This window comes from Ixodes scapularis, unplaced genomic scaffold, assembly GCF_016920785.2.
Source record: "Ixodes scapularis isolate PalLabHiFi unplaced genomic scaffold, ASM1692078v2 PGA_scaffold25__3_contigs__length_428684, whole genome shotgun sequence".
In the NCBI taxonomy this organism is placed as follows: domain Eukaryota; kingdom Metazoa; phylum Arthropoda; class Arachnida; order Ixodida; family Ixodidae; genus Ixodes; species Ixodes scapularis.
This window is the reverse complement of record NW_024609852.1, coordinates 224,038-296,126: the sequence shown is the minus strand read 5'-3', so window position 1 is coordinate 296,126 and position 72,089 is coordinate 224,038. Positions and strand designations below refer to the sequence as shown.

Sequence of the window (72,089 nt, the reverse complement as noted above, 5' to 3'; positions counted from 1 at the left end):
ATATCCATAGGTTTAAGTTATGAACTGCCTGGTTTGTGGCGGTCCGGTGAGGTTCCTTAGTACTCGCCGTTTCGTAATTACCACCTAAGCGTAATACGTACCCCCCCCCGCCCCCCCTCCCCCCCCCCCCCCCCCCCCCCCCCCCCCCAAAAAAAAAAAAGCGGGAGATGCGTTGATTACAGATGCATTGATATAACCGGTAAGATAATATGACTTTAATGTGGAGCGTATTCAAAGCTTACCATGGGCACCGATTCTACGAGGTTCATTCGCCGTGAATAAAATCTCCTGCAAACACGCGGCTGGAGCTTGCAGGCGAGAAGTTGTACGTTTTGAGTCAAATTCACAGGTTATTGCCGAAGAAGGCTTTGATCGAGTGGAAACCGGTGAAGCAGTAACATGCCGTAGCCTCAATGCTATGGCCTTCAACTGCAGCATGGGTTGAACACGCCATTGCCGCACACACTTTATTCTTTTTTTTTTCTTTTAACAACTAACGACCGTACATTTCCGTGGGATTGAATTATTTATTGTCGACGATATCACCAGCAAACTTGCGCGTCAAAATGAGCAAAACTGTTTGAAAAAATTGCGGTAGCTTAGCTCGGCGATGCCAGGATATGCGCAGCGTGAGTTTATGCGCACAAAATGAGAGGCGCTATCAAGCGGGCTCCAGTGCAGCGTCAGACTTGCCTACTGCGCAACGGAGGCGCACAGCTGGGTACGCCGTGACGCTAGTGCGTTTGCCGCGGCTGTGACGTCACTCCTCTGGAATGCACAGACCGGCGAGGCGGGCGCGGCGGCAGCGGAGCGCGCGGCGGCGTCGGCTCCGGCGTGCCAACTGTGCACCGTGTGGCGTCACTGCTCCTCGCACATGCGCACCACGGAGCACGGCTCATTAGGCGAGCCACGCGAAACTGCTCAACCTCGGCCAGTGTAGCTCACGCTACAAAATAGCCAGAATACGCTCCAGCGGGGGCTTCGGTACTGCCCAGGGAACCGTCATGCGCCCATCGAGTATACTCCCCTGTCCGAACTTGCTTCCAAATGAACAGATTCGAAAAAATTGGCCGTCGACGAGTTGGCCTTCGACGAATTGGCCTAGAACCTCAGTTCCTTTACAGTGGCTTATTTGAGACGTGCATTTTTCAACTTCAAATGCTATATTTAGGGTTCAGCGCTTTCGGGTTAGCCCGAATTTAACCGGTAAAAGTACGCCGAATTCATTTTTCCAAATTCGGTCTAAACTGAAAAAGTTCAGTATTTTCGAGGGCGTTTGGAGTGGTGTGTGTGTGTGTGTGGGGGGGGGGGGGGGGGGGGGGGGGGGGGAGGGGGGAGAATGTGACTCTAACTAGGGTTTCGTGTTTTTCGGATCAATTCGAAAAACACCCACCGGTAAAAGGTTCGTCTATTCGGATTTATCTGATAAAATGAATTTTAATGTGACAATCCCCTGCCCCCCCCCCCCCCAACCCACACACACACACACAAATATATTTTACAATTAATGGTTTAATCAGCGCGTAGAGTAAATGGTCCTGGGAAAATGCCACCACACCTATCTCTCAAATTTCGGCCCGGACAGCAGGTCATTCTACTATCGGGTCAAGACAAAAGTCACTGTTTATGTTTCCGGTTTAGGTCATAATATTTGTGCCTGAGAGGAAGGAGAGGTTGTGTTTTTGTAACCGTGAAAGCTATGGACCATAGAAATTACATAAAGTGAGGAAGAGGACAGTTGAAACTTCTCTATTTCATCCTTTTCCACTCTACCTCTTGCGGCCGCGCGGTAGGTTGATGGAATAGCATGGAATGAATACAGGCTTCCCAGCGACTACCTCCAGCAGGTTATTGATTTTAAGGTATCGACATTTATCGAAATAACACTTGTGTGCTACTCTTGTTCTAGGACAAATTAGTAATGGCACCAACGCCAAATCTAACTAAAGAAAATATTAATTGTTACAATCGCGTTTTTTTTTCTTTTTTGTTCAGTATACGTTTCCATTTTGATATTATTTGTTTATTTCTAATAAGAAACACTGTGAAATTAAGCTCCGAATTTCGGAGAATTCAGAATCAAACAAAAATAAAGTCCGATAAACTCCGAATTTAAGGCAAAAAATAAGCTCTGAAAGACACCCTCTGAACTTGACGAAAAAAACTCCGAAAACACGGAATCCTACTCATTACTGACCATATCACCACTTCCTTTCGCAGTTTTCAGCTTGTCTGCGAGATCGGGTCAACTTGCAACAAAAGCTCCGGGGGCGCAGGGGTCTTCAGAACGAAATCTGGATTTTTCACCTGATAAAAATTTGTGCCGAATTCTTTGTTAAAAGAAGAGAGTTTAATCGTGAAATCGAACAACGGAAATCAAGAGCGTCCGTAAATTCCGCGCATTGTTTAACACCCCTAGCTTCCGTCTACCAGAGGACGGCATAAATACGAGTGTTTTATTGTCATTTCTGCCGTCGGCGCGAATTTATCACCTCTCGCGATCGTGAAAATGGGGGAAAACGCACCGAGTACAATGCTTGCTAATTGCTCCATTTTGATAACTGCCTCTCCGACCGAAGTGGTACTGAAGCTCATGCTCGTCCTGTGTACAAATACGAGCACACGACGATAATGTCAGATCACGGTAAGGCCCCAGTGCGTCCTACAGAACAGGGTCGCGTCGGCTGCCAAAGATGGCAACAAATAAGAAGACCAGTACCCTCTGTCTGGTACTCAAGATAAATTTTACACAAACGCTTTTATTTATTGCATTTTCGTTAGTATACTGGTTTTCGTCAATAAACCTAATATAACTGAGAAGTTTATGAGTCTACAAATATTCACCGCAATAAACCGAAACTTTGGAATAAAAATCGAAAAAATGCGCGGAATTTCAAATAATACAAACCGAAAACGCCGAACCCTAGCTACGTTGTCAATGTCATGTTTTGACGCTGCGCTGTTTTGTTGCTGTGCCGTTTTGACGCTGTGCTATTTTGTCGCGTGCCATTTTGACGCGTGCCGTTTTGACGCCGTGCTGTTTTGGCACGTGCTCTTCTGTCGCCGTGCCGTTTTGACGCTGTGCTGTTTTGTCGCGTGCTATTTTGACGCGTGCTGTTTTGTCGCCGTGCTGTTTTGACGCTGTGCTGTTTTGACGCGTGCTCTTTTGACCGTGCTGTTTTGTCGCGTGCTGTTATGTCGTGTGCTGTTCTGTCATGGTGCCGTTGAGCTCACGTCGTCCCTTGTGTCATCGGTGTGCCCACCAAGGACACACTGCCGAGATAGTGACGACATAATTGAAACGAGACGTCACTCCTTCAAGCGTCATTGTGGGCAGTGCTTGAGTTGGCTTGAGGCGCTCTTTTTGGGTGCAATTCTTTAATCGGGCGAAAAAACACAAACGCTTATCAGTTAATTAATAGTTCAAAAGTCGGTAGTATTGAGTTCAATTGATATGCGAACAGCGAAGCGCGTAGCCTTCGGTACATTCAGCGCCTCCTGAAGGTCTCTTAAACTGATTAGATTGCGAGCTGGAGAGTAGGACACTGCGAGGGTGCGTGTCCTACTCCGATGTAGCTGACCCTCGCCCAGCACAGCCCAAGCTTCCACGCTGCGCCGGTGGTGCGTTAGAAAAGTTCCGCCACAGCCACTTTCGTTGGCTCGGCATGAGCCGCGCGAGGGAGCACGCTGCCATCACCGCCTAGCTAAGCAGAAGGCCTCCGCACCGACATCACAGTCAGATCGATCGAGGCCTGAGATTGGGCACGAGTGCTGCGTCAGTGTTCGGCCGGGGCTCGTGTTCGATCACCGCGTCGAGAGGTCGGACTCGGGCCCAATAGCCGAGTTAGCACGATGCGACTGTGATGACGTTTCATGAAGGGAGAGGAGGCGATGCGGACGCTTTAATTATTCTAGGTGACGTTGACGCCGATCACAACTGAAGTCCCTTGATACTTCTTTTGCAAGTAAAGACAACAAATACAAATGACAGAGCACATTCCGCTAGAACAAAACGGCGTCATTCAGTTCAGTCGTCTGCTGTGCGCCGCCATTTGCTTCCTCAACCCTGCACCGTCACGCAGTCGGCGCTTCAAAGAATGTTGCCACTTGTAAGAAGCTTTTATTTGGAGACTTTACTCGCAGCAGGAGCTGGCTGCTTGCGCGCGTGCGTCCATAGAACATTACCGTCGCGTCATGCTTCCTCCTAACTTGAGTAGCTTTTTTTTATTTTTTTTTTATTTTCTTGATATGCGCGTTCATTTTGTTGTTAACTGTATAGCAGAAACTGTGCGAAATTCAAAACAATAACAAGAGGGGACTCAGGAAGGCTGTTGACGCCTCAGTGAAGTCAATTTGCAAACTTTTAAGTTTTATGTAACAACTCTCAGCCCTCGTCTTGTGTCCCCTATAGTTCTTGTGTCTCGCGTGTGGATCCTGGATTGCCAAAATGCAGGTCCGCCAGCTCCTATATTCACCAAACATTATAATAAAAAACAGTAATTATGTCAGTGACATTTTGTAGGCAGTCAGGTTCTCGTACAGCACACTCATTAAATTATCACCCAGTGTTTCAGAAGTGTGTACAATAAGTTAAATTAGTTAGTTCGTGCACGGAAGACCTGTAGAGCTTGATTGACGTCGGTTATCAGATCCACGCAGACGTCCTTGTGAAGACTTTAGCGCGCATGGATCCTGAAAAATAGTGAAGCAGCGTGGACGAGAAACTGCATGTTTTATTTGTTTGTTTTTGCGGGGAATATTTGTGCAAACAGAAATATTAAACGACAAGGAAACAGGAATGCTACAACCGGCAAAGGCTGACGCCTCAGGCAGCACCGCAGCAGTTGCTGTCTGGGCCGGCTTGCTTTCATTGTTGTATTTCACTAGCTCGACTTAGCGGGGAGCCAATGAACACATTGTGAAGTCGCGTTCAGCGTCTACAACGGCAGCCATCCGACGAGGTAGACCTTCCATCAGGCGGGATACCAGGTCCAAAGCTCTCAGTCGCTCCCACTCAGCGTCGACCACCGACCACAAGACGTCCGCCGTTCCAGTCTGCAGAAGCCGGTGGCAGAGGGCCTTCTTCATTGCCCCCAGACGTTTTCTAGAACGTTCATGTCGGCCGCCTGGGGTGGCCGCTCCAACGTCATGCTCCCCCCGTCCAGCTTGTCAAATACAACAACGAAAGCAAGTTGGCCCAGACAGCTACTGCCTCGGCACTACCGGAGGAGTCAGCTTTTGCCGGTTGCAGCATTCGTGTTCCCTTGTTCATTATTTCTGTTTGCACAAACACTCCCTGGTAATAAACATGTAATTTCTCGTCTATGCTGTTTCACAATTTTGCAGAAGCCATGCACTCTAAAGCCTTCGCAAGGACGTTTGCGTGGTTCTGATGACTGGCGTTAATCAAGGTCCACACGTTCTTCGTGCACAAACGCACTGATTTAACTCATACTTCAGTCTTCTGACACACGGGGTGATAATTTAATGAGCGCGCTGAACGAGATTCTGGCTCCCTGCAAAATGTCAATGACAGAATTACTGCCTTCCGTTAAAATATTTGGTGAATGCGGGAGCTCGTGGAACTGCATTTTTGCAATTCCAGCGCCACACACAAGACCATAACTTGGGGGGACACAGGGCGGGCGTTGGGAGCTTATACATAAACGTTTGCTAGATAATTGACTTCACCTAGAGGGTCAGCAGCCGTCCTGGGTCCCCTCTTGCTATTCTGTCTCGTATTTCGCACGGTTTCTGGTATGCTGTTCACAAGAAAATGACAACGCGTATTAAGAAAATAGCAAGGAGCATGACCCTGCAGTAATGCTCCATGGACGCGCGCGCCAGGCACGCGTGCTAGCAGCCTGGTCATGCGGCGAGCCACAAGTGTGTCTGAAGGAATTCCCAGCGCACCACCGGCGCAGAGTCGGAGCTTGGTTTGTTCTGGACAAGGGTCAAACACATCGGTGTAGGACGCACAACTTCGCAGCGTCCTACTTTCCAATCCGCAATTTTATCAGGTTCAAGAGGTGCAGCATGTACTGACGGCCACGCGCTTCGCTGTTCGCATTTCATTTGAACCCGATAGTACATCTTCGCAAATTATTTAGAATAATTTGGCCCTAATAGTAATGGGTGTTAATAGTACACTTCAAATATGACCCCTAAAACCAAGAATTAAAAAGTTAAGATATTTTAATTAATTAGTAACCTTACCGTGACAATTACTACCTCATTCCATCGAGCCTGTCATATACATGGTGAAAACGGAGCTCGTTTAACTCTTACCCCATATATTAAAAAAGTATGTTTGGATTGAAAAATCCTGGGAAGATTCATTGGTGGATTTTTAGGGTATGACATGGCATGACTGTTGGAAACGCCATGCACGTCTCCATTTGAGAAACGCTAACGCTGACGCAATCACTTTTCTCTTTTGGGTTTCTTTATTGGCTTTTCTTTTGCTTCCCATATTTTTTGCTGCTGCTTTTTTTTTTGGCCTTGTTACTGAATCAGCGTAAGTGTTTCCCAAAGGGGCACGTGTGTGGCGATACCAAGGGTCATGATATCGCATTCCATAAGAATACACCAAAAAATATCTTCCTGCAATTTTTTCACTCCTTTTTCGTACTCTGCCTGTCAGAGTACGTCGACGCGCTTGGATACGATCATCCATATTATTTGTGGAAAGAACCACGTTCCTACCACTTGTGGAAGAAACTGTATCCATATCACCCGTGGAGGATACCGCATTCATCGTTTTAACCACACATACACCACAGCCGACGCTCCGCTACTACGGAAACCCAAAGCTAAGAACAACCGGCAGCAGAAAGGCTACTGAGCACGCCCGCATTCCACCGCGCCGCGGCGCATAGATAACAAAACCGTAGTGTTGAATGAGATGGCGTCATTAGAGAAGGCCAACGCTAGACTTTGTTTCAGCTTTGGTCCGAGTGCAGCCGATGTTATGAGCCGAAGTGCCAATCAAACAGCGAAAGAGCCACAACGTCATAGCGTGCTCGCTGCAGTTGATAGGACCAACCGGTATTCGCCGTCTCTCTCTGTGCGTGCTCCTCCGCCGGCTAGCCCTATCTAGCGCAAAGAGCACGCCATGACGTTGCGCTTTCTGCGCTGCTTGATTGGCCCTTCAGCTCATGACATCGGCCGCGCTCGGACCGAAGCTGAAACGACGTATAGGAAGTGTCGCGCGGCACCTCCTCCTTCCTGGCTCCGCGCCAACTGTGCGCGTGACTTTGACGAACACGAAAGGGATCGTTTTGACGAAAACCCGGCGGTGTCTGTCAGTTTTTCAGCACCGGGGAGAGTTGGAGAGATTGACGCATGCTGACGCCAGCGCTTCAAACCAATTGGAACGTCGCACGTGTCACCACCTACCCTGTTTTTTCACTTTCTCACCGGCGCTCACAAACGAAAGACACCACAGGCTTTCGTCAAAACGAGCGTTCTAATGCTAACACATTAAAAGGAAAGCACCCTGAATACTATATTATCATTCGTTTACAAATGTACGAGGTGTCATGGGAAATTGAACAATGGCTATGGTTAATGCAAGAAACGTTTTCTGTATGTTCTACATTTTTTGCGATGATATGTGATTGTGGACAAAGCTTCAAGCGCTCTGTTTGTGCTCAATTGTGAAGTCGGACAAAAAAAAACAACACGTAAGAACTGATCTAGGAAGCTGAAACCAAAGTTTTCAAGTGGTGGTGATGGAATACAGCGTTTTATTATCAAAGGATGTAGTGAACTTTTCATTCCTATTCTTAAACATAATTTTAATGTGTCCCCAAGTTAGGCATCTTTCCTTCAATTTGAAAAATAAATATGTGAGTGTGCCTATTTTAAAAAAGTCGCGATGCCTCTGTTGTTACAATATATCGTCCAATATTTTTACTTTCTGGATTTTCTAAGCTTTTTGAACTTGTTATAAGTGTGTGAATGCTTCTTTATTTTCGACAGAAACTTCCACCAGTGCAGCATGGCTTCGTAAGTGGCCGTCCTGTGCAGATTTATTAGTGTACTCTTTTTTTAATATGCAGCACCTATTGCTATAAATAGAGGTCAGGTAGATAAACATATATTGAAATATTGAAAGCTTTCGGCAGAATTAGTCATGAATTGTTACTACGTATAGTATTTTCATATGGAGCTTGCCGGAATTTATGTAGGTGGTTTGAAAGCAATTTGTTATCTCGTTCGAACACTGTCCGGGTTGGTGACAGTCTCTCCGAATTATTTTGTGCGACATCGGGTGTTCCTCATAGGCATCCATACTTTTTTAGACTGTAATATACTAAAACATGGTGTGTCTTTACTTCTTGAGTGGTGTATGCCAAATCAGCGCGCTCTTTTCCCCCGATAAACAAAGGTATTATCTTTTTGCCGACGGTATGCTGTTGTTGATTTTACTTATAATCTCGACGAAATACCTATAGAGGTTGGATCACTCATAAAAGATCTTTGCAAGTGCTTATCGTTCTTTAACTTTTATAAACAATATATCTTTTGTCGTGGACAATGCTTATAAAGTGTTTGGAATAATATCTGGATTGAGGGAAGAATTTTAAGAACCTCCAATCTTTTATATCTTTTTAACTGTTTGGTAAGGTCAGGACTTGAATTTGCCTCGGCAAAAATTGAATTCGATACCTAAAACGCAGGCCATGAGCATTGAAAATGTTGAATAGATTTTCACTTCCATTTTTTCACTTACACTTTTTCTCTACCAGAAGAACTCTTCCTGTCTTTTGCGTAAACTTATAAATGGGGTTATTGATTCTGTGCAGCTTCTTGGGAAAATAAATTTGTATGTTCCTTTACATGTAACCAGAAATTCTGTTAGTTTTTATGTTTACTCACCCTGTTACACTTAACCACTTTCTAGAATCCAGGTTTTGTGTAACACTACCGTTCCACCTCACCTTGACATTTAATCAACTACATTGTACCATAGGCAATTAAATGATCACTGATCTGCCTCTATATTTGTTCTATTTGTTGCTTGGAAAAACGTTTCTTGCTTGTTGAGGATGGTGTACAAAAGTGGAGACCTTCGTGGTTTTGGACACCTGAGTAAAAGAATATTATTATCATGAATATCGATAAGAACATTGATTTTCTAATATTATCTGAATTGGCCTAGCCTCTAAGAGTAATTACCATCAGTACTGTAATTTCACCATAACCTATAAAACCAATAACTAAAATCTTAATTGACATACCTTAGTTAAATGGCATAGCGGTTGTCTTCTAATCTAATGTGCCCCGCCAAGCCTGATAAACACATGATGAAAACTAAACCCCTGTAACCCCCACCCATTTAAATAATCTCCTATTCGAAGTAAAATCACACATCGTCTATAAAACTTCCATGTTTTGGGGGAACATTTACTTCGATTTTTTACAGATTATACGGTCAATTTATTTAGCTTGGGACAGAGGAACTTTGCGTAATAATTATTTAATATGTTCAGGAAAAACGTCATTGCAAACGTTTTAGTGTTGCTCACAAATTCAAGGCTTAGGGATCCATAATTTAGCGAAGAATGTGGTCTTCCTCTAAAGCTTCGTACACGGAAAACTATAAATTTTGTTTAGGGGAAGATTAATCTTTATACAACTTATCTCGGCGGAAGCTTTTAATGCATGAAAGCAGTGTTTTTGTTTTTTTTTATAAAGCTATTTTATGTCTAACCGAAATAAACGTGCTTGTGTCACTGGCATATGTACTCAATTTGAGCGTATTTCAAGAACGTTCTTCATGTGTAGTAAAAAGAGTAGAGGTCCTAGAATACTGTTTCGCTGCACACGTCATGGTTTGTTTAGAACAGTTATATACAGTTTAGAACAGGTATATGTATAAAAAAAGTATTTTTTCCACATTCGCATTAAAAGCAAGCAAAGAGGAAAACCTCCCTCCGTGACAGAAGAGGTCGGCTTCGCGCGGTCTATTGCATACGCCACGTGACGACCATTTCATAAAGCGTCGCCCTAAACACGGCGTTCGTTTCGAAGCCATGTATAGGTTCAAAAAACCTATACATGGCGGCAAGCCAGGTTTATGGTACGTGACACTAGGGGCTCCCTTATTTTCACCGCCGTGGAGAAAATAAACGACGGGGCCAGAGCGTTTGGAAAAGTTGTTAGCGATGATTTCCAAACTTGTTATGCGGTCTTTTTTTGAGTCATTAAATAAACCTGGCTTGACTACTACCTTTTTTCAATCTTTACATCTTATTTTCCGAAGCGCGGGAGTCGATCAGTCTTCTGCTCTGTTCAAGAAAAGCTCTGGGGGGTTAAACCTTTAACTCTGCACAGTTTGCTACATCCTTTAACTGTTTTAACCTCGCTCTCCGAAGCTCCCTTGACAGGAAGGTTTTCGATATAAGGGAACATTCAAGATCGCTGCTCTTTTCCGCTGTTCATCAAACAGTTCCTAATGTACAGCGGAAGCACCGTGTAGCATTCCGGATATCGATATTTGTGGTACGGATCTCACTGGCTTTAAATATAGATACATTAGTGTGTATTACAGAAGTCTTATTTCGCTGTCCAACAGAGCCACATTTAAACTGCCATTGACGGGTTCACCTTACGTTCAGTTGATTCTACACAGCAAGCGATAGCTCAATTATTTTGGGAAGAACGTAGACTGCTCTATGTCGCCCTACGATACGTTAAAAAGTATGCTAAGCTTCTTATGTTCAATGTTCCCGAGGTACGAAACACGGACGACAGAAGCTCAGTTGAAATGAATGAGCGAAATTGTCTGTATGTTCTGTAACTAGTGGTAGCTTCTTCCACCTAGCATGGCCTTTGAAAAAGCCTGTGTCTAGAGTGCCGTGGTACTCTTGCTAAGCGTTCAAGTGCCCACGTCCAATGACACTCTAAGCACGCATTGGAGTGCAATCCGAAGGCCCTAAATGGGCTGTACAGAAGACGTGGGTCAGCGCGTCCCGAGAAGCATAGCCTGCCGCATCCGTAAGCTAAAGAAATCCGATTTACAAAAAAAAATTTCACCATCGAAGTGCTTCGGAAGTGAGGGAAGTGTCGCAAGCGGAAATTTAGAGGACCCAGAGGAAATTAGAGAGTAAATAAATTTAGAGGAATTTAGAAGATAAATAAATTTGTCTTTTAGAGACAGCCAAATTTACTTATAAGCTTCGTCTTGGTACCAATCCAGCCAGCTGAAAGTCATGATGTGGAAATATTGTGAACTTTAATTTGGTCTCCTGTGTTTGTTAGTTACCGAATCGACAACAAACCAGCACCGACCAACCAGCTCTTTTACGACGCAAATAGTTTCACGAAAAAACTAAAAAAAAAAACAACTTCGAAATACAAATAAATAAACACAAAAAGATGGTGTGGAATGGGCATGCTGCGGACACTAAAGTTCGTTAATATTTTTTTCTTATCTTTTTTTTTTTTTTTTTTGTATGGAGCATTAGTGCAAGCTGGGTGCAAGGTGCGCAAGGAACGAGCGAGGCGCCCGTTGAGTCCGGATTCCCTGGATTACCGCCTTCGGACGCACACGATGTCCTCAGTTGCCACACAAAGCCTTTAGTCATGGATCGGGGACTTTATCCCCCGTAAGCTGACAGCGCGGTGGAAACTACGTGCTTGTTAGACCGTTTGACTGTCAGTCTCGCACCACGTGATCACCCCTTCTCCGCATACACACGCGAGGCGAGCGAAATCAAGCGATAGGAGTCAGGCCACTGAATGGTTGGCTAACGCTTAGCTTCACCGCATTGTCAACTTAGAGATGAACGAAATAAGAGCTCACCTCTACAATCAATTTCCGGCCTGTTATCGCCTGACATCACTTTCTGCGCGCGAAACCTCCAACCTTGAAAGCAACAAGATCGTTTTGCCCACGATCAAGCTTCCCGGAACTTTAGAACGGATGCCTTGCGAACGATGGGGCCTAGGAAGAGTAGCGCTGCCATAATTTTTTTTTTTTTTATTTTAATTCTGTTTTTGATTTCACGAACGGTTTCGGAATATATGACCGAATACCGTTTTGGCATCTCCACAGAACTAAGATTTAGTGACACTATGACTGTTAACCATTTTGTTCTTAGCCCGAGACTGAGGCAGGAAAAGAGGAAAGTTTCAAAGTAGAATAAAAATGAACAGTCGAGGACGTGTCCTCGACTGTTCATTTTTATTCTACTTTGAAACTTTCCTCTTTTCCTGCCTCAGTCTCGGGCTAAGAACAAAATGGTTAACATCCACCAGCTCGCCTGCGCAATCACTACATTATCATTTATTACTATGAATGTGTCATTGATAGTAGGTATTCCATGCGCAATTATGCATAAATATATAGGACAACGATAATTTGTTTGTTATGTTTGTGAACACGGAAAATACATAAATGAATTAATTAATATATTTATAAAAGTATCTGCTTCACATTTTTTCTCAAGAAGGTCTTTCTCGCGCGCTTCATGGGTAACAACACAATCATTTAAGTACTAACGTGTGCACTTATATGGCAGAATTTTTTTTTTATTTTTATACAAAAGAATTTTACGTTAATTTACCTTAATTACTTTTCTCGATTAAATTTTCTCTATAATAAGGGACGTGCTTAAATGCATATATGCTTCTGTGCAACCCTGCTGTCATTGCTGCCAAGAAAAGCAAACATATTTTTGATAGGACAGGTCAGGACTGCTTATATTATAAATTTGAAATAAACACCCGTGCCAAAATCACCGGTGCATTTCCAATGAGAGGGCCGCTATCCCGTGCTCGCCTGGCGTATAAATGATCAGTGACTCGTCATTCGTAATCTATAGAGAGTATTTCGGATGAAAACATTATTTCAAAGCAAATGAGAGCGAAATTACAGTCGATGTGCCAGAGTGAATCGTTAATTAAACAAGAGTCCCACTCAGGGCCGTACCCAGAAAAAAATTTCGGGGGGGGTTTTCGGGGACAACGGCGGCCATTTTGAAAGTGTCTATTGTCTTATTTTCGCCTATGAATCATGTGCATCGGTGGCATATAATGGAGAGTTACAGCAAACCGGAGATCCGGTCCCGGTTTCGTACCCGGTAGCCGACCGGCGCCACTGCGCGTGCGCAGAGATGGAGATTAAAATCGGCTGGCTGCCAGTGCACCGACCAGGGCCGTACACAGAAAAAAATTTCGGGGGGGGTCAGAACCCCCTATCCCCCCCCCTGGTTACGGCCCTGGTCCCACTTACACCAATTCTATGACGTCGCGCTTAGGCGGTGGTGCAGCCTGTTGAAAGGAGCATGGCCGAACGCTTCACACTTCGGAAAATGGGTACATGCAGCGCGTCGTGCGCGGAGCTCTTGTGTGCAAACGCGTGCTTGTTTACACGCAATGAGTTGGTGTACACTCGATTCAAAGGTCAAACTGTTCGTGAGAGATTATTCGGCGTGAAGTCGGTCTGCCTTTCAAGATTTGCGACACTAGTTCACGCTGTACATGAGACACGCGTAGCTAGTGCAGCACGACCGCTAACCTGAGGTCGTTAACGTGCATCACGCGCTATACTTAGTTTCACCTCCGAATGAACCGCAGATGCTGTTTCAGTGCTTGTGCATCCGCGAGCGCTCATGTGCCCGCCGAGGCGTCATCCAAAACAATTAGCTCGCGCTTTTAGCACGTGTGACCAACAATGGTCCATGCTGAGTTGAGACGAAGTATTCCTGGTGTTCATAGCACGTTCTGCAGAATGAGCTTGCGCTCCTCGTGCTCCTAGCTCCAACCAGTCAGCGACTCGCGCGGGCTAGCGCGAAATCCTCCCTTTGAAACAGAAATTTCTAGCGCAAGCGGTCATTCCGCGAAAACACCTCTGAAGGCTGCACTTTCGTGCCGGTAGCCTTCGCTGTTTAAGGACAAGCCTCGGGCACGTGCAGCATTCGCGCGGAAATATATTTTGGTGTTGTAGTAGTATTTTGAAGTGCAGGAGAAAAGCTGGAAGCCACCCGCATCTATTTCACGAGCAGAGTGCTCGCGAAAGTAGCGTAAGTACTTTTAACGTAAGCTACCACTTTTAGAAACAGATTGTAATTGTTTGAATAATCTTCTATTTGTTCTTTTTTCCCAAAAAATTGATTCGTGATTGGAGTGATCTCCGAGAATACCGGTCACCAGTGATACCTGTATAGTGCCATATTGGCGTGACATTTGAGTGCTGTGCTCTTGATGCATCGTGTTCCTTTTTATTATTCCTGTTTTTTTTTTTTTTTTTTTTTTTTGCAATTTGGCAACTGGACTTTTATGTAGTCGGACGCTGTGTTTCTCTATCTGTGACAATTTGATAGTTTATGTACGAAATTAATCCCTAAAATAATGCCCTCTGCTCACTGTAGGCATTTTATAAATAAATAGAACAAATAAATATCCGCGGGAAGGGTGCGCTAATAACTAAATGAATAATTTTCGATTAGTATTTCAAAGGTTGGTATTTTACGGCAGTTAATCATTCAAATATTAAGCTGAGATCTGTTTTTGTAGTGAAGGCAAGTGGAACCGTTCGCGGGTTTTAGAGATTCGAAGAGCTATCGCTGTAAAATGGTAAACACTCTCCAATGTACTTTTTTTTTTTTCGGTCATGTTGGTTTGAGTATATTTACTGTGGCGGATGCTTTCAACGCGTGAGCTCTTGTTTATTGGGGGCATTCGTTCAGTAGTGCACCCGCTCTCTCTTGCCTCGGTATTACGTATATCATATGATAATTAAAGGGGCGATGCAACGACTTTTGTCTTTTACGAAATACCGCTCAGAACGAATCCCTGACGTTAACTACCTATGAAACACCCGTTCGTTTTTCACCACACGCAATCGAAGTCGCAGAAAAAAATAAAGAAAAACGAGCAGCGTTCACCCCCTCAACTCGTAGCCAGAACAAGCGACCACTTGATCTGGAGCCGATTATATGCCGCGAATGTTGATCATAGCCACGCGATGGGGTTGGCAAGGCACAGGACACGCGCTGAGTTCCAGACATTGTTATGGTTCGGCTGTTGTCGTTATTGCAGCGATTGGACACAAGACACTACCCGAATGCTTCTCGAGCTATCGATTATCACGAGCCCAAACCGAGTGACCACGCCATTCTCGGGTCCAATCTATGAGCCGCATTCAAATATCGTCACTCGGCGGTACTGCTACCGCCCAGCTACGTCATCAGGTTTTGCGAAGGAGAGATTGAATGAAAACACTCGGTTTTGTCCTCGAAATTTCAGCGCAGCAAGGGAGTATCTTGGTCAGTGGCGTTGCGTGCGAGTATCCTTGAGTCCCACTAGTGCCGGTAAGCTCGTGTAAAGTGAAAAACATTCCAATTGCATATCGTTGCACCGCTCCTTTAAAGGAGCTGTGCAACAGTTTTTGTACTGTGCACAAATACCGCTTAAAACGGATCCCTAACGTTAATGACCTATGAAACACGCGTTCGTTTTTCACCCCACGCAACAGAAGTCACAGAAAAAAATTTAAGAAAAACGAGCAGCGTTCACCCCCTCAACTCGCAGCCAGAACAAGCGGCCACGTGATCTGGAGCCGATTATATGCCGCCAGTGTTGATCATAGCCACGCGCTGGGGTTGGCAAAGCGCAGGACACGCGCTGAGTTCCAGACATTGTTATGGCTCGGCTGTTGTCGTCGTTGCAGCGATTGGACACGGGTCACAACCCGAATGCTTCTCGAGCTAGCAATTGTCACGAGCCCTAGTCGAGTGCCCACGCAATGCTCGGGTCCAATCTATGAACCGCATTCAAATATCGTCACTTGGGTGTACTGCGATCCCCACGTTACGTCATCAAATTTTGCAAAGGAGAAATTGAATGAAAATGATCGCTTTTGTCCTTGAAATTACACCGCAACAAAGGAGTTTCTTGGCCAATGGCGTTGCGTGTGAGTATCCTTGAGTCCCACTAGTGCCAGTAAGCTCGTGTAAAGCGAAAAACATTCCAATTGAATATCGTTGCACAGCTCCTTTAACCCCTCCAACTAGCAATCCGGAAAATGGGTTTTATCGACGTGTTTGATCCGCTATGGCAATCAGTTTGTTGGAGGATGCTTCATCGACAAAATCGTCTCGTCGACACTGCGCTGTCCCATCGACGGTTTCATCAAAACGAGCGTTGTGTCGTTTCACAACATAGCTTGCTTTGCGATAGCATTTATGGGCGAGCCCTGCGCACTTTACGCGTCCGTAACGGTCCGCCGGTCGGTCGTCTGTAACCATACAACAGATTGGAGCCACCACGTAACCACAGTGGAAATAGCGCTCCATATAATAGTCACAAGGTCACGTGACTATAATCCGTGCGGGCGATGTAAACATCGTCACTGATGTATCCATGAATCCCGAACAAGAGCTCTGCCGGACAAAAGCTTTTCGATGACCCGTACGAAACCTCAGCACTTTTTTTCAGAGACTCGGATAAAAGTACATCCTTTTATGACTACACATGAGCAAAGGGTTAATGAAGAATTTCTTTTATTTTATTGCCGATCTTGATATGAAGACCGTATCTTTGTTTCTGGAAACCGAAAACTACGATAAGAAATGTCTCGATATGGGCTCATCGGGGCCGCCAAATGGGGCTGCCGATGTCTGCGTCAATGCCTCGTCATTCCGTCGCGACCAAATGCATGGGACCTTTCGCTCCAGATTATTATGTTGACTTTACGACCTCGAGAGAAAAGCTTCGTGCTCTAACTACGGGTTTATGAACTCCATTTCGTGTCCAGTGAAGAACCCCGTTGCGATTGACAGGACAAGAACATATTCTGAAGCGTGGTTATACAAGGACGGCTCTACGACTTTACGGCACTACTGCTGCCACAATAACACGCCGAATGCCTCCAACATGGCACCAAGGTACTGATAGCAGACGATAACGTCGTGTTTGGTTTAGAGTTTAGCCGGAAATAACGTCAGCTGCAAAACGCAAAACGCAAAAAAAAAAAAAGAAGCGAGCACAAAGAAGTTGCCAAATGCCCCACCACTGACACCCCACTCTTTAGCCCCGCCTTTAAAAGGCTAGCTTGATCAGAAGCCCATGACTCGAATCCCCAGATCATACGGCCGGGTCCTCACCGTGACGGTTGAGCCTTCTGCTTTTAATTAAGAGACAGTAAGTGTGCACGCGAGCGTGTGTAACGTAATCATGCCGTCATTTGTAGACCCTCAACATATTAGGTTAAAACATGGAACAATGCTGGTTGAAGCTCGCACAGGGATTCTGCACGTGAGGCTATAATGCTACACCCGTACGATCGCCCACATGTGGTTGGTATTTTAGACTACCGATCTGGCGCAATCCACATGGTTGCGTGCATGTTCTTTTTTTTTTTTTTGGTGGGCATGTTTTGTTGTTTTGTTTATTTTGAGGCATAACCTAGTTAGCTTCGCTGGTGCTCCGAGGCAACGCGAAAGTGGCTGACGATTTTCTTGAAAATCATATTGCCTCTTTTTTTTTTTTTTTTTTTTTTTTTTTTCGTTGGGAGACATTTGATTTATCATTCTCTTTTTAATTTTGACATTAGGCTTCAAGCTGAGTTCGGAGCGTCGTGTCTGCCAGACTCTTTTTGTCTTCTTGCTCTAAAGCTGTCATGTTTAAGCAATCTCTACCACATTGGTTTTTTGGATACCCGGCAAGCAAATACCAACAGAGACAAACGAAAGAATTCGAGCGCCCTTCTCCCGCACGGAAAGGGGGGGGGGGGGGGGAGGCGCACGCACCGACGGCCTCGAAACGGAATGCTTACAAGGTCGCTCGGCCTGGTGCAAGACCTCTATCTTTCCCTGGGAAAGGGCGAGAGAGGGTGATGAGAGAACAGTTCCCCTCCCGTTTTCCCCACACTGCCCTACACCACCACCAATCTCTTCTAATCTCTTCTTTGCAAGCGAAGAGGACTCGTCCTCGAAGGAGGACCTGACAGTGTCGAGCGAGCTAAGCGCCCACCGGACCAGTTATCACCTGCCTCGCTCTCTGCGCGTGGTTACAGGAGGGAGCGTGATCACGTGGTTAAAGACAGACGTGCGATTAGTTCACCGGGCACCCCTTAGCTTCCTCTACACTTTCAGCCTAGGAGTGACGGAGCCCAGCACGCAAAACACACACACTAAAAAAAAAAAAAAAAGAGAGACGAAAGCGTTGAGAGGGCGCGCGGGCGCGCGCGGCAAAACGCCGACGCCGTCGAGGCGAGATCTCTTTGCTTTAGGGCATTTCGCCATCGGAGCGGCGTAGGGAGGCCTACCCGAAAGCCGGCGCACTCAGCTCGCGGACGAAGACGTCTGTCACGTGATGTTTACTGGGCGCACCGTCGACACCGCTGCGTAGGCTCGCCGACGGCAGCTCTTCCGTGACTTCGTTGCCGCGACCTCTTGTCACCATTCAACCGAACTTAAAAGGTAAGTAGCTCATTTTTGCATGCGCCTTGAGAGATAATCGAAGTGCAGAAGGAATGAAAGACGCGTAACTTAACGCGATAGCGCGTGTTGTGTCAGAAAACGCGCTCAACCTTGTTGCTTCTGCTTTCCCCACTCAGTTGCACGAGGGCAACGCATCCTCGCATGAGACTCGACTCGATTGATGTGTCCAGGACAAGGGCTCATATCCATGGGAGTTCGGTTTGCTCTGGTTTCTTCCAAACACTTTTTGTTCGTACCTTTTCGCTTTCCGGCGCCGTAAGAAGAACGGAAGAAATCGAAAACACTGAACCGCACTCGTTGAATAATTACGATAAGCGCTCTCGCGTGCTGAAATTTAAAGAGAGGATGTCATGTTTTCTTTAGTCTACTTATCTATGTAAAAAAAAAAAAAAAGTTCTTGTCTTAGGCAGTGGTGTGTTCGTTTCACATCGTGCATCCCCGCTCCGCGAATGCGGCCACCAGACGGTCATGTTACATGTCGAAAAATTGCCTTTTTGGAGCGTTGCGGAGGCTGGCGGCAGCGTGCTGAAGTTACGTGTTTTACTCGTTCGTCGGTATTCGCTGAAAAAGTTATTTAAAACCCCGTGTAAGCCGAGAGGCTTGCCGTTGAGAACACGTCAAAAGTTTTACGCAAGCGCAGTGCCGTAGGAAAGAGTCGCAATTCGCCGAAATCAAGTTTACCGCGGCGTGATCAAAGCTTCCTTGGCACGCCGAAGCGCTGCGTCTCTCTGCCTTCGCGCGCTTGGATACCGATCAAGAATCGGCGCCGCGGCAAAGTTTTGAAGGTGTGTCGCGCGTAGATGTTTTTGGGCATCATATATCGGGCACGGAGTTCTGGGTCGTTCAGCTGTTCCGGCAAGTTGCTTTGAATAAAGGGGGAAAACAATATGGACGGTTGCTCTTATGCACTATTAACCATGTTCCATATCTGCTCTAATGGATCACATGGCAGCACAAATAGAGCAACGCTGTGGAGCAAGTTTGGTTTTCGAAGGCAAAACTACTAGACAGCGAGAATTAAAATTTTTGAAGCGCGACCCATACGGTCGTGTGCAGTCCCTTGGCCAATCACAATTAGGCGAGTCGCGCTCAAACGTCAAGTGCAATAAAGTAGGTTTATAATGGTTCAGCACTAATCAGTGATGAGGAGCTATCGTGCACAATATTCTGTAAATAGTCTAACAACGAAAAAAGACGTATTGAGTGCGACACAGTTTGTGCGAACAAATAATCGCTGGTTTTTCCAGTTTTTCTCTTTGAAACCAAGGGATGTCATCCAAGTTATTATTGCTACGGAAAGAGCTCATATAATGTAAGCAAAAACATTTCGTGCTCGCTAATACTAATTGGAAGTAAAATGTGCCGATGTCGTGTTCGCGCTAACAGTATCATGATGTGTACCTTCCCCTCCTCGTTCGTTGCCACTGGCCCCTGGATCAAGCTCTTTCTGGGCCGCAAGTGCCGGAAGTTACAAATACAGGGTGTCACAAAAGAAAATTTACACGGTCTTTTTTACTGCAAAAATAAACTAGGCATCGCCGAACGCTCATTCTCCGCCCAAAGGTAGAGCTAGAGGTCACAGCCAGATGCCAAAGTTTCAGCCTGATCCGATAACTTAATCAAAAGTTATAAGTGATTTTCTGAAAATTTCAATGGGAAAATGGAGCCCATTTTTGCCCGTTTTCGGTTTCTGGTGCCATAGAGCCCCATGTGTTTGAAAACTCTGTCGGCGGCCATTTGCCCATTGAAATTTTCAAAAAATCGCTTATAACTTTTGATTAAGTTATCGGATCGGGCTGAAACTTTGCCATCCGGTTGTGACCTCTAGCTCTATCTTTCGGCAGAAAATGAGCGTTCGATGATGCCTAGTTGATTTTTGCAGTAAAAAAGACCGTGTAAATTTTCTTTTGTGACACCCTGTACAGTCGTCGGGGTAAAGTAAAATGCTGCTCCAGAAGCACATATGGCTTTACACACATCGCACTCGTAAAACACATTTACACTTCGATTCTTTATTGTCATCCGAGCATGCGAAGGCGCAGAGACGCAGTGCTTTTGTGGGCCAGGGAAGCTTTGATCACGCTGCTAGACCGGTGAAACATGCTTTCGACAAGTTGTGCCTTTTTCCTGTGACACTCTGCTGCCGTAAAAATTTCCACGTTTTCTCAACGGCAAGTTTCACGGCTTACACAGGGTTTTAAAAAACTTGTTTGGCAAATGACGAGAAACAAGTAGAAAACATGTCTTCAGCTAGCTGCCGCCATCCTCCACCACGTTCCAAAAACAATTTTTCAATGTGCAAGATGGTTGTTCGGTGGCCGCACTCGCGCTGCAGCGAGCAAGTGGGGATGCGTGATCCGGCAATTGTCATAGAGATCGGTAGTTCGTTCGTTTCGCGGTAGGCCTAGCGGGCGAACGACGACCGTGCTTGCATAACATACCGCAGGATGGCGCCAACAACATCATTAGATGCTGGCTGGAAGCAGACGATGACGTGCCACCTGCTTTGGCCGCTATGATTTATTAAATACTTTCAGCGGATATGATGTGTTACCGCTCGATAATAAATAGGACTGAGGTACACAAACCACCTCTGTCCCACGGTGACCTGAGAGAGCACTGCCATAGACGGAAACAATTTTGTCCTTTTATGAAATTAAGGAACACCAAGTTACTCGCTTATATTTCCCTACGTAAAAGCAACTATTAAATTATGTGCTCGAGCGAAAAGTAGCCACTTTCCGAGACAAGTGTTCAACTTTTACTTCCCCTTTATAGTTGCTTCCCCTTGGCTGAGATGGTTATTGATGCTTTGCATGGGAGGAAGTGAGGTGTCAATCATTGTTTCAGTGGCCCCGATTACTTGAGGAACACTCGTATGACTCTTCCTCGCTATATTTGCATTTTAAAGGGATGCTGAACCGAAATCTGGATTCCACAAAACACGGCAGCAAAAGCGTGCAACGGGATGCTACAAACACCAAAAGATCACCCATATAGCGATATCTCAACCATATTTTTTTTAAAAAAGGAGGCGCATGTGACAGATATGTTGACGTCTTGTTTCTTTGAGAAGAGTCGAGAAGGAGAGGGAATCTTCTTGCGTCTTCCTCGCCTCGTCGCCTTGATGAGGCAAAGCGAAGAGAGGAGAGAACCAGATACGTTGACTCCACGTCCCTCTTTGGCCTCGTTCCATCTCCATCTCTTTTTCCAAATATACGGCCGTCCATTCGAAATATCGCCTTACGAGTAGTGTTGTAAGGATTGTAGCGTCCCATCTACAGCTCCTGCATTGTTTTCTGAAATCCAAATTTCGGTTCACCACCCCTTTAAGGAAAAGTGCATGTTACGACGTGTAGTTTATTCGCTCTGTTAAAATAGTTTTATTGCCCTGCAGTTGTCGAAGACTGAACTGATTTAGTAAATGGATCGAGATTTAAAGGCATTTTGCGTTTTTACTTTCTATCCCCTTCTATTACAACACTTCCAACAACAATCTTATGCTGTAAATATTTGTCTGTGTTATAATCACAGTTAAAACAGTTTTTATGGCACTTTGAGGAACTGCGGGGTTTTCTATAGTACTTGCATCGCTTTTTACAAGGTGATGAACGAGAATTACCTGCTCCAAAAGCTGAAATCGGAGGGGGGGACACGCTACCACAGCCATGATGGAGCACTTACACATATTTTTGTTGCAGTCTATACTTCTGAGCATCGCCAGCAATGACGGGCCCATGTGCTGGACGGACCATGGGACGCCACTGAACCGATCATTCTCGAGCCAACCACGGGAAAACAGCGGCTCCCAGAACCCGTCCTGGTGTATTTCAAGTTAGGAGCATTAGGAGCCTGCCAACATTGGTCGTCAGCTGCGATGCCTCTACAAAAGCCGCTATCCCATGCCGGTCATTCGGGGCACGCTAGCACAGCCATGATGGAGCACTCAAACATCTTTTTTCTGCAGGTTGGTTATTTGAAAACTTCAGCTTGCTGTCATTCTAGCAACTAATGTCTGCTAGTGGTATTGTGGCCCAGTGATGGCCAAATTTGACACAGCTCTCTCGAAATTTTCTGACAATTATGTTGTAAATTTTTTTGATTCTACAGTTAATGACAACTAGTTACTTTCCAAACAAAAGTTGCTAGAATTCTTGCCTTTGTTCTATGCGTTCGTATTTGGTTAGACAGCACTAAACCCTGGTACATGGAAGATTTTAAAAACTAGGGCAAAAGAAAGAAAAGACTATTTAAGATAGCCAAAAACTCGAATTTCGAGGCAGCCTGGACCAAATATAACTCTTGGGCCAAACTCTGTATCGAACGTATGCATTTCTTCGAAGACAAAGTTTATAACTGTGAACTGCCTTCAATATTATAGAATAACCAAAAAACGTTTTGGAAACTTATTTCCTCATATCAGTCATCCCATTCAATACTCTTGATGAACAATGATGGCACTGTTATTTCGGACAATGAATGTCCTACGGTTTTGAACAATTGCTTTTAGTCTACTTTTACTGATGGAGATAGTTCCTTTTTACCGTTTGTACCAGATGTAGATTTTAGGTATATGGACCCTATTTCTATAACACCGTCTGAAATTGCGATATTAATGATAACCTCAAAATTTTCAGCTTGGCTGGTGTCGACTCAAATAATACAAAAATTCTAAAAAATACCAAGGGTTGTCACAAAAAATAGGTGACGAGGCGAAGTAAAACTGAACAAAATGAATGTTTAATGGGGCGAACTTTGCCCAAATTAAAGGGAAATAACAGCACGTCGGAGGCGTCGAGTGTCTTCAATACAACAGGGTTGAGCACAAGCGATAACTGATTGCATAAGGCCACTCGGGGCTTCTTTTATAGCACTCTCCTTTCTAGAACATTCTGTACTCGAACATTCTGTACTCCAACATTCTGTTCTAGAATTAACCACGGCCTTCACAAATTTTCTAGAAGCATCGTTTTAGGAATAAATAAACACATCTGCCGGTCCCAGGATTCAAACCCGGGACCTCTGCATGACAGTCGGGCGCGGTGCCCCCTGGGCTACCCCTAAGCACGCAGTAATATGCAGTCTACTTTTCCAGCATTCATCCACTGGTTGCATCCCACCCGAGTGGAAGGTTGGGAAGGTCGTTCCAATCTACAAAAGTGGCGATCGTCACTCTGCGGGAAGCTACCGTCTCGTATCATTAACCAGCGTTGTATGCAAGTTGTTAGAACTCAAAATATTTTCTCATGTAGTATCGCATCTGGAATCTACTAACAACTTTTTCTACCAAAATCAGTACAGGTTTCGTAAAAGATATTCATGCTAGAGGCAGTTGCTGGAGTTCACCCGTGATATTCATGTTAATATGAACACTAACTCCCAAGTATGATGCCATATTTTTTTATTACTCTAAGGCTTTCGATCATGTATCTCACTGTCATTTAATATCAAAACTTTCCTCACTAAATCTTGATTCTCTCACTTTATCATGGATTCGAAACTTTCTTCGTGAAAAACAGCACGAAAGGGAAAAGGACAAAAAGGAAGGACTACATAGGATAAGTGCTTACTAACAACTGATTTTTCATTGGAGTGTGTAGATGGCACTATGTTCGCTTGGGTATAAGGCGCACCGTGAATTTTGCACTTCCTTCTTCTTCATTGCACACTCCACATGCTAACCAAGATTCAGAAAATGAATCTCACTGTTCGTTGGAGTCAGTGAAGGTTGGCTTACTCAAGATGGTCTGTTTTTTATTATGTAATAGGTTTCCTTCATTATGTAATAGGTTTCCTGCAGTTTGCACCGCAATCTCGACAGTGTTCAGGCATCGCCTGGTCACCCAGGTATCCTGGTCAGCAGATAAAAATCAGAAACATTAAAAGATATATTTTTGTAATTATTGGAACTTTCAATATTCTTAAGTGTTTTCTGTATGCCCAGTAACCTATGGGGCTATCATGTAATGAATACTCCAACTTCCCTAATTTCTGTGTCCTGGCCCCTTTCAAGTGATTTCATTTGGGTTTACAGCTTTCTTAAATCACACTGGCACCTGCAGTGCACTTACGTGCAACTCATAGTTTGCAGGTATCGGGTGGTTTGTCATTGCATTCTGTTCAGAACCTAACCACATTCCACATTTTTTTGTTTTTCTTTGTTTCGAGGTTCTATAGTTGTTCATATAGACTTGATTGCTGTGCAGGTTACGAACATTGCCTTCCACTTGAAAGCTGGACGTAACCCAGTAATTATTTTTCAAGAATAGATACGAACATGTTTTACTCAGTGCTGCATCTTGTGTGCACTTGCTTGCAATTTCTTACTAACACAGTGTTCGAACACCTATCTCTGGGAGGTGCACTTGGCAGTAACCTCTGAAATTAACTTGTGACAGCAGGCTTGAAGAAACTCATTGAATGTGGAAATTTCATTTTGAAAGGTATTTTTCGAACTTGCCTTGTTAAAATGGTTTCATAGCATAAGTCACACGTTGGTTTCACTGATTAGTGCCTGCCAGAATGAATCTGAGTTACCTGCACTGCGCTTATGTATAACTCATAGTTTGCAGAAATCGGGAGGTTTAGTTTGTCATTGCATTCTGTTCAGAACCTAATCACATTCCACTTATTTTTTTTCCAGGTTCTGTAGTTTTCCTTATGGACTTGATTGCTCTGAAAATCAGAGATTGCCTTGTACATGAAAGCTGGACATGGCCCACTAATTATTTCTCAAGAATAAAGGTATGAACAGGTTTTACTCCGTACTGCATCTTATGTGCGCTTGTTTGAAATTTCTTGCTACCACAGTGTGTAATTATCTCTTGAGAGACACAGTTGGCAGTAACTTCTGAAAGTAACTCGTGACAGCATGCTTGCAGAAACTCATTGATTGCAGCAATTTTGTCTTCGAAGGCATTTTCGGGCTTCCTTTGTTAATTCGTAGCATAGGTCTCAAGTTGGTTTTGCTGTCTAGTTCCTGCGAGAGTTAAGCTGAGGCTCTTGCAATGCGCTCACGTCTAACTCATAGTTTGCAGAAATTGGGAAATTTATTCTGTCATCGCACTCTGTTGATAATCTAATCACATTCCATATTTTCTGTTTTGCTTTTCCAGGATCTGTAGTTCTTCATATGGACTTTATTGCTCTGAAAATCAGAGATTGCTTTGTACATGAAAGATGGAAATGGCCCACTAATTATTTCTTGAGAAAAAAGGTATGAACATGTTTTACCTAATACTGTATCTTGTGTGCACTTGCTTCAAATTTCTAACAGTGTTTAAGCACCTGCTAACCGCTGGGAAGCGCAGCTGGCGTTAACTCCTGAAAGTAACTTGGGCCCACAACCTAATCAGATTTTATGGTCGCTAGATATTTACTTTGAATTGTTCCCGCATCAAAAATTAGTTGGTGTGTTGTCCGTAACTTGCGGCGGCAAAAAGCTGCAACTCTCAATCACTGAGCTGCACGTCATGCGTGACAACGGGAATCATTCAGACATTAAAAATTAGCTGCCGTGTTGTCCATACCTTGCAGTAACGGCTAGAGCCTGTTGAACTGCTAGCTGCAATGATCTAATAAAACGGACGTCTCTGTGAACAATAATTATATTAGTAAAATGCTATATTTATTGTTCACTGAGACGTCCATTTTGTTAAGTCACTGCAGCTAGCAGTTTAACAAGCTCTGGCCGTTGCTTCAAGGTGCGAACAACATGCCAGCTAATTTAAACGATTCCCGTCGTCGTGCGTCACGTGCAACTCTGTGATTGAAAGTTGCGGTTTTTTGCCGTCGCAAGTTACAGACAACATGGCAGCTAATTTTTGATTCCGGAACAATACCCGTATCCGTGCATCACATGCTGACTGAGAGTTGCAGTTTTCTGCCATGCTTCTACCCAGGTCAAGTTACGGGGAAAACCGTGGGGCCTCGTTACTGTCATGCACGTAATAGATAGTTAATGCTGTGACCGTGATGGAAGACAACACTAATTGTATCGGCATCAAAAATTAGCTAACAATTTTTATTTTGACGGAATTTGTTTTTACAGTGAATGTACTTTTTGTCAGGATCTGATGAGCTTGGATTGTGTCTAACTCTTGACCGGGAATCTCCGACGAGTCCAGCGTGTAATCCACGGCGAAAGGCCCTGTACAGCGCTATTTGTAAGTGCTTTTTATTCTAATAGTCCGTGAGAGACGTTATGATTGGTTATTTTTGTGTTCGAAGTCATGTTTATTTCATTTTCGCTGTTAAAATATGGCTGTCTTCTTGGCGGTAGATGTGTGCTGTAGTAAAGTCCTCCCAGTAGGTCCAAAGCCGAATGCCACAGAGTGTTGAGTTAGTCCTTATTTGCCAAGATTCGGCTTGTTGGGTGCGAGTGGAGTGTCAGTTACGTCACTGCGATATGTGAATGTATTTGCCAGGAATTATCTTTACTCAACGAGTTTTTTTGTTATGTGACTGATTTATTTTAAATTCTTGATTCATTCAAATGTCATGTTCTGTTCAACTGTTATGTTCTTTCGTATAACAGGGTATTTATTGGACTGTTAATTTAGTAGTACATTTGACACTGGTTAGCTGAAGAGGGAGGCTAGCGGTTTGATTTTTAACTTGTAAATAATATGGAGGTAATATGGGTACATTTATGACTACATATTTCTGTGCCGCAAATACCGTAAGTCTTAAAACATTCTTTTTTTGTTTTCAAATCAACGTAGAAATATAGGTTGAACTTAAATGGCAAGTTTGTAATTATCAATTCTTAAAAACACCTGAAGAAAAAATTTTTTAAAGTCTTGTTGGGGCACGCGTGTCAAAGAAAATTGAAGCAAAAAAAAACATTTTATTTTACAGAAATATTGATGGCGCGAGGTGCCTTGCAATTAAGTCAGTAGTCACCTCCTTTCAACTGCTTTTCTCTTGGCATTTGGGCGTGTGGAGGAAAGGTGGATCGGCTTCACCTTCACGTTGAGGTGGAAAGAACGAATGACCATCTCGTTGAGGTGGAAAGAGCAAATGACCATTCTGTCATGTCATGGACTTTGCCCGCATAATTTGAAATCAATCTTTTGCCGTCAATATTGCTCTGAACATTTTTTTTTCGCATAAAATTCTTTTGACACGCGCGTCCCAACCAAGCTGCTTAAAATAATTTTTTTTTTAGAGGCCCTTTAAAGCTAGATGAAGGGTTGAGGGTCACTATGATGTTGCAAGAGTAGGCCTAAGCAATTTATAAATTCACCTTCCTACTATTTGAAAAAAAGAAAAAAAGAGCTCTAAATTCGACCTTGCAATGCATGTGCCTGCACCTGCATTCAGAGTGGCACAACCAGTTCATTCACATGCACCAAGAAATTTAGAGCGCACATCTATTGTGCAGCTAGCTGCATGATGAAGTGGCACACATGAACAGCTTGCTGACTATCTAGTAGTGTCGGTTGTGGCGGAGCTTAAGCAGGCCATAATGCATTCTTTGTTTTGACATGTGGCACATTTATCAATTATTTTAACTCTTGCGAATCACAACCTGTGTGTTCTTGGGTTGGGCTACTTTTATATATATATATATGTATATATATATTTTTTTTATAGAATTTGTGCATTTTAGTATGTATAATTTTTTATTTTTTTATTCAGGTTAAATGGTACTTTATAGCAAATTAGCTCCTTGTAGAGCTGAAATTACATTTAGTCAATGGTCTCCCCAAACTGAGATGTTATATGCATTTGCTAGCTTTTTTTTTTTTGTAAAGGTGTAAAATAAACTATAGTATACGGCAGCCAGCTCTGAAACACAATAGATTGTTCACACTAATTAATCTATAAAAACTTGGACGATTCCACTTGGACAAATCCAGTTGTTAAGAAATTGCATTCATCCTACCCTTCGGGAAAGTCTGTATAAATATAGAGCTATGTCTTTCGCCACTGTGGGCAGAGGCCAGCTAAATTGCTACCGTTTGGAAGGTGGAGGGGTGATGTGCAGGGAAGCTAAGCCCTATCCCTCTCTCCCATATTGTCTGCTATAATTGTTTCAAATGTCAAAAAAAAAGGGGGGGGGGCAACTGCCCCCTCCCCTTGCACCCTTGTCCCGATGCCACTGTCAGGGGGTAGTAACTTGGGGATGCCATAAATAAATGCAACCACTTACGGCTGCCATTGCATACAAAGGAGAAAATAGAGAGAGAGGGAGAGCGATGTGGATTATCTTTCTCTTAGGTATTCATGTCAGAAGGGGTACTAATGGTTTTGGATGGTTGTGGCTGAGCGAGATAGCCATGAGTGCTGCCTAAGTGTTTGGTTCGGAATCTTGTTCAATCGGCAAAAAAGCAAGCCCCAGTCAACTATTCAAGTATATCCTATGAATGGCTCCTGGGATTTTCGAAAATGGTCTATTGTCTTGCAAATGAGTGTGCTGGTATTAACTAAGGACACTTAGCAAGCTGTTTACTCATTTTTAATATTGCTGACTTTACATTAAAGCTGGTGAACTTTCAGCTTTCTGCAACGCATAGTTTTTTTTATTAGGTCCAGAAAAGTTGGGTATATCTTTCTTGATTGGATTCTGCATTATTGTGATCATTCAGCTGTGTTGAATAAAACATATGGGTTTCTTATCCCAGCCTTGATATTTATTTTTATGCAGTCGGGGGGTGGTGGTCATTGCCTTGATTTCATAGTGTTTTGGCATAGAATTTTAGGAATTATTGCCATATAAGAATACACTTACCATCAGAAAACTAAGCAACCTCATTCTTTGCAGCTCCTGCCATGGAGGTGGTAAAGAGCGTGGCAGCCCTGCTGAAGGATTCACCAGCTTCTCTGATTGAGAAGGTATGGTATACCATTCTGATATAATTTCTAACCTCTTAAACGAAGTGAAAACTGGCTCACATGTCAATTTCAGTATGCATGGTAACTCAGAACCCTGCTCGCAGGTACCTGTGAAGCAAAAGCAGCCAGGGAGGCTGTTCTAAGAGCAGCCTCTCTGGCATCTCGTAGAAAAAAAGAAACCTGCAGTTTAACAGAGATTCATCATCACCAACTCGAAGAACACGCAAAAAGCATTGAAAGAAATCAGAAGAGTAGCTTTAAAAAGATGAAGTTGTTTAAAAACTTGGTTTGCCAAAAAAATTTAAGAAATATTATAATGTGACTAAATATGGTGAAGGAGATGTTCAAACACTTGCTCTGCACCTGTTGCTGGGCTGACAGGCAGTATTGGTCTTATGCCTTCTGCCTCTATAAAAGATGCTCTAATAAAGCAACAAGCAACAGTGTTTTATATAGGCATGCACTACCTCAGCAGACTCCGAGCATACCGAGATACATACAATAAAATGCAAATAAGCCTGTCGTGCTTATTTGGTAATTCTGGCAATTTATAAAGACAATGTGGTGTGAAGTGGGGAAAGAAAGTTTAGGCTTCAATCTTTGAGCTAGCTGAAAGGCCAAAATTATAGCAAAAGGCAGGATATGGTGTTGTTGCTCTTATTGTGTGCTGGTGTAACATGAACAAATATTTTCATCTACAAATTGTCACTTTACTGAAGTGTCCCTTTAACGGTGTGCTACTTGATGTGCTATTTGCATTGTGTTGTATTTTTCTGGGCCCACGAGGGGGCCACATATATTGCCGCGCATGATGTGGTGGCCGAGTGGGCACCACTCCTGGGTGTCATGCAGAGATCCTGGGTTTGAATCTGGGGACCACTGCAGTTGCTTAATTACTCGAAAAACCCGTGGTTCTAGAAATTTGCTCACAGTGCTCAATGCTCAATGCCTTGTGTTGTAATGGTCTCATATATTGAACCGCCTCTACAGAGGTCAGGGAATTTCACCTGAAATTGTCAGGGAAAATCTGGAAAAGTTGGGGAATTTCAAAATAATAATTCGCTAGACACCCTGAAATTGCTGTAATTACCCCGAGGAGACTGAGTAGACTTTCTTTGGTAATTATCTTCCTTTCAAATACTACAAATTGCCCATGTTTCTTCTTCACAGGAGGAGGATCATGTCCAGCCAGCCTTCCCTGTGATGCAAGTCAGGGGAGGGGCCTCAAGTTCACCACTCACAGTGGTGCTGGAGGACTGCTCCTTCGAGGTAACAGACATTATGGCCGGTATTGCGCTCATTCTTGTGCTATACTGGGTCCATGACATTTCCTGCTGTCCAAAAAGCATCCTGGTCACTTGCTGTGATTGGCAACTTCATTGGCTTGACCTACAAGACCAAGTCATTCTTGGTACTAGATTTAATTTAAAAACTGGAAGATTGAGATCTTAAATGAGTGTATTTTTTTACATGTACATTAAAATCAGTTTTTTTAACGAGCACCGTATTACTGTTTTCACTCGACCTTGTATGAGGGCCTGTATGGGCACCCTCTGAAAAGGCTCAAGCAACACCTTTCGTCCTGTGAGCACATGCAGAATTCTCTTCGGACATTCGCATCCGTGCATTGCGGAGTGTTGTAGCTGTGAACAAGAAATGCCCATATTCGAGGGAAATAAACACCTTGCTTAAGGGATTCAATGTCTTGGAAGCTCTTTGTTTGCCCTTCTATAGAGTTCAGGCACACTACATGAAAGGGAAAAGATAACACCTAACAGAGTGTACTTTTAGCTCGGACGTAGAGCTTAATTAACACTTCTTATGGAGCTGAAGTTACCCTTTACGAGGGAGTTAAAATAAAACTTGGCATGAGAGTGTAGCCTTGACCACTCATTAGAGTTGTTCTATTTGCACCTAAGAGAGTAGCCACAACATTCGCTTCGAGGGTACATACAACACCACCTGTAGGAGTCTATGCTACTCTTCAAAAGTGTTGATTTTACACCTCATTTCAAGGAGTAACCCTTACCCTAGAAAAGAGTAACACTAACTCTCGTCAAGAGTAACTCCTGGTTACTCTCAAAAGTGTAAAGTCAACACCTCGTTTTGAAGAGTAATTGTAACTCTTGTCAAGAGTAACTCCTTGTTACTCCTAAAAGAGTAAAGTCAACACCTTCTTTCGAAGAGTAACCCTAACTCTCAAAAAAGGGTGGATTCTGCGACAAACCATTTACACTCCAAAAAGTGTTAAGATGACGCCTTTTTTTTTTAGAGTGCATGTTCAATTGGCCAACACTGGCGTACATTGTGTTTACCCGTTAATCATTTCGCTCAGAGCCCGGTGCCCTGAAGTCCACGCGCGCTCTCATTTCATTCTCTCCCTCAGTTTTCATCCCTCTACATAGCGTATGCCATCAAGAGATAACATTGAATACGCCGCGGTCTCGCGTCCTAAGTTCGTCCGTCCGCGTTTGTAGGTCTTCTATCGTCAACGAACGTTTAAGAAACCAAGACGTAGCCGATTATTTTCACATTTCTTGTTTCATGATACCTTCTCAGGCTCTGAGTTACTCTCTTTTCACGGCATGCGCTCTGACTTAAGGTGAGACCAATTATAATCAAAAATCGCCAGCACGGTTTTTTTTTTAAGTGTAAATTTGCGATTTTTCTCAATTTCATTTCACCTTAAGTTTAGACGCCTCCTACGTTACGAGCTGATGAGATAAATCAAGTAGCGTAAAAAACAAACAATCATGGTGTTCGACCTTTTTTTCTTTTTTTTTGCGAGTGTTTTATCCTCCCTGAAACAATCATAAGCTAAAAAGCGTAGTGACTCGCGCTTTGGACCCTGCATGATTGATTCATTACCTCGTAGCGTCGGTTGCCTCTGGACTGAAGCTGAAACGAACTACAGAAGGACTTCGATGTGTTATTTTATAGCTTCAAACCGTCGGAGCGGACGCAATGAAGCCAGAAGTTTAACACTCAGAAACCTTCGTGATCTTGGTCGAAAAAGGCGTGCTCTATTCTCTACATTCAGGCACACGTACGGCAAGATTACTCTAGCCCTATTTCCGAGGGTAAAAGCACTAATCTAGACGGTGGTTTTGAAAGTGCAAAAGACTGAGAAGAGAAGGAGGGGACAGGACAGAGCGCTTACTTACAACTGTCAAATTTAATAGAGCATCTAGAGAACGACAAGGTAAAAGTGAAAAAAAAGGAAGAAAAGAAAGATGAAATTAAAGTCGCTGCTGCTAAAAAGAACATATTTAGTTTTATAAATCGAAATAAAAATTATTTTAACTTCAGCCAAAGGCAAAGTACTTGTCACGTAAAAAAGCTCTATACTACAAAAAGCAAAAGAAAAAGAAAAACATGAAATAGAAGAGAAAAAAAAATTACGCTGAGCAAACGGCTAAAACGTCTTCAGAAAAAACACCGCTAGAACTGAAGTTCTCTCTGTGTTTCAGGTCTTCAGGGGAAACACCGAAGGAACTGAAGTTTTTTTTTTTTTTGTGTTAGGGTCACTGATGGCGCGCTTATAGTGCATAAGCGCCACTGGTGAGGATGACTTGAGCCTCGTACAGTTCTCTGGTGTTTTTCTCACGGAACCGCTTTAGAACTTTGGTGTGGTTGAATGGTGGTGAGCATTTGCAGTCTCTGACATGCACCGCAAGATGTCCCGATGGTGCTGATTTTAACGTTTGGGCATGTTCTCTTAATCTGGTATTGATACATCGCCCCGACTGACCTACATACACTCTGCCGCATGTAAACGGTATTTGATATACCACTCCACTTTGACATTCCACATACTTGAGTCGATGTTTTACACTGCACTCTGCCTGTTGATGCTGTTGGCAATTGATCTTAGGGCAGAGCCTTTTTAGCTTGTCCGGAGCTGAAAGCACAACTTGGACTTGAAACATCGCAGCTGTTCTCTTCAAGTTGTGGGACAAGCGGTGTATATATCGCAGAACAGTCGGTCGGTGTTTCTTTCGTTTTTCAGTGTCACGTTTTTTGTTTCAGGTCATCAAGGATTCGGCGACGTCATATATTATGGAATACGGATATCCCGACGCTTTCAGTCTTTGCACTTGAGCATCGAAGCTTTCCCCCGCTGAGTGCATGCAAGATTTTTTAAGAGCTGTATTCAGGCAATTTTTTGCGATTCCTCTTTTTATAAATTTGGAGTGAGCCGAATCATACTGTAAAAGACCTTTCTTCGATCGAGGGGAATACATCCAGCAAGCGTGGTTGTCGGAGAACACCAGTCTTAGATCTAAAAAGTGGAGTACGGAGTTCACTGGTGACTCTTGGGTGAACTTGAGACCTTGGCCATTTTCTAAAAAGTTAGATTGGATGATGTTGAATATTTTCGCCTCATTCTCACTTGAGCGATGTTGAAGGAGAACGAGGTAATCATCAACATATCGAAAAATATGAGATACATGGCTGTTAGAAAGTGTACTGTCTATTGCCCGATCACATTGGGACAAGTAAATATCACATAATATAAGTGCCACACAGGAACCTATACATATACCTTTCTTTTGTAGGAAATAATTACCTTCAAATGTGACGACTGTAGCAGAAAGGTAGAATTTTAAAAGTTCTAAGAAGGACTCAACCGGAATGCCGCACTTGTTTTGAAATGAAATAGTTCCATTGGCTTCAATACAGTCACTACTGCTGCAAATATTTTGATGTGAGGTACTGAGTAAAACAGATCCTCCACATCAAGTGAGAAGCCAAAGCGCACTGTCATTGCATTTAGTTGCAGATACTTAATAAGTTCCTCTGAATTTGTTATTAGGAATGGGTCATTCAGCTGGAGATTCGACAAATGGCTTAAGAGGAACCGTGACATTAAACCCTGCCAAGACCCTTTCTCAGTGACCAGAACTCGGAAAGGACATTCGTCCTTGTGTGTTTTTGCCGTGAAAAACATATCCAAATGGTCCTTTTTCGTAGCAGTAATTGTCTTCCTCAATTGCTCCAGCTCAAGCCTGTGGCACAGTTGGAGCGCCTTTGCCTTCACTCTCTTGGTTTTGAAATCATGCAACTGGTTAAAGTTTTTCTCTATTGCCTTCCCTGCTTTTTCGAGGTAGAGTGACCTAGGAATGACAACGAAACCTCCTTCTTTATCAGAAACTAGAAGGCTTAGGCTATTCGTTTTGAAATAATTGACAATAGAAGGAATTCTCATATTCTTGTCATTAACTTGACCAGTATGTAGCAGCACATCAACACAATCGTCCACACATCGAATTCTATCAGTTTCTTGGGCCTTAGCCGCTATGTCGTGTATCTTAGACACCAGCTGTACGCCCTGCATTTTTGGTGGTGTGCAAAACTTGGGACCTTTTTCGAGTATCTTGCCTATATCTGTAGGTATTGTAGCATCCCCCAACAAGGTTACGTATTCTCCCTTGCGTTGGTTATTTTGGGCACGGATACTTTTAATATGCGGAATATATGAAGACCACAGGAATTCCGTCTCCTTACTTGCTCTGTCAAGGAAGGCTCTGTACCTTCGTCCTTGGCCGCCACCGGGGTCTCCACAACCGGCAAGAGCCCAGAGGAAAGTCCTGAAGTAACGGACCTGCCTCCATATCTCGGAGCGAACGATCATGCATATTCTTTTTGTATGATGTTGAGAAGGTCTTCCAAAGCCAAACAACCCAACCAAGTCCGGTGGAAGCGCACCATGTCTGATGGCAGCAGAATAGAATCTTGCTTTGCATGTTGTGTTGGCGATCACGCTGATGTAAATAGAAATAGAGTCCAGAGGGGAAAAACAAGGAAAAGGGCCCATTGTAGAAGAAAGAAATTGCATCAGAATTAATTGAGGGGCTAGTTGGTTGAACATATAGACGGTGCTTTTGAAAGCGCAAAAGTATTTTGCGCTTTCAAAACCACCGTCTAGATGTTCAACCAACTAGCCCCCCAATTAATTCTGATAAAAGCACTAAAAACGACGGACAAGTAAAGGAAACGAACAACACAAAGCGCTACTTGCAACTGAAGTTCCATTCTCAGATACCTTACATATTTATACACCATGAAATGACGGCATGTACCACAGAAATGCGACATCATCCACTCAGTGTTTGTCTATCTGATATCTACTTTACGAAAGATGTGTAGAGGAGGGAACATAAACGTAAAGTAGATAGCAGACAGACAAGCACTGATAGGATGGTGTTGCAGTTCTCTCGTACATGTTGTGATTTCACGGTGTATATATATGTATGTTTTCCCAGAATAAACTTCAGTTGCAAGTAGCGCTTTGTGTTGTTCGTTTCCTTTTACTTGTCCGTTGATTTCAGCGCTTTTATCCTCGGAAATATGGATCAGCAGCTAGCCCAAGTGCCTACCCTTTTACTTGAGCCCCCTCTCAGTAATATTTTGGTTGATCAATATAGCTTGCCAAGTTTCGAATAGTCATGAAAAATCTTTAACGGAGTGACGTAAAACAAGTTAGAGGTGCTCATCAGTCATTCACATAACCCACATTTTACTCCATAGTCTATATATTAAAAAAGTATATCTCGAGATTTATAGGTGCGGCAGCAAACACTTCTATCAAGGCCGCTGCGAGATTTCGTATAATTGGAAATTCTAATTCGGGGAGGCTAGCGGAAAGCAAAACAAAGTCGCTCGTTGCAGATGCATCCTTAAGCTGATTGTATCTTTGGGAACCAGCTGAGCAGAGAACTTTATCTGGCTAATTTTTTGAGTCAATACGTCCGATTATACAGGGTACATATGTCTTGTCCCGGAGTCTGTGTTTGGTTTCGGAGGGGGGGAGTAACTACCACCAATCATGTTATAAAAAAGGGGAACCTTCGGCTCTTCAGAAATAGAATTTAGTGTATTTGTACCTTTTAATCTTATCTTGGTGGCGATCTACAACATGACCTTACGAAGCGCTACGTAACTTCAAAGTCGCCTGAAACATTTCATTTCATTCATTTCATTTATTGACCTCAAATCGCCCGAAGGCATTACATGAGGGGGGAGGAGACAAGCTGACTCTATTCTGATACAAAATATACGCGAATGAGAGAAAAGCGAAAGATCAGCACGTACTTAAAAAAAAAAAAAAGAAAAAAAAGCATACAGTATGGTTCAACTAACCAAGCAGACGACAGTCAGAGGTAACACAAGCGCATATACCAATAAAGGTAAAACATGCAGGTGGCGTACACGCACAGTACGCAAAAAAAAATATATTAGTCATTGAACAAAGTTTCACAGGCGTCTCTGAAAAGAGCGACGTCCGCTAGACCCGCAACCGATTCAGGTAGACTGTTCCAGTCCTTAATGGCTAATTGCAAAGGCGATTCCGAAAATTGTTTTGTGTGACTAGGTGATAATCTTATCTTGAAGGGATGATCAATCCTAGGAGAAATATGGTACGGAGGGAGCAAAAGTAGTTTCTTGAGTTCCTGGTTGAAGTAGTAGATTTTATGTAAAAATAAAAGCCTCGCCTGTTTACGTCTGCTACTCAGTGATTGCAAGCCTGCTCTCGATTTCAGGGCAGTTACACTGGATGAGTGTGAATAGTCTTTATAAATAAAACGCGCAGCTTTGTTTTGTACGGACTCTAACTTCTGTGTAAGATTTATTTGCCAAGGGTTCCAAATCACACTAGCGTATTCAACTTTAGAACGAACAAATGAGGTGTATGCAAGGATGCGGACTTCTGGAGGAGCTAAGTACAGGTGTCTTTTCAAGTAACCCAGCGATTGGTTTGCCCTACCAAGAATAAAGTCTATATGTTCCTTCCAATCCAGTTTTTCAGTTAAAATAACGCCAAGGTACTTATACTGTGTTACCCTTTCAAGATTTGTGTTGGCGAGTGTATAATCAAAAGTAATATTGCTTTTCTTGGTCGAGAACGTCATGACTTTGCTTTTTGATACGTTAACACACATTTGCCAATCCGTACACCAAGCTGTGATGGAATCAAGATCCCGCTGCAATTGCGAAGCATCGTCCGAGTTACGTATTTGCCTATAAATAACGCAATCGTCAGCAAACAGCCAAATTTTAGAGGTTATGTTTGTCGGGAGGTCATTGATATAAACAAGAAAAAGAAGCGGTCCAAGAACTGAGCCCTGAGGAACTCCAGATATTACATTTATTGTATTAGAGGTTTCTTTGTTAATGGTTACTGATTGTGTTCGGTGCGAGAGAAAATTAAGGATCCAATTGGTGTACATAGGGTGAAGATTTAGACTGCCTAACTTTTTCAGTAACCGCTGGTGAGGAACCCTGTCAAAAGCCTTAGAGAAATCTATAAACACAGCATCTGTTTGAACCCTAGAATGAATAGCTTCATGAACATCATTAACCAATTCAAATAACTGCGTTACACATGATTTATGTTTTCGAAAACCGTGTTGATTGCAAAAGAGGAGGTCGTTGTCTGAAAGGTGACTCATAATGTTACTATATAATATATGTTCTAAAAGCTTACAGGGGATACTGGTCAGTGATATAGGACGGTAGTTGTTAGGAGAATTTTTGTCACCGGACTTAAATATAGGCAGCACTTTAGCATGCTTCCAATCTTTAGGAATGACTCCGAAGTCAATACTCTGTTGATACAACAAACTCAGGAGACTACTAGAGTACGGAGCAGTTAGCTTAAGCAATTTGGCAGTGATATTGTCATTACCTGGAGAAGAGTAATGAGGAAGATTGTCGATGAGTTTGCTTATACCAAGAGAAGTAAGGTTAAATTTGTCTAGAAAAGGAATGTTGACATCGGGATCACAGGTTGGCAGTGGGAAAACCTCACTGGTGAATACTTCTCCTAAGAATGCGTTCAAAGAGTTGGCACATTCAGAATCAGACATAGGGTTACCTTCGTCATTAATAAGCCCCTTAGGGGTTCCCGTGGCCCTCTGAGGCCCAATAGTACTCCAAAATTTTCTTGGATTTGATTTCAACATATCTCTAAGCTTTACTCCAAAAAAGTCTTCTTTCGCTCTTTTCACTTCTATTTTACATACCTGTGCCTGATTATAGTAACGGTTCCACGAGTCTGTATTATTGATTTTTTTCGCTTTGGCAAAGAGACGTTTTTTTGTATTGAGGAGGCTGTTTAAAGACTTAGAAAACCACGGTTTTTTTACATTAGACGGAATCTTAATTTTCGGTACATGCAAGTTTTGTAATTTCAGTAAGGTTTCCTTAATTAGGGTCCAGTTCTCATCAATAGATCGGCACCTATAGTCCCTTTCAAACTGCCCAAGAAAAGCCTCTAAGGCTGTAAAAATCTCAGCTGTGTTTGCTTTCGCATAATCATAGATCACTTTATCGTCATCCGGTTTGTCACGTATTGAAATGTCTACCATTACTAAAACCACTTTGTGATCGTTTGGTGGCGATCTACAACATGACCTTACGAAGCGCTACGTAACTTCAAAGTCGCCTGAAACATGAGAAAAATTCGAAGAATCATTGAAGCTGATCAATAGAAACAGACACAAAATATGGTGACATGCGAGACTGCGCCTGGTCCGGCCTCGTGCCCTATGTCATCAAGCTCCAGCCTTAAAGGAGCTGTGCAACAATTTTTGTACTCTGCAGAAATACCGCTTAAAACGGATCCCTAACGTTAATGACCTATGAAACACGCGTTAGTTTTTCACCCCACGCAATAGAAGTCCCAGAAAAAAATTAAAGAAAAACGAGCAGCGTTCCCCCCCTCAACTCGCAGCCAGAACAAGCGACCACGTGATCTGGAGCCGATTATATGCCGCCAGTCTTGATCATAGCCACGCGCTGGGGTTGGCAAAGCGCAGGACACGCGCTGAGTTCCAGACATTGTTATGGCTCAGCTGTTGTCGTCGTTGCAGCGATTGGACACGGGTCACTACCCGAACGCTTCTCGAGCTAGCAATTATCACGAGCCCAAGTCGAGTGCCCATGCTATGCTCGGGTCCAATCTATGAACCGCATTCAAATATCGTCACTTGGGTGTACTGCGATCCCCGAGTTACGTCATCAAATTTTGCAAAGGAGAGATTGAATGAAAATGATCGCTTTTGTCCTTGAAATTACACCGCAACAAAGGAGTTTCTTGGCCAATGGCGTTGCGTGTGAGTATCCTTGAGTCCCAGGTGTGCCAGTAAGCTCGTGTAGAGAGAAAAACATTCCAATTGAATATCGTTGCACAGCTCCTTTAAGCGTACAAAAAAAAATCCAATACTGAAGTAGTACCGCCAACATGTATTTGCGGAGGTGACACCCCGGTACCATATTCCAGATGATCTTATTTAATATAAAGTATTAGTTATAGACAACGTCTTGCACTTTCTCTCTCCTTTTAAGGAGGGGGGGTATCAAAATCACAGAACCTCAGCAGGATTGGCTCTGTGAATTGTTTGTTCGGTTAAGGATTACGAAACGAATGCGTGGCTTGTTTATGTTCCTCCCTCGATACTCCGCTTCCCATTAAGTCCGACCACGGCCGACAGTGCAATTCGATAGAGCTAATCGAACATCGTCAAAAGTTCATCGTCACGGCGCTCGTTACTTCCGTTGGTTTATACTATCACTGGCACAACCAATTACGCGCAGAACAAAGCGTAGAACCGCGGCGCATGCGCCGTGCACATGCGCTGTGATAGCAAACACACAAAGCTGTGGCGTTGCAAGGTTATGGCAAACATACAAAGCTGTGGCGTTGCGCTTTTGGCGCTGCTTGATCGTCCCCATCTTATCGTGGCTTGAGCTACTCTGGGACTTAGGCTAAACCGAAATAGAGTAGAAATAAGGGGTGGCCAGTATTTAAGAGCACGCGTCTGGCGCGTCATAAATGAACAGCCAATAATTTCATTCGTCAAAACCTCTTTGCAAAACGATTCAGCCGCATGTGTAGGTATTCTCTTTAGTATTCGAATCGATATGTCCGCCTCCAGCCTCACAAAAGGAAATGAAAAGGCATATCGTGCTCGTAGCATTTGCCGCCGACCACAACGATTCAGAAAGTGCCACCTTGTTGAATGTGGCAAGATCATTTCTCTTCAAAGCCAGAAAAGAACCCCTGAACTCAGAATTGGGGACGTGTCAAGCACCAGAAGGAAAAAAAACATTCCCAGCGATCGGATACCATTCGTCGATCAAGTCCAGAAGGTTGTCGATGATGCGTCCAGCATATCAATCAGTGCAGCTGCGAAGCAACTCGAAGATGGTGTGTGTACCATGAGGCGTATGGTCCACAAAGACTATCCGTACATGTCCCGCGTAATGAAAAAAAGGCAGTCCACAACCGACATATCCCGTCAGAATCTCCTTATATTCGGTCGAAGCGCCTGTTTAATTAACTCAAGCATACAGGGGAGCACGACAGGTCTCCGCTGTTATGCACACCGAGTTTCCATCATCTGTGATGACATAAAGAATAGCGAGCAACGAGGGCCCATATGCCACCCCATTTCTTTCCTCAAGGCCTTAGAACACATCAATATACGCAAGTGCTTATGTTGAGGTGCTAGAGACTGTGGTGAAGCCTTGGATTTAGGATATTACCCAGGGGCAGTCCTACATCTTCCAGTAAGACGTTGCTTCTGCACGTGGCCTCGTTGACACAGGTTTGGCTGGCTGAAAATTTCTATGATCACACCCCGCCTAACATATGACCTCCTAACTCCCAGGGCTCAAACCCATTGGGCAATTATGCGTGAGGCGTTGGTAAAAAGATATGCGAACAAAAAATAGTCAAAGTACTCGTGAACTTGGTATTACTCATGATGTTTGAACCATGAGACCGTAAATAAAACATTAAGACAAATTGGAAAAAAATGGCCAGACAGCGTTCAAATGATTTTTTTGAGACGCTGCCTACCGACTCTCTTCCATCCCCTCTGTTTTGTATTCAAGTCTCCTTCCCAGACCAAGAGTGTTAACATCATCATCGAGACTAACAAGCAGCCTCACAATATCAAAGACTCGTTGACGGCTGCCAATTTGGACGTGATGGCTAAGGTCAACCAGGACCATTTCATTAAGGCGTACAGAAGCTTTCGGAGACGTATCGAGGCTGTCATTGACGCTAATGGTAGTTTTATTGAACGAGCTTAAAAAGCATAAATGTGGAGAGCTGGGTATCAAATGTGGTGCAAATACATTGGCCTATTAGAGCGCAGCTCTTAGGGGCCCGTTTCCGGCTTGAGCGGCGTCGGCGTAACCGCGCGGTGCATTATGGGAAATGTCCCATAATGCACCGCGCGAGCCCCCCACCGGGGTCACGTGACCTCGTGGGGGGCACGTGACCCCCCCCCCCCCCGAGGTCAAGTGACCCCCCGAAGTCACGTGACTCCCCTGAGGTCACGTGACCTCGAGGGGGGTCACGTGACCCCCCGAGGTCACGTGACCCCCGCCTATGTCGCGTGACCCCCGTTGACGTCATCGTCACTGATGACGTCACCGGCATCCACATCGTCATCGTCATCATCACTGATGACGTCATTAGTGACGTCACTGATGACGTCACCGGCATCCACATCGTCATCGTCATCATCACTGATGACGTCACCGGCATCCGCATCGTCATCGTCATCATCACTGATGACGTCATCAGTGACGTCACTGATGTCACCGGCATCCGCATCGTCATCATCATCATCACTGATGACGTCATCAGTGACGTCACTGATGACGTCACCGACATTCGCATCGTCATCGTCATCATCACTGGTGAAGTCATCAGTGACGTCACTAATGACGTCATCGGTATCCGCATCGTCATCGTCACTGATGACGTCATCAGTGACGTCAGTGATGACACCTTCGGCATTGGGGGGTCATGACCCCCAAGGTCACGTGACCCCCCCTGGTTAGTTGAACCCCCCCCCAGTACCCTTCCCTCCTCCTCCTCAAGAGCTGCGCTCTAATTCGGCGTTACATGGAGTTGTAAGCGGCTTTCACTTTTTTGTTTTGATTTTTATACATGTTTGTTATATGCCGGCCGCACCCATACAAGTATGCGCCAGAAATTGCCTGCTACAGTCACTGGCAACTTAATAAACCCGAAGAATGACGTTTTATGTCCATGCTTCTTCGGGATTCGTTCTTTGACGTTCTTAGGCCCGCTTCAGACGGGGCAATTTCACACAGCAACTTGACGTCGCAACACCAGCAACACGAGCCGCCCGTTTTCACATGCAGCAACCGAATCGCTCCGACTCGCTATCATCATCATTCAATTTGATTTTTCTTTGACTATTTAGACGCACAGCTAAGCGCTAAAAACGTATTTTTATATCTTTGAATGTTTTTGAGAATACTAACTCATCTTTCTGAAAAGGTTTATTTTCAAAAACGATCCATTTGAAACCAGAACCAAGTCTTTTGCTGTCATCATCACCACCAGAGGAGTGTCACGTGAAAATATCGCGTCGCTGATTGGTTGCAGCCGCTTCAAACGTCTTCAAATTGCTCCGAGTTGCTCGCTTGTTCGAGTCGATCTAGGGAAAGCTAGGGAACAACCCGCCAGCAACCTCAAAATCGCTGAAAAATTTGCCCCGTCTGAAGCGGGCCTTATGGGGTAACGCAGCAATCTTATTGGCTGCGCAGCGGTAATGACATGTCCGGGACCTGCCACGCCCTGCCCTTCGTTAGCTTTCAGTAACTATGCATGAAAACCACGGGTCATGCAATATCTGCATTAGTGTATACAGCGCGTCAATCTCCTTCCCCGCCCCCCCCCCCCCCCCCCCCCAACCCCTCTTAAAAAAAAATATTCCTTTCACCGTAAAAAAAAAAAAAAAAATTTGTTCCAGCGAAAACGCTTATTCTACGCCCAAATATGGCGCTAGCGGTCCGGACAGGATCGCAAAGTGTAAAAGATAGCCATCATATCAATCAAAATTTACAAGTGATGTTCTGGAGATTTTAACGGGAAAGGGGACCCGTTCTCGACCGTTTTTTGGTACGTGGCACCATTCATCTCCATGCATTCAAGAGCTCCTTCGACGGCCGTTTTCCCATCAAAAATTGAACAAATCACCTTAAGGTTTTCTTTTTTTTGAAGATAATTGTTAGTTTTGAAATATTTGCCTCTGGTTTGCACCGCTAGGGCTATGTTCAGGTGGAAAATGGGCGTTGAACAATGCTTACTTAATGTTTGCGATAAAAAGACCCTCTAATTCTTTAGCTAGCACTTTGTACTTTTGTTTCATGTCCTTAATAATATATATCTATACATAAATCGCAACACAAAATACCTTCTGTTTTCAATTAAAATAATGTTTTAATAAACATTCAAATGACGAAGCAGATTTTTTTTATTTTGAATTCAATTGAGAAGGATAGATTATCGTCCTTGCACCAAGTTCTAAGGTTTCGGCATTTTCACCGATCGAACGGATCTCTCCACGGCCTCTTTGAAACGGACCAGTAGCACGTTGAGCAGTGCAGCCTGCGAGTGCTTGGCAATTTCGCTCTGGAAGGCGGATTTTCGCTGGTCGTTCAATGTCAGTGGCTTTGTGACGCCGACACTGAAGTTGAGGGGGCGAATGAGCCACGTCCTGAGCGAAGGAATTCCCCCTGAAATAAATTGAATAGGCAGCGTTATAACTTTCCGGATATTTAAATCAACCAACTCTATCAGTTAAGTGTTTTTACCAGTGTCATTAGACTCATAGTAATGCCACCCTAAATTAAACCCAGCACATTTATTTGTTTCTCTTTAATATATGTGATAGTGCTTTATTCTACGACAATGTTAATTTAGAAATGCTCTTAATAGCTCAGAAGAGCGATTCCAATGTCGTGTCTATAAAGTTCAAGAACAAATTGATACAGGTATGTTACTATCGCACAAGTCGTTGAATTTTTATGCAGTAATCAAGGTATCTAATTATACTCCCCAGTTAAGAATAATTTGAACTGCAGTCGACTCTTTTTGTACAACCTGTATGATACGGATAGTCATATTGGTCTAAAAATGGGAAAAAAACAACGATTAATACACGTCACTTGAAAGGCGAATAACCACTTCTAGCATTGAACAATCTTTTGAACAGTCCGGGTGACAACACAAATTGTGTTATCACCTACCTGGTTGGCTCCACAATGGAGTCTCTGATCAATTTGCTTTTCGTTGGGTGACAGATATCAGATTACGCTGTTGACGTGATAAGCGGTATCTCGGACCGCATGTTGTATCCCCTATCAGATTTTGTTGAAAAGGCCGAACAGGTGTAAATTAATAAAATATCTGCTTAAAAATTGCAACTCCACCGATGATGCTAGCATCATAGACTACTTAAAAACCCATCGCGCTTAATTTAGCCAAGAAAGTGACGTTGATACCTTGTGGACCCTATTTTAAAATATTTTTTATCTCTGCATAAGTTAGTTTATTTCCGACAAAATGACGAAAACACGCACAAACAATTCATGAATAACGACAGTAATAATAGAGTTTTAGTTAAGCGTTTTTGAGCACCCTGCACTGTACAATTGGCCATGTGCTACAGCAGAAAACTCTGCCCGTGCGCAGTTCGTACCAAGGGGCTCATTGTAAAGCATTGGATGTGAGCAAATGCTTCCCTAACATTCTCTAATACACTTAAAGCGTAAGCTGCACAAAAAAGAAGGCGGAATCGTCCCAAACGAGCGCTCTGACATTGCTAGGATGCAAGTTCAGTTAAACAAGCAATTATGTGTTCTAATGAAAACATTTTTTCTGGCACTCTTGGCCATATTTTTAAAAAGATGCCGAGTCAATTCGGAAGTTTTTAGCTGGAAACAAAAAAGGAATTTAGCGTGTTAGTGTTGGCGGCAGCCCTGTTACTGAACCCAATTATATTGCGAAAGTTTAATAGGTACTTGAATTTGTTTTTAATGTTTATAGTCCAAAACCAGTCAGCGGAGGACATGAGCCATGCTGATTGAGGAATCATTTTTTTGCGTGAGTCAGGACAGCATTCTTTTAATTTCTTAGTTCACCTCGATATGCCAGCGGCATTAATTAGAGTTATGCTGAGTGGGTGTCGCATCACTTGTATGGTATTTTTACTTGTAATTACAAAAGTGAGAATATCCCTTTGACTGGTGTTGTGCATCTGTTATGTAGGTTTTGAGAAGTGGTGGTGCACACAGTGTGTGGAATTATCGGCCAATAAAGCTAGCTTCAGTCTGTCGTGAGATGTTAACCCTTATCATTGGGGAGCACATGCCAGAGGATCTAGGAACAAATCATTTGTCGAAAAGAGCATGTCGTCGTTTCAGTCCTTGTCTCTCAACGGTGACTCAACTGGTAACTGTACATTCATTACTTCGCATTAAAACTAAATAAATGAAAGCGGTCTTCTGCAATTTTTAGACTTCGAAAAGTCTCCGACAAAGTACCACATAATAAATTAATACACAAACTTTACACAATTGGAATAAAAAGTAACCTTGTTTGATTTAATAAAGACTGTCTTACAGATCGTTTTAATTTTGTAGAAATTACCCGTCACTACTCAGGTTCTGGCCCCCATTTTATTTTTGATCTCTATAAATTATATTGTGGGCTCTCCAGTCGATGGGATTAGTATTCGGCTTTTCGCTGAGGATTGCGTTCTTTATAAAGAAATATACTATGATGATGGTCAAATTAAAATAAATACGAATATATTAAAGGATCAAACATTGAGGACAGGGACGGAACAAAGCTTCTTTCATTTAGCAACAACCTAGAATAACACAAACTATAAAACTGCCCCCCCCCCAAAAAAAAAGAAACAAAATGTTTTTAACGTTTTCGAAGGGGAAAAGCAAAGAATTGATGAAAAACAAAAAGAAATTTACTATAATGTTGAAAGTTTAAAGAGCACTTGCGTCACGAGGGGGTAACATTAATCTGTTGTAACGCTAGTGCTTTTAAACTTTTTTTTTTAAATTATAGTAAAATTTCCTTCCCTTCAGTGATTTTTTCCTTTCCCTCTTTGAGAACGTTAAAACCTTTTGGGGCGGTTTTATAATTTGTGTCATTTTATACGTCTAGCTTAGTGAAAGAAGTTTACTCTCCGCCCCCATCCTCGGTGTTTTATTCTTTTATATATTTGTGCCTATTCACCAACACGCTCGTTTTCAATTGTTAAACTAAATGGCACTCTTCAAAACATACTTGAGTGGTGCAATTAATAAAATAGGCACTGCCATAAATGGCCACCACTCCGCGTGACGAACCAAAAGTCTGTAAAAATATTTTCTTACTTCATTCGTAGTACCACAATTCGGGAGTCATAGCAAGCAAAATATATCGGTGTAACAACTAAAAACCTAGCTGGGACGCACACATTGTCAATGTGTGCTCCACTGCATCAATTACTTTATGGTCACTAAGGCGAAAGCTACCTTTAGCACCACCCAATGTTAAGCTGCAGTGTCTTTGAAACATTGATAAGACCTCATTCGGAGTACGCATGTGTGCTTTGGAATCCGCACACAATTAAGAACACTGAGGAAATATAAAAAGTACAAAGACTAGCAGTACGATTTTTCTGTAACAGATACTGCCGATTAGACAGCTCCTCCACATACACATCAGCAGTGATAACAGTTTAATGCAATAGCATGCTTTAGCTGCTTTATTCGGTTTTCACAATACGGTATCTGGACTCAAATATGCTTCCGCATACTCAGGAGATCCGCCTACTCGCGACATCCGCATACAGAGGCGCTGCGCGTGTGCGGGCGTCGTCCCAGATGTTTTCCTAGAGATCACCCCAGAGGTCGTCCTAGCGGTCGCCCTAGACATGGTCTTTGACGTTTACCTCTAGGACGTCGTCCTAGCAAGCAGATAAAAACCGCTCCGCGCGCACACGGAGCGGCACTACGAAAGCATGCGTATTTGCGTCCAGTCTAAGCTACGATGCAATTATCGGTTTACGTTTTGCAGGTTGGTACATGGTTAAAGGTAGTGGTGAAACAACTTGAATATTAAACCATTACTCTGAGACAAAGAAATCACTGAATTTCGAAGGATCGCGCTGCAGTCACGTTGACGTCAAGATTGCGTCGTAAATTATAAATAACATGAAGTGCTTACACAAATTTTGCGCCGTCGTATTCACAGTCAGTTGTGTCGTGAATCTCAAGACGAATGGTATAAAAAATTCATAGACAACGAACATCAGTGTGTTCTGCACCAAATATTGTTCACTCATTTTTTTCCAAGAACAATCGCCGATGGAATTTCCTGCCGAAGAATACCGTTTACAGCCCATCGTCAAAATAATTTTTGTCAAAGCTTCATGAACGTACAGTTACAATTTTCTTTTATTTGTTATTTCTGACTTTTTTTGTGTTGAAGATGTGCCACTTTTTTATTTTATTATGCCCTTTCATCTGCTATGTCCACACCTGCCTGGACCCTAAGGGGGCCTACAGTACAGTCAATTAATTCTTTTTTCATGCGTTAGCATTTGTACCCGTGTTTTGACGACAACTCGGCCGTGTCTTTGGTCTGTGAGTACCGGGGAGAAAGGGCGAAGGAGGGGACGAGGGTAACGCGAGTGACCCTTTCATTAGTCCGAAGCGCTGACGTGAGCACGCGTGAACCTCTTCCCCTATCCCCGGTGCTGACAAACTGACAGACACCGCCGGGTTTTAGTCAGAACAGCACTTTCGCTTTCGACAAAGTCGCGCGCACAGTTGGCGCGGATCAGCAGTGGAAAAAACGCTGCGCGACACCTCCTAGATAACATAGCCGTAGTGCTAAATGAGGCCAACGCTGGACACAGATTGAAGCCAGTGCTGCGTCAGCGCTCGGCTTCGAGTCGAGTTTGAGCCGAACGTTGACGCAATGGTCGTGTCCAATCTGCGCACAGCGTTGGCCTTCTCTGAACACGCCATCCCATTCAGCACCACGGCTTTGCTATCTAGGAGCTGCTGCGCCGTGGCACGGTGGAATCCAGGCGTTTTCAGTTACCGCCAAGCCGTCGCCGGTTGTTCTTCGCTCTGGGTTTGCGTACTAGCGGCGCTTGGGCTGTGACGTGTGTGTAGTTAAAACGATAGATACGGTTCACTCGACGAGTGATATGGATGCGGTTTCTTCCACGAGTGGTAGGAATGTGTTTTTTTCTACGAGTGATATGGATGACTGTGTCCAAGTGCATCGACGTACTCTGACAGGCAGAGTACAGAAAAGGGGTGAAAACGAGTGCAAGGAGATCCACTGGTGTATTAGGGAACCTGCAAGCATGACCCTTGGGAAACACCACACGTGACCTTTTTTGTGAAACGCTAACACTGACCTCGTAACGAGGCCAAAAAGAGGCAACAAGAAATAGAGGAAGCAAAAAGGAAAGTCAAAAGAGAAAGCCAATAGAAAAAAGTGAAGGGGTCAGCGTTAGCGAGTGAGTGAGTGAGTGAGTGATTTATTTGCACTTAAATTGGTGCGCACACGGCGGCGTGCCAGGCAAGGCAGATAGGCAAAAACCCTTACGCGTGTGCGTCTGCCAGCCTGCCGCCGTGTGCGTTGGGAGTTACAGCACTACCCAGCTTTAGAAGCGTTTCCCAAAGGGAAACGTGTATGGCGCTTCCAAGGGTAATGCTAAAACAATATCTAAGAATCCACTAATGGACCTTCCTTAATCTTTTTGTTTGGAAAGCCGTTCTGATGACTCCGATAATAATACCCGATTCCCCGTGGATGCCTTGCCGATAACCATCCTAAAAAAACCAGGTAGATTTATTGGAGTTATCCAAACAAATCTACTAAAACTCTCTAGCATAAACAGCACAATGATTGCACACGCTAAATCCTGAGACACGGCTTACTATGACTATCGAATCGTGATATAAGTGTTTACAGTTTACAAAAACCACATTACAAAAACCAAATGCGCTTTTGATCATACGCGGGTTTCTGCAAAACCGATGCAGATACAATGTTCGGAGTGAACCTCACCCTGAAACAAAACATCTTTTTTTTTGTACCGCTTTTCCGTAGAATATTTTTACACGTCCGAGAGCATTTTCACGCTCATATTCTCACGACAGGAGCATGAATGAGCACGCGAACGGACAAAACAAATTTCATGTCAAAACATAGTTAACTAACTTTTACGAAAACAACTCCTCGCCCACTTCCATCACATAGTTACAACTTTGCCACCTTTCCCCCTCTTTGGCGCAAGAATAAAGTGCGATATACATTGAAAAGTTACCAGTGTTGGCAAAGTGAATATGCAAGATGTCAAAATTAACAACATTAAATTCAACAAACTATTAACGTAAAACTCCTAGGTGTAAAATTTGTAATATTTTGGATCTTATAAAGTTTAAGCGTCTTCAGGTGCCTATGAAGTTTTAATGGGGTAAAAAAAACACTGTCTTGTTACACGCGCCCATAAAAGACGCGGTATTGGTAAAATATTACCCATTATCATGCAGTTGCGTGCTTTCTAATTTTAAGATTTCTACCCCCTCTATTTTTCAGCTCACAGGGTTAAGCGTGGCACGTCGAATTCTCCTTTTCCTATTCCTTTTCTTCGTCCCAATGTATTTGTCACTGATACAAGTTATTTGTATCACAACGTACATGTTGGTCCCGTCAATAAAATTACTGAACATCGCTTTTTAAAAACCATATTCGCCCATAGAACGCAGTCAGATAATAGCATATGAAAACACAAAAAGTGCAATATATTCATTTTCCTTAAAGAAGGGCGCGCAAATCAATTTGAAGTTTGGCCCTGGTTGTCTATCATATTCACCTTTGAAATCACACATAAGGGCATTTTGTTTTTCCAACATTTTTATAGCCTTCTCGTCAGCAATATTTTTTTAAACAAATGTGACTGACAGCATTAGCTATATTGTTTTATATATAATACAATGTGTGTAAGGTAAGGGAGGCTGTCTTGAACCACTTAAAATTGTGAAGTATGCTGATGAATCCACTTAATTTTCACATTTTCATTTAGACGGGTTTTTGGAGGGTATAATGGGACATAGATCGCATGGGTAAATTGTTTTTTTTTTGTTTTTTTTTTAGGAGGAATTTGATGTAACTTTGAGAAGGTACCCCATATGCACCTATTTTGAAGGAGTTCCGTTCCTCACCTAATCATATTTTTGTTTCTTCATCGCTTTTTCTCTTTCATATTTGCTTATTAGTTTTTATACTCCTATTTGCATTGCCAAGTCTGCAAAAACGTCAATCATTAAAAATATGAATAGTGAATGCCTACCTGACCCGGAAGTGACCTCGATAAAAGCGGAAGACTTGACGGGAACCACGTTCAAAGAAAGGGTCTTGTTTGTGTTGAGAACACTGTCGCCCTTGGCAGATCCCACATAGCTCAGGTGGAGGTTGTCAAGCGACAGGTAGCATCCCAGCGTGACGTTGAAGCCCTGCCATCCGGGAGCAGAGCAGTCTCCCCAGCGGACGAGCCCAGGGCTGACCAGGCCGACGAGCTTGCCTCCGTGGAACTCGACGTGCAGGTCCCGGTTGGTCAAAGACGTGCTATTCACAATGAATGCGTAGCTGGGGACGTCGACGCTGTCCAGGCCGAGGCTCCTGGCATTGGCGGGAAGCACGGTGGACACGATGGAGTCAATGTAGACGTTGGAGTCGTACTTGCTGCCCGCGAGGACTCCTGGAAATCAACACAAGAGCTTATAGTACCGCAATACTTCGACACCTTCAGACGTGCGAAGATTAAAAGGGTAGGCCGAATATACAACACACGCCATCGACTCACTTGGTGTACGAACAAAAGGAAGTAGGCATGAAGAGTTAGGTGACGTCAGCGAGACGTACGCCTCAGCAGGAGACTAGTTGCGCCCCCGGAGGTACATTGGCTGGCGCTAATGAGGGGTGCGGGAGGAGCTTCTAACGAATTTCTAACTTGTGTTTGACCGGGACAGATTAATGTTATCCACTGTCCCGGAACGAAGCATCAAAATGTTGGGTAGATAATAATTTAGGAACGTTGACAGAGAGTGATAGTTACTGCAAAACAAGCCACATTGCTTTGCTTTTTCGTTGCTTGCGAATAATATTGTGCGGCTCTATCCGTAGGCATATTGTTACGAGTGACGAGGTGGCAAACAAGGAATAACTGAGAAAACCAAAACGTTTAATGGGGGCGAACTTGTGTCCAAAACAAAAAGGAAACATAATATAACAACAGAGCATCGCGGGCGCCGAAGTCGGCGTAACAGCAGAATCGAACGCTGGTTCGAGACTGACTCCGGCTCGCCACGCGGGGCCCCTTTTGTACACGCGTGGACTTCTGGAACTATTTCCTAGAAGATTCGGCGCGCAGAACATTCTAACCTAGAATAAACAACACGGTTCTCGAAATTACCAGAAATATAAATTGAAAGAATAAATAAAAGACGCGGCGCTCCCAGGAATCCAACCCCGGGCTACCGCACGAGAGTCAAGTGCGGTAACCGAGGCAATATTTTCTTTATGTTCATAGTTAAAAGGAATGTAGATGACCGCAAATCATCGTTTTCAACCTTCAAGGTAATTCAGGTCAAAAGCATCGTATACTATTCACCGAATTTTTTTTTTTTTTTTTTTTTTTTGCTGGCGCGTTTTATTTTTGGTTGATTTTATAACCGGAATTTTCAGCGCTGCAATAGCATAAAATATAGCATTAGTTTCGTTTCCGCTAGATACAATACATGTAGATGGGATGCAGCAAAAATATTCATCTATCCTAATTCTACGAAAAAAGTCAAAACTCAAAAAATATGCAATGTTTTTCTTCTTTTTTTTTAACTGCGTTAAGAATGTATAGCGTTTGCGAGCTCAGGAGAGGTGTTAACTTTCACAGAAGGTTGCGGGCTTTTTCCCACTAAATTACCGAGATAACGCTTCCCGCTAAGTTTAACGGAAAAAAAAGTGTGCTAATTTTAGCAGGCCTGTGATATATTTTATGTCGATTTTTTACGGTTTTTGTGAAGATATCTTGTGACGGTATTTGTAAAGGTGTTTCGAGATCGTGCTTAATGGTGCCATGTCCCACTTTCTTCGGGGATACGTCCTTAGACATATTCTGAGGTGACAAGGTGCTCTGGGCAGCTTGACATGTTCATAGTGCTTGGTGGACGGGTCTATGTCATCACCGTTTTGCAAACACATATTTACCACCAGATTAAAATATGAAACTCCTTCTGTCTAAATTATAGAAATATAGGAGTTATTTTTATTACTTGGAATATATTTTATCTAAAACAAAACCAACGCTTTTTGTTCATCGTCATGCAAACCTCTCAAACTCAGTGAACATTCGAGTAAAGGAAGGCTGAGACAATGAGTGGGCCACATACCTTAGATCGGTGCATTAGATTTCAAATTTCTAAGCTTGAGCTAATATTCATTGAAGGTGCATTGATTATAATATTTTAATCATTGATTTTGTACGAAGACGTGGCATTCCTGCGCCAGGTTTCAAAAAGTGAGGGCAGAAGTTCCCAATCAATCCTGCCTACAGATATTTATAACTTTGGAGGCACTTCTGAGAATACATTATTAAATATGGTGGTTGTTGTTGTTGTTAAAAGCGAATAATTGAAAATTCTCAGCTCTTACTACGGATATTATGAGTGAATATATCTAGCGAAACAAAATACCAACTAGTTTCTGAAAAGGCTTTTAAAGTATGAGAAAAGAACTACGAAGTGGGGTTAAAAATAGTAAAGAAAAATGACGGCGTTTGTTGAAAAATGTTAGGAAACATAAAAGGTATGACTTACCAGCGATAAAGCCGCAGAAGAGTACTAATTGTAGAAGCCCCATTTCAATCTCCTGAAACAAAAATGAAGGGACATCAAATGGCAATACGTGCTGATTGAGACACGGTCAACTATTTCGCGCTGTTTCGGTCATGCGACGTAAAAACAGCGAAACTTTTATCTGGAACCGTCGTGGAAAAGCACAAGCGCTCCAATGTATTCACGCTCGTGAGAGCAGCCGAACAGAGAACCCCCGTCCTTAAACATCCGATCCTGGCTTGCTGGTAACCCGAGCGTCTCGTTCCTGAGGCATCTTTTATTTGTAGTTTGTTCTTTTAGACGAGGATACCTTTGTCTTAGCAGAACACCTTAATACATAAAATGCTCAAGACACTTCGACACAGGGTGAAAAGCTGCCGCTGGGTGCGCCATTCCACTCCCCCCCTCCCTTTTCCCGCCACAAAAAAAAGTAAGAATTGCCAACTTGGGGTGAAACCCTCCCCCCCCCCCCCAAAAAAAAAAAATCTTTTTTTTTTGCCAATTTAATTTGAGTTTTTTTTTTTTTTATCCGCGGTTACAAGTAGTTTCCGGAAAACAAATCATCGTACACCGACATTTTGTTTTTTGTTACGCCCGTAGTTAATCACTGGATGTATGACACCGATACATTTTATTTATTGCTAACAACACAACGTCCAAATAATTTTTTTTTTTTTTTTTTTTGCAGGCAACGGCAATTTTGCAAGCGAGAAAATTCCAGGCGATTGCGTAAACGGGTTCACAGCGCCTCGAATTGACGGACCTACTCGCGGCGCTGAATTATGATGGCGATAGCGGCATTGAGAATTTAATTTGAGGCAAGCAGAAGGTATGAAGAATGATATGATATTTGACAGTGCTGCCGAAAATAACGTTTGATCACTTAACTTAGTGTACAGAGTTGATCATTCCGTACATTAGCAAGAAACGCTGTCAGTGCGATCATGCTTCACCGGGATCTATTGCTGGCTTTTTCAGAGTTGGTCCAAAATTCCGATACAGCTTTCTAGTTTCCAGATTCTCAGCGGTGCTGGAAAGGCTGGTGGCTCTTTCGTACGCGTTTCTAAAAAAAATTAGCCCATTACCATTACAATAATTATTTAAATGAAAAACTGATTGCAGTACTCAATGACTGCATGACAGAAGTAATTAAATATTACCAGAAAGTGATTTATTACTTTTTACCTTACCTCTTACTTTACTAAATGATGTCATGTCCAGAACAAACCCAGATCATAACAACCCGTACACAGGAAACGAGACACTCTCGAAATGCCGACAGTCAAAACGCAGCTGAGCGCGTTGACATTCCAATCCTCCTCCTATCTTGGTATCTTTTTTTTTTTATTCGTTTAGGGACAATAAAAGTTTCCAACGTTGGTGCAACATAGACGAGTGACGCAGGGGCAGATAAAGCGATTTCTTGTACGCAAAACAATTTCACTCAATAATTTTACGTCTTTCGTAAACATGAAATTCATAACTCAAAAAGAGTAATTAAATTACAGCGTACGTTACTGCACAAAAAAAAAGTAAATGAAGCGTTAAAAGCTTTAATACATTGTAATTGATTCTAAGTAATTACTTATTTGTAACTCGTTAAGTACAAGAAGTCAGGTTGGTGGCTCTTCGCCCCCTTGTGGACGCCAGCGCCGAGCGTGGTCGCGTACCAAGCTTCCCCAAATACGGAGAGCAAGTCGTCTGCTCCTTGCGCAGGAGTTGCGGTGACGTCAAAACAACGCCGAGCTCTGATTGGCTTTGATTGAAAGGATAGTGGGTAGACCTCTGCTCTAAATGAATCAAGGTCTACACACTATTTTTTTTTTCAATCAGCCAATAAGCGCTTGGCGTTCTGTCATCATGGCAACTCCTGTGCAAGCAGCAGACGAACTTGCGCTCCGTATAGTGCTACAAAGCAATGTCGGGACCAATAGCACATTGAAGGACTCAGGTTTTATTCTTCAACTTGACTCCGACACAAAATTTGCAAAAATTTTTTTGCGCCTAAAAAACTTAACAGTTTTACATTATTTCTATGATGATCGTGTTTTTATACTGCTTAAATGCCCATTATATTTCAGACTGAAGTTCCAGTCTGGTGTGTTCGTGCGTGCGTGTGAGCGCACATACAAGAATAAGCGCCCCAAGGACTGGAACAGAAAACAGGACGATTCCGGGCGTGTCAGATACACCGAGTGTGTCTGGGAGTGTGCGTTAGTGTATGTACAAAGATATTCATGTTGTTAAATATAGAAATCTGCGTGCAACGATATTGCGTTCAACATAATTGCTCATTTTGGGGCTGTAACCTAAGCCATGAAATGCGGTGCACGTCGAAACCCTTTCAAAGTCAAATGCAGATACACACTGAAACCGTTTTCCTATTAACAATGTCGCGCAATGTACTCAAACAGTTAGCCCTTTTTGCCATCAAACAGTCTGCTATCTCAGACGCCAATCGTAAAATCGGACATTTTACTCGTTTAATTCAGATGGGTCTGCTATGCCGCTTCAGTTTGAGCTAACGAATAATGGTTCGTATCTTGTTTTCATTGCGCTGATTCAAGGGGGTCTAATCGTTTTCTAGTTTTGTGCAGCGCTTAACTTATGGTACGTCCACTTATGGTTGGCACTAGAAAATATTTAAAAAAAATCACTAAAATAATTACTCAAGTAATGACACCAACTGTGTACCCGACACTCTCACGGGTTCCCTATGCTATTCCCGCGTACTCCAAGTTTGCCGTACGGAAGTCACACTACGGAAGGTCACGCTTTGTAGCAGGAATACCGTGTTTGCTAGTGCAGCGCCACTACCAATCACTGTTCACAGCCAACTATGTATAAACTTAACTGCCCCGTACACCGCCATTCAGTCAAAACAGTTAAACCAGAGTCACACTGGTCATCCATATCATACAAAAGACATGATGCCATGATTACCCAGAGATAGGCCTCAAGCTTGTTCCAAGCATGTTTCCTTCATACAGACATGCAACATGTCTAAGGACTGTTTGCTTTTTATGAACGATCTGACAGAACCATCCAGCAAGAAGGAAGAACACCTGAGACAGTGTCTGCGGCCTCTCTTTTGTATGATGTCTTAATCGTGTGGCCGCATCTTGGTGATCGTGAACGAATCTCGTAATGCACAATTGCTGGCGGGGCCAACTTCTGCTCCGCGGTCGGCGCTCTGCCTTGACTTAGCGCTGTCACTGTGGTCACTGACCAGGTAAGAATGGGCACGAAGGAGCTTCGGTTGTCCCGCCTTCTGCGCCAGCTCCCCGCCTTCGATAACGGCTCGGCGTCTCGTGCACATCGACCATGCGCACGCAGCCGAAGCACGGCTGAAAGCAGCGAGCGCGCGCTCGAGGCCTGGTGTTCCAAAAACACACTGTACCGTTTCTTACTCTGCCGGTGACAATAGAGAGCTTCAACGTCGATTTATTTGCCGTTACTCAAAGATAACGCAGTCACCGGACGCATTTTCCTTGTGGTAGTGATCAACATGTCATTAGCTATAGCACACGGTAAAGTATCGAAAGAGCTAGGACATCGAGTGACGGCGTTATGCTCGAAGGACACTGTACTATCGAGCAGCGTTTTTTTTTTTTCTTTTTTTACACACTTGGCTCTTAGATTTTTTGTTCAATTCATACTGTTTCGGCCTTTCTAAACATTTGGAATTCAGACGTTGAATTACAATGTTCTTTCTACTTTCTTGTAGGCAAAAGCGCTTACCTGAATGGTTCTGTGCTCACACCGGAGGCGACGTCCACTGGCTTCTTTGCCCGGTGTTCACTGAAATAAGTCGCGATAAAACAGACGGCGATACGAGGCAGATATATAAGCCGTCGTTTATGGCGGCAGTTAACGAAGGAGAGTTAAAGCAAGGACAACGTGTGGGTAGAACGTTTCAACTTCGGCTGACATTCTGACGGGAGCGGTCTTGCTTGAGGGAAGAGCTGACCAACATCCGCGCAATCTTGTTGCGCGTGGCGTTAGACAATCAAAGTTCTGCTGACAGAAAAGCTCTGTCGCGACTTCGAAAGATAACAGCAAAACGCAGATAAGCTGGACCCTGTGACGCGTGTGACTGATTTTTAACTGCTTCGAAACTCACTGGGGTTGATCGCTAAAAGGCCCATTTAGTCGATATTCCGCCAATTATTCGAGTCCGCAGTTCGTCGGGAACGATGAGAACTGAGCTTGCGATGAGTACGAAGGTGCTTGAGCGTTCTTCGAGCCCCCAAATAATGGCGACGGCCAATGTCGCTTGATTGGATTTTAAAAAGGGCCTGTTCTTTTTTTTTTTTTTTCAAATCCGCATTTGTTAAGTAAAGGAAGGACATTACACCTGCGCTGTATATACTAGCAGGATTTTGCCTCTCAATAAGCTACGCCCGAAATCCGGATACTGAATTCCATGATTATCTTGTCGACATCGCCAATTTGTCGCCTATTGTAGAGCGAGCGAACGTGACAATGCTGACTGCTCAGAAATGCTACATCCTAAACTGCATACACGGTGTCAAAAAGTTCGAACGATGCCGATTTGCATTATCGCTGACTCTTTCGCGATTTCTGGAGGGCGCAGAAGCGTGTCCTCAATTCCAGATAAAGCTTGAGATAACTGTGAACGATGATTTTAGGGAACGAGAGGGCTAAATTGTTGTTAATCTCAGGCGTTGCTTACTTAGAGGCTCTAAGGAAAACTAACCAGTTAACCAGTTTTCAGCTCTAGGTGTTTCAGAACTGCTTGGTTGTTCGTTTGTTGTAAAGAGAGCGTTTACCAAGTCGCGTGTACTTTCAACTTTCTCCTATTATTTTTGCACGAGGATAAAAAAACACTTTCGGGATAAGAACTTCAGTAGCATAGCGTCTTGTATCTTGGCACACAATCAGATAGCATTTTCCTAGCAATAAAGAAGCATCAACGTCTAGAAAACTCGTGACTCAAAAACAAAAATGTGGACAACACACACCTGTGTGAGTGTACTGTTCCTTTTCGTTTGTTTCAATGTCTCGGTTTTCAGGATGATTAAAGTTCACCAGCTCAACTACAGGTTCTTTGTTATTTTAATCAAATCATCTGTAATCAGCGCTCGTGGCATGGGAAAGAATTGAGCGCAGAAAGTACCACTATCTATAAGTAGACGAACCTATTAATTTTCTAATTGTTTCTTTAAAGAAAAACTACTATTAATAATTAGTACCCCCAATATGTACTACTCATTAAAAATATCGTAAATAAAATGTCATTACTTGATGTTCTTATCTGATGCGCTAATAAAATGGGCGCTCGGTCATGTTAGACTTAGTTACTGCCCATGATTTTGCGATTTGTTCGAAATGAGGCTGTTGTGTCCAAAGTGAATGAAGAAGTAGGGTGGGCTGAAATACAAAAAAGACAATGCAATAACTACTGATTTGACGGCGTTCCTTCACTACTCATTTTGCTACTCCACATTTGGAACCTATAACGGTTTCTCAGCACAGCTTGTTCTTTACGTAGTGGCACAAGGTGGACTTTCTGCCTAGAGACTTTGCATTGATGGATCCATCTTGCAAAGCATGCAGACCTCTGCACGGACCTCTAAAAATTTTAAAACTATTGTGGACTCTACCTAGACTCACCTGTTCACTCCAACAATACTTCTTACAAACTGGTACAAGCAACAAGTCAAGGTAAAGGAACTGTTGAGGTAGAACTCCGTCGATTGAAGCGCAAGGTTTGAAACGAAGTGTCTCAGGACTTTAAACGATTACTTGACATGGACATCATCGAACCAATCAACGGATGTGAATGGGTGTTTTCGATTGTCGTTGCAATAAAAAAGACAAAAAACCCCGAACCTGCGTGGATCTCGTGATCCGAACAAAGCAATCTTCGTCAATTGCTTTCCACTACCAAACACAGAATAACCTTTGTGCCTTGAATGGAGCAAATGTATTCTCCTAGCTGAATTCAACAGCAGCTTGCCATCAAGTTTGTATTTTGCCTAAGAGCCGCGACCTTTCCGCATTCATCACTCATGATGGTTCCTACCACTTCAAGAGAGTGTGTTTAGCTTGGTGTCTGCGGACTCAGCTTCCTAGAAGTTGGTGTCGGATATTTTTGTCGGATGTTTCGGTGTCCTTTGCTATCCCGACGATATCATCTTCGGTTTAATGCAGACAGCCATGGAAAAAATCTGCTCGAGGTTCTACAGAGCATCTAAGACACTGGTCTGAAACTAAATTAAGGTGTATATTCGGACTAACGGAATTGTCGTTTGTCTGACATACGATCATGCCAGAAGGTGTATCTCCTCTGCAAGCAAACATCAAAGCCATACAAGATGCATCTGCGCCAAAGGGCCATCATTCCTTGCACTTTGGCCTAGGACTTGCCGGCCACTACTCACAATTTCTTCACACCAGCAACAGCAATGACTGACACCGTAGTCGTCGGACGAAGTACCCCCCCTAAGAGTCTTACTGCGTGATGAGAAGTCATTCGTTTGAACAAACTAAGCTCAGCTGTGCTGCGAAAGAATTAAGATGCCAATCGCCGACTGGAGGCCTGAAGAGCACTCTATGTTCAGCCCCAGGGTTGACAGTCCTTGTTACGACGGCCGCATCAGCATACGGCATTGGCGCAGTCCTCCAGCAAGAAAACGGATCCGAAATGCAAACCACTGCGTTTGCTTCAAGATCACTTTCACCAGAAGAAGGGAAATACACTGCTGCGGAACGAGAAGCCCTTAAGTGCATTTTAGCACTAGAACATCGGCACGTCTATTTCTGGGGAGGGCCTTTCACCCTTTTCAGAGGTCATCAGGCACTAAGGACCTTACTGAGCTCACAAGGTACGGGTCACCGTCCGCTGAGAATCGCTCGAGAGACAGCACGCCTTCTAAACTAAAACATCACTGTGCGCAACAAGAGGGGCGAGGACAACGCCATTGTAGATGCGCTTTCCCGACTGCCATTACCTGCCGTGTCGCCCCACACATTTGACGAAAAAGTTATTTTTGTCACAAATCAACAGCTTCCAAGGACAAAATGCAGACTGATATATACGCAGATCCAACGTTACAAAAAGTTCAGCACTCCGTTGCTACGACGTGGCCCTTAAAGAGCTAGCTACGTGCCGATTTTGCACCTTACTATCAAGTGAGATCTGAGCTATCAGAGGTCAGTGGATTACTTCTACGTGGAGCACCTATTGTAGTTTTCCCTACAATAACTTCCAAGATAATCGTCCTGTCACTTGATTTACACCTGGGTAGCGTTCCTACCAAACAACGATTGAGGCAGTGGTACGAATTGATGCAGAGGTGGCCAGCCATGAATCCTCCTGTGGAACGTTCGTGGTTGCTTGACACGCCAGACAGCTGACAAGTCCGCAAATACTTCTGCTGCTCCTTTGAATCCAATACCACTTCCTGCACATCTATGGGAAAGCTTTTGTATTGATATTGTGGGACCAATTGACAAAGCGTCACAGTGCCATCGCTTCCTCATCACACTCATTCAATATTGCAGTCGCGGGCCTGAAATTTATGTTGCCAGTAGAGTAATATCATATTATCAGACACGATGAGCAGCCTCCTACTCACTCTTTTCAGCCGTGAAGGCTGCCCGACTGAGATCGTCTCAGATGACGGAAGCCGATTTACATCAGTGGAGGCAAAAGATTTGCTACTGGAGCTCGGGATTTGTCACAGCTTTCATCGGATCTCTATCCACAGTCTAACGGAATGATATAAATATTCAGCAGGGTTTTGAAAGGCTTCATTCAGCTGGCACTTCTCGAAGGGCAGAACCTCTAGGAGGCGTTAACCGAATACATCAGTATCTCCCGTGCAACGCCAGACTCAGTTACGGATGTGTCAATGACATTTTTTTAAGCAATGGACACCGCCGAATTAAGCTGGTCATCGCCGGAGGACCACACGAAAACCTCTTCACGGACCGAACAGCTGCGGTGACCGAGCTGGAAGAACAAACCAAGAAGCACCAGGACGCCTCACGAGTGTACGCAGATAACAAGGGAGGTACACGCGTGCCTGCCTTTCATCGAGGCCACTTTGTTCGTGTGAAGCTGCCTTGGAATCATGCAAAAAAAAACCTGCGTTAATTAGGACCAAGAAAGATACTAAATCGTCAGGGACCTAACGCATTCCCACTCTAAGGTGGAAAGGTTTGGAATGCAAGCAAGCTTTCTAAAGTTCCATGTGAGGTCCTGCAACAGCTTACTTAAGATAAGGACAGCGGGTTGTTACCTGTGGCCTCGTGGAGCCCATCACAATGTGCACTCCAGTCACACGACTTACCTCCGGCAGGGGAACAACAACGGCTGACACCGCAGTCAAATGCTCCTAACACCGACCGACAAGAACCGCAACCCCTTCGTCGGAGGTGCAGATAGCGGTGACTTTCGAAAAGACTTGGAGACTGCGTCCCAAAAACAGTGCAATTTACGATCTGGGGTTTCGGTTAATCGATTCACTTCATTTCTTTAATTACCACTTATTTTTGTTTCGTCTGATGTAACATATATACAATTCCTTTTGAGAAGGGGGAAATGTGTAAAAAAAGGTGAAAAAGTAGTAGAGTGAGCATATAATCAAAGACGATGCAGTACCTGCTGCTCTGTCGGCATTTGTTCATTGCTAATTAGGTTACACCATAGAGGCAAACGAAATAAAATGCTATATTTTGCGCTACGTAACTCAGCGTGCAATAGAACAGCTTAAGCAGTGGTTATTTCCTTCTTTCCAAGTCATCAACGCGTTAGGACAGCACCTGATTTCTCATCTGCCACTTGGAGCTCGTGGTAACATACCAAACCGATCGCACAGAAGCAATGCAAGATGAGGCAATTCATTCAATAACATTCTTATACTCATACACCGTCAGCCTGTAAGCGCCCAAGTCTTTACTCTAATATATATTTATTTTATTTGTCTTAATTATTTTATATATTTGAAATCCGAACCTGAAATCATTATCGCAATGTGCGAACAGATATGAAAAAAAAAAAAACACGTTAGGCAGAGCTCACGAATTTCGTGGACGCGATTTTTATTTTGTGATATATAGTTACGAACTATTGATGTCATTTGTTATATGATAGATACTATATAAAATCTGTTCAGCTACGGTTTTTCGTAGGCATGCCAATGAACACTACCATAGCTCTTTTATTATGTCTGTGACGCTTGTGTAACGCTTGTACCGTCCCAGGACGAAGCGAGCAGCACGGCGTTGTATTTTATTTTTGTGTCTATTTCCAGGGGCGAAGAGAAGGGTCAGATTCCCTGCAGGTATACTCTAACACCAGACGCACATGTGCAACACAGGCGAGTTCTGTAGAATGAGTGCAGTATTCCTTTATAATCCCGACGCAACACAGCGCGACAATATCTCCACCGCAAATTCTATATCAATACCTTCGAATCCCATTGCGCTGTGCAACCAAACCTTTGCCAGTCATTACTGCGCATCCATCGCAGTCCTAATTTAAGTGTTCCGAAGGAACGTCATTGGAGTTTACCAGCTCTTTTTTCTCCGATACGATTCTCGAGTAGAAGAAGCTTCTGGACACAATTGTTTCCACCACTTACCATATTTATTTTGGTAAGAGGCTAACATATTTCTGATAGGATTACTGTTGTTTTTTCTTTACCCAGGACGTGTAAGTATTTTGTTTCTTTTTTTTTATTTTATGTTACCCTTATCTAAAACCTCTGTAATGTTTATAATAAATAAACAGATTGTTTCGCTACTTATAGACCTTTTCCACAAGGGCGCCGCCATCTTGAATTGACGTCACTTCCAGTATGGGCGAAAACGTAACTTTGCCGTTGCCACGCCAATAGAAGACTTTTAGGATATAAGCCTAACCGTCACACATTCTCGTTTTGGCTCGCCTCTATTTTTTTACTAGTTACAGGTTGAAACGTTTTACTTTTTTGTCGTCGCCCATACTGGAAGTGACGACAATTCAAGATGGCGGCGCCCTTGTGGAAAAGGTCTATACAGCAACAAAAAGCTGAAATTTCTGCCAAACGAGCCCTTCAATGACGAATAACTTCCGCAGTCGCCTATGCACCGTTAAGTAAACGGATGTTGATATGGCCCCAGCCCAGCCTCAAGTTTAGCCTTGAGAGAGTGGCTTCTCTGGAAAGGAATCTTCCATTGCGCGTGACGTCAGTCAGCCTTTGAATAATCTCCAACCAGGATGCGCTCCCGCGTGATAAGAAAAAAAGAACTGCTCTTGGAATGTTTTCGGAAATTCACTTCCCTATCCAAGACCAGCTACAATGCCCGCGACAGTACCCTATTGCGGAAGCTCAAAAGAGATGTTTTGTAGGCCGTACAGAAAAGTTTTGCTCTGCTAGGGCGCGCTTGTGCCGAGCATGCCCTCCAGAGACCGCCATCTCGATGAGTTCCACTTAATTCCACAGTCTGATTTTATCAAAGGGTGTTAAAAGGGTACGAACACGAAATGACGCTACCGCGAGGGCTCTACTTTTCGCTTCAAAATTGGCAAGTGAGAATGCGTATCGCACTTGTGACGATGCGCGGCCATGGGTACTGTAGTTGTGAGCGTTGCCGCTTGGTGGCGTCAACTTGTGACACTCTTGTCTAGTAGTAATATACAAGGACTGTACGCCATGAGGCTTATACATAGCTTGCTCCTGACGTCATTCGCGGTCATGCCGGTATTTTATGTGCGACACCTCAGTTTCACGCCGCAGAAGTAGTACGTATCTCGAGGGAACCAGTAAGTAGAAAAAACCGGCAGTACAAAGCATTGGCGACACCTGCAAGCTATGTATATAAGGTATTCACCGGGCGCCATATCTGAGCGCATTATTCACAGCGGATCTGGGGGGGAGGGGGGGTTATGATTGATTTGTCCCCCGCCATCCTTAGATCCAGCTCCTACCTAACGACCGCAAAAAACGGCGATCTTGATGACGTAGAATGCACGTTGCGGAAGCACTGCAGAAGCTTTAATGTATGCAACGTAGTAACCTCGTTAGATTTCTGCGCCTGTTCACATTCAGGACTAAGTAACTTTACGAGTAAGCCATAGTGCCGTGAACTGGCGCTGTTTCATAAAGGCCCGTGACGTGGCGGCATTTCAACGGAGCTTCACCAGCGGCCACCGGGCGCCATCTTAAAATAGAATAATTTGTTTTAAAATTAGTTTTCTTGACTTTTCTACCGACAGGACAGAAACACTAGAGTAGTGCTTCTGGCTTCCGGCACAAAATGGACCACATCTAAAAACAAGTGCAAACATTTCGTTTCCGTACCTCTTTAATGGGGTTGCTAAAGCAGGCTGGCAATTTTGAGAAGTACTAAATATATGGTGTTAAAACAATATTTGTCATTATAAAAGTGTCATTCGGTCGACATACCTGCTATATAGTGCAATAGACGCTAATATTTTTTTATTCATTTTCTGTAAGTCAGAATTTTCGTGATATACTTCATTAATAGGGCTCTCTAGAAGGCTAAGCGGGCTCTGGCCAAGCAATTCCACATTGAGGTTGCTCTTCGGTGTTCGTCGTCCTTTGTCCTTTGTCGTGGCTTGTCTGGCTTCTACTTAGTAGCACTTTAGTCTGCTTGCCTTGTCCATTGACGCTGAAGTGAAGCAGCCTTGTCATCTGATTTGAGCCGGACAAATATCAAAGAAATGTCGCTAATGCCAGGTGGACACCGAACAACCACAAGTGAAGCCTACCTCTGCAACACTTATTTGGCACTTTAGTGCCACAATACCCACCCTCGTCAAAGAATATAAAGCTTGCATGGCTATACCTTAACATCTTCGGGCTTCAAAAAGCTCTAAACTGCGAAACAAAACTAAAAATAGACTGCATTTATGTTACTCTGTAACGTGTGTAAATCGACAGCAGCTTGACGATTACGTAATTGACATAATTCTGGCACCGTTGTTGTTTCTGCTCCGCCTCCTTGGCACGATTGTGATGATTTTAACGTTCACTTCCGCTCCCGAATTGGCTCTCTTGCCTCCATCATATCCCGTCCACGGCGAGCTTCCCCAAAGCACCATAATTGAAATTCGCGTTCTTCGGGCCCGCGCTACGTGCTTTCCGAGGTCTAGGTTCCGAGGTCGCAGGGCGTTTAAGTTCGTCTGCTCGGATGGTCCTGCGCGTGCACCGCGGCACAACGGGGGTGTCCGGCAGAATGTCTGTTTCCAGTGGCCTCCAGCGTGCTCCCGTTTCGGCAACACCATCTAGAAGACAAAGCCCTCGCATGGCGTCATGGTTTGTGGATTGCCGACTCGGCCAAGAGGCAAACACGTAGAAGCTCGACGAGAATCGCTGCAAAGCGGGAGACGTGCTCGTCTTGGCGTCGCCACGTGCTGGCGTCGGGGTTTTTTTAAGACGCTGCGAGACGCGCTGGCGGCGATGCTGACGCAATCAAGACAGTACTGCGTGTACCGACCAGTTATGACGTTTGGTTGAGAAAAGGCCCGGGCCTTGTCTTCGAGGTGGTATGGGTTCCGGCGTTGCGTGTACGCTTGAGGCGCACAGACGCCTAAGCGTTACCGAAGGTAGAAATAAATAAGACCCATACCGAGCGCACGTTAGTCCTTTTCTTACGCACTAGTTGCGATGATGTCAGGACACCAAGCTCTTATTGCCTCATTGGAAAACAAAGAATGGGTAGATCTCAAGACATCTGATAGCTCGACGTCAAAACGACATCGAGCTCTCATTGCCTTTGACTTAAAGGGTGGTACCCTTTAAGTCAAAGGCAATGAGAGCTCGATGTCGTTTTGACGTCGCCCTAACTCCTGCGCAGAAATCAGACCACTTGCTCTCCGCATGTATGCTTTGCAGCACCTGTGCACAAGCCCCACCATAATCAACTTTCAATTTACATTTTGTTTTTTACAGCGAAGTTGCATATGGCTAGGGTTCCCTGTATATTTTTTCATGTGCGTCAACAAAAACTCGCAGCGCCCTCTCTTTGTCATCGGTCCAAGCGCTTGCGTGCCTAGTTTTCTTCCGTTCTCCCGGGGTGGCGGTCCCTTCACGCGTGTGCTCGAGGGCCTCCGAAAATCGAGCGCTAAATCAAGACCAACGGTGGTGAAGGTCTCAGCCTCAGGCTCGCACTGCTCGTACCAGATGCGTTCTCTGCCCCACGACGACGAACGTCACGGGGCGGAGAACGCATCACAAAGACGCAGGCACCATGCTGCTAAGTTGGACAACTGTAATGGAGCATACGCTAAATTCAAAAGAGACTTTCTGGGTGTAGTTGGAGGGTGTGTTATCGGCTGTGATTCGACAATGATTTGACCAACATTGGCAATGTGCGGGATCCTGCAAAGCGGACTCGTGCGCTGCAAGTGCTGTTGGTGACCCCTCGAACTTGATCGATGACCACCAATCAAGACAATAATTGTGTTTGTACCTTCGTTCAAAATTCTGTGTCACGTCTGTGTCGTGTGCTAAACAGCTTCGCTGGTCATCCTCCTTCGCAAAGTGAAATGCTTCACGACTGTTTTACGGCGATGGCTTTTAGGGCTTCTTTCCAACACTGGAAAAGACGCCCATTGTCGTTGTAGCTAGTTGTAGTTGTTGATGCTGTAGTTGGCGGAACAGGACGTATGGCGTCCATCGCAGTATTGAAAATAAGATCGCCCACCGCTCTCGGGATTCGATCCTGGGTCCGTTGCGTGTGAAGTGCGCGCGTCACGTTGCGCAGCAGTGACCCACCACACAGTGACTGCGGCGCTGTAGTTCTAAGCCCTGGACCTGAATGCCTTGTGGCTGACAGCCGCCTACTTCGACTGGGCCACCTCCTGGCACCGCTGCCCTCACAGGAGTGAGCAGCCGTACCACTAAACCGCCAGGCCGGTATACCATCCAGAACATCCGCCGAATAGGCCGCCGAAAATCACCACGGCTCGATGACTGACTAGTCTGAACTGACACCGAGCAACCGACACTTAGGGAGCGGTTTTGTAACGTTCTGACCATGTCGTTCTTATCTTGTATAATAAATGATCCCATAATCACCATCACTAGACGCGGCACCGAGAGCCGCCGTGGTACGAACCCTTGCCTTTCTGCAGTGCCGCCGCTCTCCTGAGCTAATAACGATCAATTTTATTATTAACACAGAGCAACACCGTTAGCTGTGACAAACTCTTTTATATGCAGTATTTGGGAAACAAACCACGTGCGTATATAAGTCTCGTGTAGTGCACTCCTGGACAAAGTTGCTGTGACGTCGTGATTGAACAATAATTATTCGTTATTCCTAAATAGTTTTAAATTTAATCGGAGTTATTCGTTGAAATTAAAAGCTTGCGCTAGGTGGCGCAAACCGCCGCCCAGAAAAAAAGGGTTCAGCCATATCCATCCGTCCAATACCGCCAATTGCTTCCTCTCCAGCGTTTACCCTGCTAAAGTGGATAGAGGAGAGACGAGGTTCCTTTGAACTCTTAACCTGTCAGCCACTACTGAAGAGGGGCGTCCGCATTACGTCATCGTAGGTGGTTCCGTGAGCCGCGTCGTCTCGTTGTTCGTCAGAAACTTTTCTGATGTCTAACTATAATTCTAGAGTAAAACAATTGTTTTCTGTGTTGTTCAATATCTTATTTTTTATATTAATGAGCACCATTTCAGCCGATTTCCCTTTTCAAAACTCTATATTTGGAATTTTTCATAATATTTTATTAAGCACCGATTTTAATTGAACATTTGTATATGACGTGTTCAATTATTTTAGAGAAAATCGAAAGGAGAAATACGGCCCTATAGTGCTTAAATTATTGTGTGAACCACCCTTGTGAATCATACAGACTCGCGCTATTTTTATTTTCTCCTGAAATATAGCGGTACTATTCTTCGTTTCACCTTAAGTCCAGACGCAGCTGCTGCTACGAGCTGATGGAACCGATCAGAGCGTCAAAACGCACCATCATGATGTTCGTCGTGTTTCTGTGCGTGTTCGATTATCACGAAACCAATCCTAAACAAAAAAAAGACCCATTGGCTTCTGCTCTTCACGCTGCTTGGTGATTTCCATTCCCTTGTAGCGTAAGCGAAGTGTAAAAATTACATTGCAAATATGCGAGAGTGGATGACACATTAAAGGTGAGACTGCCTTAATCGGCTTAGAACCAATACCGTCCTCACCCCGGAAGCGCCGTTACTTTTCATTCGTAGGTGCTAAAATTCTGAGTACAACTTAAGCACTTATGAGTTGTGAATGCAAAAGCGTTATTGTCGTTCTTCAGCTCCCTTAGTTCGTCTGCGGCGTATTGGCATGGACGGCCATGTTTCGCTACACCCGAGGTTGAGGCCGCTAACGATATACATGCTTCGGGCGCCGCCATATTCCTCGGCGCCGAGAGGAGCAAATGCGGCAGCAGCGCCGGCCGGGAGTTTGGCGGTCCGCAGCACAGTCCGTTCTGGCTCGCTGCTGGCTGCTGCGCCGCTGGGTGAGGCTGCGGTGGGACTGCAAAGCTCGGCGCGGCGCTAGCTGAACTCCCGTGTCCTCTCATCTTCATTATCGCCCTAACTCCGGGTACCGGTTGAAAATGTTAGGCTTCAAAGCGTAACGTTAGGCCAACGTTATTAAACCACTCAGTTGGGAAACTGCCATAGACAGTGCTTTGAAAAAGTGGCCCCAATTTATCCTCGAACATCGAGCTAATGACGAACACAACGCCACCATTTCTCCTGCAGCGGCTATTCGAGGAACCGCACGCTACTTCTATTTTGGCTTTAATTGGCCATTCTGGCGCCGAAACAGTTACAGTGGAGAAGGTTTCTATGGTGCCACCCCCGCCTCCCCAGCGGACGCGCCGCGTCTTACTACCGAAGTTAAAATGCACCTAAGTCGGGACGCGCTGCCTGAAAGCACCGCTGAGGCATGGTTGAATAAAAACAATATTAATTGTGCCGCAAAACCTTGCAAAATAAAGATTTTAAAAACATCACCCGCCCTTCATTTTGTACTAAACTCCAATAAATTTTATACAAAAAGAGTCTTTTTCGTTTGTTTTTACGCAAAAACAGGCTATCTAGAAGCTCAAGGTGACCACAGTACAGACAAATGATAAAGAGTGGCACTGTTGTCGTATTTAGCTCGGTCTCGGTGGACGCCAGCGGCCCAGGTTTCGACGACGAGCTTCCCAACTGAGTGTTTTAGTAACGTTGCGTTAGGCCTAACGTCAGGCCAGCGCATACTCGTGTACCCCCCCCCCCCCCCCCCCCTTCTCTCCTGCTGTGCTGCCAGCAGTTCGGCTGGCTCCTTAGCTACGATGACGCCGTTGATATGGAGCCAGATGACGTGCCGCAGCCAATGTGAGTTTAAGTGCCATTTCGCTCAGACAATATGAATTAACGTGCCGTTTTTCTCTGCTACAGAGGGAATTTAGACCTGCTGTTTTTCGCTGCTAGATACAACGCCGTCTTCGCTTCATGGGACAGTAAATGCTTTCGCAAGAAAATTTTGAGCAATTAAACGGCATTCTAACTTAAGGTTTACTCGCAGGCGTATTCGTGTGAGATGAAGGAAAGAGGCCGATGACAATGGAAGAGTATTAGACTTGTCTGACAGAGATAGATAGGAGTAAGGTACCTCCTCAATGGAAAGTTATTGATGCGAAAACATCAACTGTCTCATGGAGCGAGCCGACGTCATTAGCTTTGAAACCGCGCCAAACGGCACCTTCAATCCTTTCTCCAAGTGAAGCCAGCTCCAAGCTATGAATCCACGCGGAAAGCTAGTCAACGGAACCTTAATTCCCCAATCCCAAAGGAGCGGAGTAAAGCTGGCGGATTTTTGGCTTCAGTCCCATCGGCTGGTGGGCGTCGACGAGGTTCCCATTGGCCGCTGCGCGTCAGTTTCAACGACCGCTCACCCCATGGCGCTGCGTGTCCCTCAGCGCGCCGCTAACATGGAGCGTCCAAGGTCAGGGCGGCGAGGAGAGGCGCCCTCTCCTCGCCGGCAAAGCGCGCAGCTCTGCCACCAACGCTTATACGCTACAGACTTGAGTAGTACAATGATGTATTTTATCTTAATGAACTTGTCATGTGCTTTATTACGCGCCTTAATTTCCATGTATAGGTCCCATGAAATGGAAAGTTTTTTTTTTTGTTTTTTTTTTCAGTTATTATGCATTCTAAATTCTTGCCGAGGGAATTCCGTTTCACAGTACTTCATTCAAAAGGTTAAAAAAATCAGTGATTCATTGGAGTCATTTTTGTTGAAGTATGGATAAATTGGTACTCTAACATTATTAAAAAAACTGCGCAAAGACTAGGACAAAGTGAAAGGTAACTAGCAAGGCTCTACGTGACTCTCAACTGAGGTTTATGTATATTGTCATTTAGTATAATCTTAAACTAGATACCAACCTGGAATAAGATCAATTGAGAGTCCTCACCGTGTTCTGTTAGTTACCTCTTACTTTGCACTCGTCGTCGCGTTTTGACTGAGTCTTCTATTCAGTACCGCATCCCAAATTATATTCGATACCAGGAAATGAAATGTTTCGGCAGACCTGTCATCAATGTTCCTAGCATTATTAAAGCTTACCTTCGAGTATCCTGGGCATTCAGAAACGCAAAAAGTAAATGCTAGATGGTCGCTTGAGTCAGAAAATAAGACACGAGAACCCTCACTTTGACAACTGGTAATGCAGAAGCCAATCCAATTAGCGTTCTCTTTTCCCGAGGTTATTCAAGCTGGCAAGTGAATCATTTAGTTGAATCCAAATAACTCAACAACAGGAAGAAGTTCAAGGATGCCGCTAACTGGCGACTTCAGATCAATATTTAAATCGCCTTTTAAAACAATAAAAATACTAAGTAAAGGACATGCTCCAGAACGGGAACGCGACAGAACAGCACACGACAAAACAGCACGCGACAAAACAGCACGGTCAATACAGCACGCGTCAAAACAGCACAGCGTCAAAACAGCACGGCGACAAAACAGCACGCGTCATAATAGCACGCGACAAAACAGCACGGCGTCAAAACGGCACAGCGACAGAAGAGCACGTGCCAAAACAGCACGGCGTCAAAACAGCACAGCGACAAAACAGCACGCATTTAAAGAGGCTGTAATAGGTAGCGTTTTATGAAAACAAGACTGAACGTAAAGAAAAAGGGTTGGATATTGCATGGCATTATTTAACAGTTAGTGGAGAAACAATAAAAAAAAGTACACTGGCGGCGCACTCAAGCCAGTGTCCCGAGTGCTGCTGCTGTGTGATTGCTAAAAGCAAATAAAGTTAGCAGTAGTTACCACTACTTAACTACGCTAATCTCTGAAGAGATTGGGTAGTAAGAGAGGATACCTTCGCGTCGATCTTGGCTTCGTTGTCTGGTGTTTTTTGAAGTATCAGGGAAAGAGGAAAAGTTATTGGGAAAGAGATATCAATAAGTTCAAGTTATGAAGTGCCTGGTTTGTGGCGGTCCGGTGGGGTTCCGTAGTACTCGTCGTTTCGTAATTACCACCTAAGCGTAAAACATCCCCCACCACCCCCCCCCCTCCCCCCCCCCCTCCCCCCCCCCCCAAAAAAAAGCGGGAAATATGCCGATTACAGATGCATTGATAGAACCGGTAAGATAATGTGACTTTAATGTGGAGCGTATTCAAGGTGTATCATGGGCACCGATTCTGCGGGGTTCATTCGCCGTGAATGAAATCTCCTGGAAACACGGGGATGGAGCTTGCAGGCGAGAAGTTGTACTTTTCGAGTTAAATTCACAGATTATTGCCGACGCAAGTCTTGATCGAGTGGAAACCGGTGAAGCAGTAACATGCTGCAGCCTCAATGCTGTGGCCTTACACTGCAGCATGGGCTGAACACACCGTTGCCGCACGCACTTTCTGTTTTTTTTTTTTTTTTAAACAACTAACGGCAGCACATTGCCGTGCGATTGAATTATTTATTGCACACGATATCACCCTCAAACTTGTGCGTCAAAATGAGCAAAACTGCTCGAAAATTGTGGTGGTTTAGCTTGGCTATGCGTCGCG

General features: G+C 43.9%; 1 protein-coding gene across 1 annotated transcript; it reads right to left on the bottom strand.

The window, feature by feature from the left end:
• Positions 1 to 43,582: 43,582 nt before the first annotated feature.
• Positions 43,583 to 56,840, bottom strand: LOC120842076. Its single transcript, XM_040213104.2, has 4 exons — positions 56,787 to 56,840; positions 53,028 to 53,079; positions 50,507 to 50,914; positions 43,583 to 43,862 (listed from the first exon to the last, which is right to left on the bottom strand). Exons 2-4 carry the CDS (start codon positions 53,068 to 53,070, stop codon positions 43,651 to 43,653), a joined length of 663 nt encoding a protein of 220 aa, XP_040069038.1. The 5' UTR covers positions 53,071 to 53,079; positions 56,787 to 56,840; the 3' UTR covers positions 43,583 to 43,650.
• Positions 56,841 to 72,089: the final 15,249 nt, after the last annotated feature.

Excerpts from the sequence above, each read along its gene's own strand:
- LOC120842076 (XM_040213104.2), bottom strand. The coding sequence starts at position 53,070 with ATGGGGCTTCTACAATTAGTACTCTTCTGCGGCTTTATCGCTG. Across the intron at positions 50,915-53,027 it reads CTTCTGCGGCTTTATCGCTG|GAGTCCTCGCGGGCAGCAAG; the intron begins GTAAGTCATACC and ends GTTGATTTCCAG. Across the intron at positions 43,863-50,506 it reads CGAGGTCACTTCCGGGTCAG|GGGGAATTCCTTCGCTCAGG; the intron begins GTAGGCATTCAC and ends AATTTATTTCAG.